The sequence below is a fragment of the Panicum virgatum genome, chromosome 8N, assembly GCF_016808335.1.
Source record: "Panicum virgatum strain AP13 chromosome 8N, P.virgatum_v5, whole genome shotgun sequence".
Lineage (NCBI taxonomy): Eukaryota > Viridiplantae > Streptophyta > Magnoliopsida > Poales > Poaceae > Panicum > Panicum virgatum.
Window position 1 is genome coordinate 47943512 of NC_053152.1, and position 52229 is coordinate 47995740.

At 45.6% G+C, this 52229-nt stretch overlaps 3 protein-coding genes and 1 pseudogene across 30 annotated transcripts in view; 3 read left to right on the plus strand and 1 right to left on the minus strand.

Annotated features, from left to right (window-relative positions):
- The window catches only part of LOC120685743 (putative receptor-like protein kinase At4g00960), an 11173-nt gene extending 6593 nt beyond the window's left edge, over positions 1–4580 (minus strand). For 5 of the 6 annotated variants that reach the window (XR_005679723.1, XR_005679722.1, XR_005679721.1 and 2 more), the window contains exons 1-2: positions 2756–4580; positions 2128–2587 (exon numbers count right to left, since the gene is read on the minus strand). Coding sequence is in view for 1 of the 6 variants with exons in the window: in XM_039967825.1 (XP_039823759.1) it covers positions 2128–2550 (423 nt within the window). In the remaining 5 variants the exon portion in view is untranslated. The remainder of the gene's footprint in view (positions 1–2127; positions 2588–2755) is intronic. The other variant, XR_005679720.1, reaches the window with a different exon arrangement.
- A 1469-nt stretch (positions 4581–6049) lies between these two features.
- Positions 6050–18098, plus strand: LOC120685458 (probable serine/threonine-protein kinase PBL24). 9 transcript variants are annotated; one of them, XM_039967386.1, is made up of 19 exons: positions 6057–6671; positions 6799–7237; positions 7330–7382; positions 7920–7990; positions 8183–8280; positions 9081–9342; positions 9445–9664; positions 9764–9905; positions 13655–13707; positions 14179–14273; positions 14473–14592; positions 14775–14846; positions 14957–15057; positions 15165–15206; positions 16419–16629; positions 16712–16946; positions 17036–17180; positions 17270–17377; positions 17528–17668. In XM_039967386.1, the coding sequence occupies exons 2-18, from the start codon at positions 6821–6823 to the stop codon at positions 17306–17308; spliced, it is 2376 nt and encodes a 791-aa protein (XP_039823320.1). In that variant the 5' UTR covers positions 6057–6671; positions 6799–6820; the 3' UTR covers positions 17309–17377; positions 17528–17668. The 9 variants fall into 9 exon arrangements, with proteins under 9 accessions (XP_039823321.1, XP_039823315.1, XP_039823320.1 ...); XM_039967381.1 differs by lacking the exon at positions 17270–17377 and having other exon boundaries at positions 6054–6671; positions 6792–7237; positions 17528–18098; XM_039967380.1 differs by lacking the exon at positions 17270–17377 and having other exon boundaries at positions 17528–18098.
- Positions 18099–18682: 584 nt separating this feature from the next.
- On the plus strand, positions 18683–33791 carry LOC120685459 (proline-rich receptor-like protein kinase PERK1). 15 transcript variants are annotated; one of them, XM_039967398.1, is made up of 18 exons: positions 18712–19528; positions 19636–20857; positions 21157–21218; positions 21625–21725; positions 22204–22298; positions 22901–23162; positions 23239–23452; positions 23628–23769; positions 23966–24228; positions 29704–30159; positions 30257–30721; positions 30793–30858; positions 30952–31418; positions 31600–31658; positions 32945–33027; positions 33177–33257; positions 33381–33474; positions 33648–33791. In XM_039967398.1, exons 1-10 carry the CDS (start codon positions 19284–19286, stop codon positions 29738–29740), a joined length of 2643 nt encoding a protein of 880 aa, XP_039823332.1. In that variant the 5' UTR covers positions 18712–19283; the 3' UTR covers positions 29741–30159; positions 30257–30721; positions 30793–30858; positions 30952–31418; positions 31600–31658; positions 32945–33027; positions 33177–33257; positions 33381–33474; positions 33648–33791. The 15 variants fall into 15 exon arrangements, with proteins under 15 accessions (XP_039823338.1, XP_039823336.1, XP_039823332.1 ...); XM_039967400.1 differs by having other exon boundaries at positions 30956–31418; XM_039967395.1 differs by having other exon boundaries at positions 30257–30345; positions 30433–30858.
- Positions 33792–35531: 1740 nt separating this feature from the next.
- LOC120685183 lies at positions 35532–37506 on the plus strand (annotated as a pseudogene).
- Positions 37507–52229: the final 14723 nt, after the last annotated feature.

The window sequence follows — 52229 nt, forward strand, 5'->3', positions numbered from 1 at the left end:
GTGTCGCCCTCCCTGGAGACTGGGGGGAGGGGAGCAACATCACGTCGGCCCCTCCCTAACCCGCGCTAGCTACCTCTGGTGGCCGGCGGTGGCCCGTGGCAGAGCCAAAGCCTCCTTCCTTCCTCCCCTCTCCCTCTTTCCCCAGCCTTCAAACCTTGGTCGTAGTCCTGCCCTGCCCCTTGCCTCCGGTGGCCTCTACGGCCGGATCTACACCCCCTAATGTGGGATCTACTCGCAGCCTCCCTCCCTTGGTTGGTATCGCAGGGGGCCTCCCTCCATCCCCTAACACCCATCCAGGGCGTATCCCTTCGTCCCCGACGGGGTCCCTGGCAGGGCACTTCGTACCCAGCACGGTCGCCCTGGTCGGAGCTCACCCGAGGTGGTGGCACCGTGCCCGCGACGGCCTTGTCCTTGATGGAGCCGTGCCTGCGTGGAGCTTGCTTTGGGTGGCCGCCCCGTCCTCGGCGGCTAGTGCCGAGGTGGCCTCATCTAGCGCTAGGTTCGCCGGCATGCCACGCGGGCTGCTGCTGCACTGGCTACACCCCCTGCTACCCCCCCTGGCTGGTGTGCAGCTCTGGCCACAACCGTCAGTGGGGATAGCTGGCTTTCGTGCTGTGTTGGCCTGCCGCTCGTCACGGCCCCTCGTTCGGTGGATTTGATCGTGGGAGGTCGATGTGGTCATCATCTATTCTTGTTGGTCCTTAATTTGTGCATCTTCATCATGCTATTGTCACTAGTAGATGCTTTGCTGTTGTCGCCTCCTTGGCGGAAGCTTTGCTACTGTCTCTCCTCTTGGGTGGATGCTTGGCCGCTGACTCCCAGGCTAATGGATTGATCCTTTGCCATCGTGTTGTGCCTGATATTCCATTTTCCCTCGGTGGATACTTTGCCACCATGGTTGTACCTCGGTCCTTTACTAATCTTCGTAGACAATCATATCCACAATGTCTTAGGTTGTTTTTTTAGTTCTAGGTTTGTTAGGCTGGGTGGTAGCTCTTTCCTTTTTGTTTGCTTCAGTACGTATCCGGTCGTTTGCCATTTGCTTGGTGCTTTTGTAACTTGGCGCTATGACGGTTCTCGTAGTTATGTCATTGTAATTCTCTTCCGATCCTCACAATGAAGAGAAACTTCTCTAGTAAAGTTGAATTACTTATTTGACATTCAAAATTTTCAGCTTCCTTATTTGACACTGAGTTCAACTTTCATTTTCTATTTGGTACCTCCATCAATTCTGTCAGTTAACTCACATGAGCGGTAACATGTGGACTCTTCCCTATCTTTTCTATGCTAAATGAATATTAAATCATTTCTGAAATTCTTGAAACTTTTTGTAGGGATATAACAAGTGGAGATGAATCCATTTTACATAAAAAAACACATATGTGACTTAAAATCTTGAAATTAAAATTCACCAAAAATAGGGTAGTTTTGAAGCTTATCTAAATTTGTATGACACACCGTTACCTTCTAAAAATTATAAAAATATAATTAATAATCTTATCATGATATGAACTAATTTCAAAATTATCTTAAATCATAAGTTACTTAGAGAATCTTGAAGTTATTTCAAAATTTAATTTTTTTCAAATAACTTAACAGTTTTTTCTTAAAGAAGTTCAAATTTTCTTTGTAATTTAACATTTAAAGTAGTTTATAAATTATTTCATACAAATTTAGGAATATTATGTATTTTTCTTAATTGTTGGAAAGTATTTATATGTACTAAAAATTCATATAATCTTGAAAAGTAGCCTATTTTGATGAATTTTAATTTTAAGATTTAAACGCCACATACATCTACATTCATTATATCCCTACAAAAAATTGTATGAATTTTAGGAGTGATTTGATAGTCATTTTAGCCTTGAATGGAGAGGGGAGAATCCACATGATATTGTTCACGACGGAATGGATGCAAGTGTCAAATAACGAATGAAAGTTCAACTCAGTGTCAAATGGGGAAGTTAAAAATCTTCAATGTCAAATAAATAATTCGTAACCTTGCTAGTGTCGAATTGGGAAGTTTCTCCTTAACGAAATACGTAGGCACATTCACAAAAGAAAGATTAAGAAAACAGATGCAGCTAAGTCGTAGGTTGTAATTAAGCAAAATTTAATGTTACGCACCTGTGGCTGTGCAGGACATTCAATTCTTTCCATGATAATGGTGATGTTAACAGTGGCTGTGGCTACGACAGCGAACACTCCCAGCGTCATCTTATCTGCATTGTCCTCCCGTACCCGGCGCAGCTGCTTGGACAGCTCCCCGGCCGTACAGAAGAGGCACACGATATGCTTCTCCTGGCAATCCGTGACGAGCGTGAGAGCATGCCGGAGGGCCTCCTCTAGATCCTGCAGCGGGTCCTCCAACATTGGGTCGTCCATCATCTTCTTCTCCTCCAGTTGCTTAAGGATGGCGGTGATTCTGACCACGCGCTTCTTGATCTCAAGGCACTCCTCCTTGTTCTGTTGAACCGTGTCAGCAGCCTCCTTGATGGCGAGCCCAATTTGAACAATCTTCTCCACGCTGCCAAGAGTAAGATCGGCCATCACGGCTCCCAGCCGCCTGTACAAAATGAAGCAGGATCTGCAAGATATAATAGTCGGCGAATTAGCCGACACTAAACTTATCATAGATGTGCAAACTTTTTTTTTCTCGAACGCGCAAGAAAACTGCACGATGAGCAAACTATATGCTTGGAGAAACCTTTCTGGTCATAGAAATTAAATTGAATCAAAAATAGCAACTGCAAACCTTACTGCCTCTTATCTTTTTGTTTCCGTTCTTCCCACACCTCCGGCTTCTTCCTCCAAGCAGCTTTGTGTGCGAAGCACGATCGAGCGATGGCCAGCGAAGAAGACTATAATCCGATAGGCCAATCAGCAAAGAAGCAGATCAACATATTGAAACAATGGCTCCTCTAAGGCTTAAGGAATCAACGACTTGCCCGAGATGGAGAATACTGAAATTACACGAAAGACAGATGTACTCTAGCATTTCTAAGTTAAAAAAAAAAGACTACTCAAGTCAAGTCAACTGAAAAAACAGAAAACTAATAAAGCATATTCGAAAATTGATTGAGGCAGGAACGAAATACACACACATATATACATATATATGTATGTATGTATATATATAAATAAAAGATTCTTGAAAGATTACAACCACGCAAAAAGGTCATAGAAAACAACAAGTAGGTAGTGGATGACATGGGAGGTTGGCCTGACGCCAAGAGCAACAAGCAGGCCACTTGGCATAAGAAGTTAAGAATTGGGCTGGGGTGGGTGGACTAGCATCACACGCCGCCACAGGCTTCCTCCCCACCTCCCCGTACTCACCGTCGCCCGAGCTAAGGGCCGGAAGCCCAGCAACGGCAAGGAGGGCGGCGGCGGGGCGTCTCGATTGGGAGCGTCCTGGCGCGCTGCGCAGGTGGCGGCGGCGACGTTGTTCGCTGGCGGCTCTGGGGACTACTCCGGCGTTCCTTTAACTGGATCTGTGGCCCCCAGGGGTGGATCCGCAGCCTCCTCTAGAGGATCTGCGGGCCTGAGACGTGAGCGTTTGTGAGGACGGGCGGATTGAGGCGCGAGTGCCGCGCTGCTGCCTGGCGGCCGCAGACAATGGCGCGAGGCGGCGATCGTGGCTCGAGGAGGACTGCGGACCGGTGGCTGAGGAGTGTGGTGGTGGTGTGGCTAGGTCGTCGGCCGGGGGTCTGCGCGGTGGCGAGCTGAAGGACCCGGCGGCGTCCCCGCCGGAGGGAGGCGTGGCGCCTTGGCGGTGGGGGTGCACCATCCGGCGGTAGTGCGTGCGGCACCCAGTCTCCGTGTGTTTGCCCTCTGACAGGGCTGCTACGGGATGATAGGGCGCCGACGACAGTGGTGGTGGCGAGCTAGGGTTCGCATCCTAGCTTGAGGTTTTGTGCTGGGGCTTCATGGGCGAAAGCCTCGACGATGGCGGCGCCCGTGGGCGTGGTCTTCCCTGTTGAGGGCGTCGCATCCCCCAGCACATCTTCCATGGTTGTGCGGCGTGAGGTGCTCTGCAGGAGTGGCAGCGGTGATCGCTCTTGGTCGTGCTCATAGTGCTGGTTGCTGCTTTTGGGTGATGTGCGGGGGTGAACGTGGCGGTGCTGGACGAAAGCCTCGGCCTAACATTGGTTGGAGCCGGCGGCGGCGAGACCCTTGGGTGCCGCAACCTTCGTTGGAAGCATCGTCGAAGGTGCCACCTCCTCACCTTGTGCACATCATCTTGGTGGGAATCGGCTCAAGTGGGATGTTTTAGCACTCATCTGCAAGCATAGATTGAAAAGGGTATGCAATAGATTATCCAAACATCAAGCTTCTAAGCAGACGAGTGATGTGATGGATTGATACTATGTGAAAATATTGCAAGATTGAAGCGAGAACGAAGAAGAAGATTGAAACTTAGTCTTCTAAATTTCTTTTTTTGTTTTATAGTTTTTTTCTTATATTTGTGGAGTACCTCATGTGAGGTCTAGAGTCTAAGAACTCCTGTAACTCTTTTAGCTGTAGTCATTCGCTTGTGAATGATTAAGGCCGGAACTTTTTCCATAATCTAAAAAAATTTGATTACCAGGTCAGCATTAGGCGCAGTGTGAATCACCACTCATCAGAGAGGAGGAAAGCCCAACCTAAGACTTCCTTTATGCTCTATCCACTTTTTTTTAGAAACACAGTACAAACACAGGTGTAAACACTCACAAATGTGCGTGCACACCCACTTCTATGAATCTGAACTGACGGATCTCAAGATTAGAAGTCACCATACGCACTTTACTGTTGACGGACACGTCACCTACCAATAAAGAACTTTTTTTTCCACGAATATGCAGCGCAGTCGTCGAGCATTAATGAACCTATCTAATTTCCAGGAGAGTGACGAGTGAGCACGCCCAATACGCACCTTTGATTAGGACACAATTAACGCGTGACAGGTCGCGCGGACCCCTTCCACAGCATGCCTTCCGCTCTGCTTCTATTTGTACGCCCCAATCCCTCCACTTCCTGGTTTTTTTAACATTCAACTTGTTCAAAAAAAAATTATCTCCTTTGTCTGATCTCCGTTTTGAATACCGATTACATTGTTGAATTCTACGTGATGAGGCGAACAAAACTAGATCCCACTTGCATATATATTAAAGACGTTTGGCACCAATAGCAACTTATATGTAAATTTGAGTTTGATATTATTGAAGGAGTTGCTATAATATACATATATATGTCGCCACACATTTAAGGTAAAGGTTCCCACAAAAAAAATTTATAAGTTGCCGTAAAAACAAAACTGCCACAAAAAGCATAACATGTTATATGCATAAGTTCTACTAAAAATATAATTTGTCATATACATAAGTTGTCACAGATATAAAGATGTGTACACATAAGTAGTAAAAAAAGAGAAAGTTGTTGTACACATAAGTTCATATACAAATTGCCATAAAAATAAAAGTTGTCACACATTTAAATAAAATATATTATACACATGAGTTGCTACACATATAAGATACAAAACTACAAACAAAGTCTATCATACACTCATACATATAAGTTGACACAAAATAAACGTTGTTATGCACATAAGTTGTTACTACAGTACGCTGATATACACATAAATTGCTACAGAAAGAGAAAAAATTGCTACATAAGTTACTACTAGTTCACAAACATCGTCAAAACATATGCAAGTGAGGTCTAGTTTTGTTCATCTCGTCGCGTAGAGCACAACGATATAATCGGTTCTCCAAACAGAAGTAATATGAAGAAGATAAAATATTTTATGGATTATGGATAAGTATAAAAACTGAGTGAGAAAGAGACAGAAAAACAACAGGGTGATGTATAAAAATTCCGTTTTTCTTTACCAGCACTCTTCTACTAACACTTATACCATTCGGTTTGAGGTTAACCAAATTGTTTCCAAGAGTCGAACACCAACGTTATCTTAGTTATTGTTAAACTGGGATGGTGACCGGTAGGCCCATTTAATTCATCCAAGGGATAAGGCCCATTCTCTTCTCTCCCCCGAAACGGACGTTGCCGGTTGCCGCAGCCGCGGCCGGCGCTACAGTCATCGACGCCGCCGCCTGTGCGGCGGGGGTTTACTAAGCACACTACCCTACCACGACAAATTGAGACGCACTGCAAGCTTCTCGTTCTGCACGATGGGCGCGTCGCCGCCGGAAGCGGGCCCGCCTCGTGCGTGTGCCCGACCCGATTTTGGAGCGCCGTGAAAGTGTTCGGAGAAATGCGGCGCAAGGGCGCGCCGCCACACGGTGGTAAAATCGACGTCCCCATCATACGCTGGATTTTCAACGACCTTATCCTCCACCGTCGAGCCTCAATCATAGCCAGGCGGGACTTCCTCCCTAGCGTGGAGTGTATCTGGCCACCTCTGAAAACGATGGCTTCCTTGGAGGCTTCTGCCAGTAAGTTCTAGGATGTTTCGTTCCACACGGTAGCCACAGTTCCACGCGGTAGCCACAAGATGGCCTTTCCATCTTGGAGACTGGACGAGCACTCCATTGCCAAAGAGATTGCGGTTTTCCAATCAGTTTGTTCACTGGTTGCTCTGACAACCACTAGAAGACCGGCAGTCATTTGGTACAGGATAGGAAGAAGAGGTGACCAGAAGAAATGCAAAAGAGCCAATATATAAGGTCTGTATGCTTTCTTGCTTTGTTACTTCGATTGTTACAAGCAGGCGAAGATCATAAAGGTTTCTTGATGAGCTTGATTATCAGTTCAGTTATAATTATGTGCGCAATTTGCTTGTTTGGCATGTAGGTTGCACTGAACGGTCAGCAAGATGGCCGATCCCCTGGCCAGTGTGGAGAAGATTGTCAAAGTCGCGCTCGCCATCAAGGAGGCAGTCAAGACCGTCCAGAAGAATAAGGAGCAGTGCCATGAGATCAGAAAGCGCGTCCTAAGGGTCAGCGCCCTATTGAAGCGGCTTCAGGAGACAGAGATGATACAGGACCCGGCAATGTGTGATGCACTAGAGGCGATTGAGGAGACGCTCACCCGTGGTCACGGCCTCATCGTTGCCTGCCAGAAGAAGAATATCATGTGCCGTTTCTGCATGGCTGGGGACCTAGCCAAGCAGCTGCGCGAAGTAAAGCAGGACATCTCAGATCAAATGGTGGACGGGATCTTCGCTGCCAATGTCAATGCCACAATTATCTTGACAAGTATTCAATATGTGGCTTGCTCTCTGCCCCCAACGGTACGACTAGTCACCTACATACCTCTTAATTTGATTTGATGGTATGGATAGCAGATCCTTCATCCCCTGCATCCAAATCTTTGTGTTAATAGAATGCAGAGGCGGTGGAGAACTCACATAGCAGTCATTCAACCTATGATGACAGGTTAGACATCTATTGTAACACATTTATCTCTGTTGTGCCACTGCAACCTGAAATGATGTAAATTATACTTGGTTTCAAAACTTGTAAGCAATTTTCTACCAGATCAACTTAAAAAAATTAACTTTTCAATGCCTAGACATGTAGATCGTGTCACTTATGCCATTTCAGCTTACATTCTGACAAATTAAAGGTTGTAAGCCAATCAAATCATTGTGTAATCAGGTCCAGTTTTGTTCCTCCATTGAGCTGTTACGTCAATGTGCTTTGAGTCATTATGGCCACAGTACTACCATATTACTGAGCAGATCATTTATTTTGATTATCCACATAAGCAATTTGATCGAGTAATGGAGCGATGCACTCTGTCTGCTTCGGAGCTTTTCCAAATGTGTCTCTTTTAGCATCTAATTTGATTAACTGTTGGAAATCAAATATAATAAATTAGCTTGGTAACTTGCAAGCTTTGAAATATGCACTTCATTTGTGTTTCACTCATATTGAAAATCGTATAATAATGTTGCTGAATGGCAATGGCAGATGTGGATTGATGAATCACAGTAAAAACAATGTATCTGTTAGAAGCGTGTTGCAGTCTGCTCCCTTCCCATGTAAGATGTCATATGTCGCTTCATCATAATTCCGGTCCATACATTTACTTGTTATAGGCAGACAGGCTATCTACTTTTACATCAATATCGAATGTCTACCAGTTACCAGTTTGGTCTCTCAAAGTTCAGTTTCACATTCAAGTGATAGTGCTCACATACAGTTTCACAATCGCATTATTTTTTGTCTGACAGGCTTAACAAAGTTCAGTTTGTCAGAGTTGGAGACTGCTACAAATGGATTTTCATGTGAAAACCTTATTGGGCGAGGTGGTTTTGTTAGTGTCTATAAGGTACTCCATCTGCTTGGCTTGCTATTTTTGGATCCATTTTGTGCCTTCCACATGACAGTAGTCATCAATGGCATGATTTTCAACAAAGCACATGTCATGTAACTAAGACATGGAAAAGCTTCCAAATTAAAATAAAAAATCCTTTCAAATTGAGTAAAAATTGTTAGCAGCCATGCTAAAAAAAAACTTGTACTAAACCAACAAGGTATATCTCAAAATATTGACCTTTTGAGCCAGTACGTGTTTCAGGATATACTACTGTAAATCTTAGGGTGAATCAGTATTTAAAAGTTCACATGATTTAGTGCTTAATCCTTGTTGAAGAATTAGACGTGTTTATGGATCAGTGTAACTCAAAAGATCACAAATAAAAGATTTGATAAAAATAACTGGAGATGACCTATCTAAAACAGATAATTCATGCCCTAGCCGTCATTTTGGTGCAGACACTTTCCTAAACTATCATACTAAGGCTTGTGCATTGATGGTTTGAATTGCAACATGTAGTTACATATTGTCCAGCCAAGTAGAAGTGAGTGATGTTCCCCTAATATATATAATGCTAGTGTTCTGTATACACACCAATGTCCTGCTGAGAAGAAAGTAGGGACTTTCAGGACTATCATATTTTTTTCAGCAGTTTTAGGGAAAACACGAGACCAGTTTCAATGTAAAAGCGAAATTTTAACAGTTTGGCCTGCTGCAGCTGTAAACAAACATGGCACATCACCACTGATACATCACAAGTTCTTAATTTTGAGGTTTTGTCTTTGTTAAACGTTCATTGTTGCATTTTTCAGGGTGTGCTAAAAGGTGGTTTAGTGGTCGCCATCAAGAGATGCCGAAGCTCAAATATATTTTCACGAAATCGCCTGTATGATGAACTAAATCTTGTTTCAAAGCTTCAGCACAAAAATTTAGTTAAACTTCTAGGATATGGGTATCCAGTCATACAAACGGGGGCATGGGCAGAGGACAGAAAAGATCAAGCTGAAGGGAGGCTATATTTTTTGTTCGAAGAGAGCACATGCCGAATGGAAGCTTGGGAGGAAAATTTGGAAGGCATGTTTTCCTTTTTCTAAAAAGATAACAACAATTGAACCAACTTTATTTTACCTTTCTTTTCTATATTAATTGCTGGTCTAATGATCTTTTTTTTCTCAGGGTTCAGACTTGATTGGTTTAACCGCTTCTGCATAATCCAAGGGATAGCGCATGGCCTAAATTATCTTCATGTGCAACACATTGTCCATTCGGACTTGAAACCAAGCAACATCCTCTTGGATTCTCATATAAATCCAAAGATTAGTGATTTCGGAATAGCTAGAATGTTGGATCATGGTGATATGACCACTCGTGATGTCAACTGCTTAGCTGGCACGATGTAAAGGCACTCTCCCCTGAATATATCCAATAGCCTCTCTTTACTTTTTTTCCACATTAATTTTCTTCTGATAGTTTCCATTTGTTTCTAACTATTCAGGGGATATATGCCTCCAGAATATATTATGGAAGGTACTTTGTCAACAAAGTATGATGTGTACAGTTACGGCGTCATCCTTCTAGAGATCATCAGCAGTATGTGCAGCTTTAAACCTGCTCGTCGGCAAGCTTCAGTTGAATGGGTAAACTCAACATTTAAATGACAACTTGCATATACCACAGCATTAGTCTGTTATCGTTCCTGAAATTTCAACCGAAGAAAATTTATTACAATCTGCGATTCTGCATCTTAGTGCCAGTCAGAGCCAGACTGCCAGTCTTAGCTGGCATTTTATCCTGCCTGCCATACCATATGGTTTATTTCGAGGGCCTGCTAAGCTGTTCGAGAAATTGCCTTTTGGGAAAGAATATCTGCAGAGGTCCTGTCCCTGCCAAGCTTCTTGGTAACAGGACTCAGGTTCTCAAGTGTTTGGTATTATCAGATCCCCATGCAATGTTCCCTTTTCTTCACAAATGATTCCATCAAACCACATCACAGGACACTGCAAGTCCATTGTGCTTCTGGTCGACACTGCAGCAGGCCTCCTTCGGATCTGTGGAGCTGGTGGATAGATGGCGGGCGTGCCCACCGAAAGAATGGACATTCAATAAATGTCGTAGTAATTGTTGAAAATCAAATTGGTCAAATGAAACAATCACCAGGTGACTTCAAGCAGGATGCAAAGCCAAGCAAATGTTACATACAATTAGAATTGATGACAAAAATAGAACCTATACTGAGAAGTAGTTCCCAATGGCCAGCAATGGCAAAACGGTCACCAGGTGAACATTGAGCGCAATTCAGTGCTGATCAGCTAATCATGGTTGAGACCGAAAACCGAAACTTCAAAGTACATAGTCAAGACGTGTGAAATGGACGCATTCAAAATTTGTTAGAGCACAATGGAAATCAGTCTTGTAGTGCGTTGATTACTATACAACTAATAAAGCTTATGTTCAATGATGCTTTTGTTTCTCAGGCTTGGGAGGTGCGGCGAGTTGGATCGATAAAGGACATAAATGTTCTGCCCTCGTCCGACACGTCTGAGCACCAGCAGATGAAAAGATGCATGGAGGTCGGACTCTTGTGCACCCAATTTAATCCGGCCGACCGCCCCACCATGGTGGATGTTCTTGAGATGCTAAATGGGAAGAAGGAGGTACCGACCCCAAGGAAGCCACGATACACCAAAAGAAGGGCCCTCGAAGGTGTGAGGAATTTTGCGCTAAGCGTACAGTATTGCGCTAAGGTACCAAAGATGTGAATCTGTAAAGTTGGAGGAGGGCATACGGAACATGTATAGATTACCTCTGCGAGTCATCTCTGGACCATTTCATTTTGTCTCCTGTCATGTGCTTCTGAACGTTCAGTTGGTGTTACGCACTGTGATTCTTGTAAAGTTGTAAGCATTTATCATTGTTCTCAGAGACACCAAGTTTTGAGAATGGATAGCTTGTTCTTCAGATTCAGGGTGAGTTGGTGTTAAGCTCGCGTCGAGGCCTCTGCTCGATCAGCGTAGGCTGTACTCACCATCCCCACACAATGGAGCCGCGGCCGGAGACGGCGCCCGCACGTTCAGGTTCTGTTCCTCCTCTTCTCAAGCTGCCCTGCCTGTTGTGTTCCTCTGCTAAAGGCCCATGCATTTCCCCCAATCCTACCAAGAAACAGAGGAGGTCAGGACTCTTCTCCTCTTCCTCGTCGCCGCCGGCGCGGTGGGTCATTACCGATTACGCCTACTCGGGGAGACAAGGAGGAAACTTCGCAAGACTCCGTCTCGCCGCCGGAAACGGACCCGGCGGGCGGAGCCTCGCGTCCTGCGGAAAGAGGCAAGAGCGCCGCGATGGTGTTCGGAGAAATGTCGCACCGGAGTCTGCGTCTGACCGGGGGGTTGATTGGCTGGTTCCAAGCGTCATCTCTCGTCACGCAGTCTTCTGCCGTATCTGCACCCGGTCTTTGGGCCAATGGAGTCTCGCCTTCTTGGAACATTGGTCAAGTCCAAGTCCAACGAACGCGGTTTCCTTGGAAGTCCACTCTCTTGCGGCCACTTTCTTGGACTTCAGCTCTTCAACACGATTTCTTGGAAGTTTCTCTATCGGCTGCCTTCCAGGAACCTTCGTTCCATGCGGCTGTGCTAGCGTCCAACAAGGTGTTGGGGACTTAGTGGAACTGAGCAGTTGCCTAAACTGTCAGAGTTTCGTTCCTTTCAATATCACCAAGACACTTAAATACCAAGCGCCATCAGCATCAACTGTCTCGTGCTGCCTGTCTCAACAGCCTGAGTTCTAAATACATCAGGTGGGTGTGGTACTGACTACTGAGAAAGGTAACCGTTTTACTGAGGCCCCGTTTAGTTCCCAAAAATTTTCACCCAAAAATTTTCACTTCCTCTTTGAACACATATATGAAGCACTAAATGTAATTAAATAATAAAACTAATTACATAGTTTGGATGTACACGACGAGACGAATCTTTTAAACCTAATTAGGGCATAATTAGCCATAAGTGCTACAGTAACCCACATGTGCTAATGATACGGTCAAAGGCCTCAAAAGATTCGTCTTGCGGTTTCCAAGTGAGTTCTGAAATTAGTTTTTTAATTAGTGTTCGAAAAGCCCTCCCGACATCTAGTCAAACACTGACGTGACACCCAAAAATTTTTGTTTTTGGGAACTAAACGCGCCCTGAAGTGAGGAGATCTAGAAATTTGTTTTTCACCTGGCGTAAGCTGGACATTGGTCATGCTGATTGTGTACGCAGAGACAGGCATCGGGAGACAGCATCCAAGATGGCGCTATGGAACGGTCTGGGGCAGGCTGCCACCCTTGCGCAGCTGGCTGGGGTGGATGCTGGTGATCTCATCTCGATGATCATCCAGGCCGTGCAAACAGTTCACCGTAACAGGGAGGAGTGCCAGCAGCTTGTGCACCATGTCATGATGATCAGCGACCTCCTGCAGGTGCTCCAGCAGTCAGAGATGATGCGGCGCCCGGAGATCAGGAGACCGCTTGATGGATTGGAGGACACCCTTCGGCACGCCTACGTGCTAGTCACGTCGTGCCAGCGGAGCAATGTCATGTACCGCTTCTTCATGTCATGGAATCAGGCTCAGAAGTTCCGTGATGTGCGGGACAGAATTGATTCATATCTCCGGATCTACCCTTTGATCAGCCACATCGACACCAGATACTTTTTGAGCGGAATTTACAGTCGTACCCATCCTTCAGGCACCAAGCCACAGGTATATATGTTTTGCATCTGTATTATTGCTCTTGTGATTTTAGGACTTACTGGAGGAAGCTGGTGAGTGAGTGCCTGACTGAAGGGGCAATTCCTGGTACATGCCCACCATAAGTTTTATATGAGGAAAGTAGTTCAATAGGATTTCAAGGTTTCACTAAAGTGAATGCTTTCTGAAGGGATTATGTTACTAAAACATAAGAAGACCCAATCTAGATTAATTTTGTCATTCTTTTTCTCCTATGAAAATCATGTTGCAATTTCAAGCAACAGATGACACTCTTGAGGTCATTTGCTTGTAATTGAACATAGGGGACCCATAATGAAGTTTGCATGAAATTTGGTGCGTACTGAAGGCAAAACAATGCTTACCTATTGGATTAGAATTTGTTACATCTTGCTTATGAAAATTAAATAATATCTACGGGAATATGACCATGTAAATTTTGCAGATTTTTGTTTTATTGGCATAAACAGATATACTGGAATGTTTAAAAATTCACTCTGAATAAATGCATGTGTTCTCGAAGTTAGAACAAACAATATTCAATTTACCCTAGCTCATACTTTCATCATTCATTGACATAATTACAGCCATCTCCTGGTTCATCAATTTTATTATTCTAAAATCCTAATGCACTTTATCATTTCAGGTTCCAGAAGAGGTACAGGAGCCATTTCCTAGTCACGCAAACTCTGATTATCGGTACAATGTTTATAATATCCATTTTCCCCTTTATATGTGATCATATGACATGTTTGTCCCTCTGAATGACATTTTACATCACTTGTGTTGAAATAGTAAGAGGAAGTTTCTTTAAACAAAGTAAGAGGCGCCACTAATTTATTTGTCTTATATCAGTTGTGGCTCATATATTCCATTATCTGGCTCAGTAATATGGAGTCTTCAGACTTGGAAGACTTTATTTATTAGAGAATTAGTTTCTTGTTAAATTTCAACTATTACATCAACTATCGATTTGTTATGGCATGCCAAAGATCAGAGGTCTGCAGTAGAAATATGTTAGATCACATGCTTCCTAATTCTCCATGGCTCTTTTCATACCTCGATAACTCTATTATATGTGACGTGGACAAACATGATTACTACTACTTTATTTTGTCTTCAAGTTTTAAGTTTTTAGCGTTTAATAGTGTGATAGTGCCAAATGTTCAGGACTCAAGAAAGCGCCTCTGATGACAATTGGATTGAATCACTAGAGGTTCAAACAGTAACCAAGCCATTTGCAGTAGAAGAACAGAAACATTATGGTATTTCCTTTCACGATGCTACTGATCATGATAGATCTAAAAATTAAACTCATATAACTAATATTCTTTTCTTAACTATCCAGCCTTCATTTGTATGTACTATTTCTTTTGACAACTAAAATTGAATATTTCACGCTTAGTTTTGGTTCTCTTACTATTGCTAGCATCCATGTATCATTATTAAATCAGTTATTTGTAGGATGGAATGCTCAAGTTTTGCCAAAAAGGAGGCATTGGTTTAGGAGGCTTGTTCAGTGGACTCAAAGGGATACATCAAAACCTGAATTCAATCTGGGACTCATTGGTCAAGAACAAACAGGTAGCATGCTAGAAAAAAAACATTTATCATTAAATTACATCTCTCATAATTGCTGTGCATCTTTTAAAGTAAAAGTCAATACAATCATTTACCTGTACGATACAGAAAAAGGCAAAAGCTTTCCTTTCTACCACCAGTTTTTAATCTTAATTCTTTGAAACATTGAATTTCCTTTTTGCCAGTGGGTTCTCTCAATGAAATATGGTTCCAAAACCCATCCAGTGCCAAAGGGGAAATGAGGCTTCAACTGACAGGTAAAATGGAAAATAAGCTGAAGTAAAATAAGCTTAGAATTACTGCAGCATTAGGTGTGAAGAAGGACATTTTCTGAGCAATTATTTTTTGTTTCCTGTCTCTTTTCCAGTAGGCTTTACAGTTTTCAAGTTCTCTCAGTTGGCTGCGTCAACAAATAATTTCTCATCTTACAATGTAATTGGAAGAGGTGGTTATGCTAATGTTTACAAGGTACTATATTTGCTTGATTTGTTTTCATATAATTATAAAAACATTTCTTCTATATTCAAGTTGTAGAGTGTTCTTGCCTTACCTTTTAATTTAATGAATTTTTTCAGTACATGCTTTGGTTCCAACTGGATTTTTCTTTTCATGTGAGAGTATGTTACTATGTTGTAATTTCTTACTATCCAGTTCTTCCATTATTCGTTAACACCTAGCTTTACTAATAATTGAGACAATTCCTTAATGATTGACAATAATGGCTTAGCTACTCAAAATTTAATGAACAGTCCTGCATAGTTCAAATTGGATTTTTCATAAGAGTATGTTGTAACTTTCCTAATGTTCTGTTCAGTCAGCCATTATTCATTAGTACCTGCCTTCATGAAAAATGGAAACTGCGCCTTTGAAAAGGTATAGCACTAATGATTGAGTACTCAAACTTTATAACAACAGTGGACACCACATCAATGCCTAAAATGGCATGAAAATAGGTGTCTTCTGTGAAAGTGCCAAATAGTAACAGAAGAGTATGTTAATTTAATTCTTTGTTTTTTAAAAAATTAACATTTATTTTTAGCATGAATGTTCTAATGATTAAACACCTTCATATCTAAACAAAATAAGAATTAAAGATATATACTTTAGCAATGCCATCGAGCTAAACCTTTATGGCAATAACAACATGCTTGTGCAGTTGCATTTCAATGAGATTTTACATATCATGTAAAAATGCTCGATTCAATACGTCGTCAGTATTAAAACTTAGATTAGGCAATTACAGAAAAGAATGCTTGTAACTGCTATGCTTTTGCTGAAATACTTAGCATCTATCAACTTTCTGCCTCTTTGTTAACTGGACTTCCGAATAAAGTTATTGTTCATTCTGTTCTTATGGCATTTGTTGTTTTCTATATTGATTTTCTATATTGATATTGGTCTTATTGATCTGTGGACATTTTGGTCTTGAAGATCTTCGAGCAGTTATCTATGATTTCAGTAGGGCTGTACCTACTATCATCCTACAAAAAAAAAGAGAAGAGATAAAAATCAGTTCATATACTAACATGTTTTGCAGTAGGATCTTTTTTCTTAAGAATATTTAAGAGACCACTCAAAGTTGTTTTCCTGTTTCCACTAGCCACCATGTTGTTTGCCTTTTAAATTATTTTACCATTTCCCTGTCTCTTCTTATTTTTTGAAAAATTATCTCTGTGAAGATAACCTGTATTTTAGTAAACTAAAATTACATACTTGTTTTCGCCATAAAAAATCGCATATGTAATTTCTCTATATGCAAACAACTTGACAAATACGAAGAGGATTGGTATGGATTGATCAAGTTTAGAGTTGTTTTTCCTCCATTCCAGGGCATACTGCCAAATGGGGTTGTTATTGCGATAAAAAACTGTTGTGGAGAACATATATCTAGTCAACCTGAATTTGAAAATGAAGTTCAGATTATCTCGAAACTTCAGCATGCAAACATACTTAAACTTCTGGGATGCTGCATTGAAGGAGACAACAGGATTTTGGTCTATGAATATATGCCAAGAGGAAGTTTACACTTCATAATTCATGGTATACTCAACTTAATACTTTGCTTTCCTTGCAGTATTTTCTTTTCTTAATTTTCCATTTAAATGTCTTTCTGTTTGTGCAGAGCTAAGAGCAGGCGTCTCACTCACCTGGCCTAAACGGTTTCAGATAATTGAAGGTGTTGCCCAGGCTGTTGTTTATCTACACCAGCACTCCCGACCACGCATAGTCCATGGGGATCTGAAACCTAGCAATATTCTCTTGGATTCGGATATGACTCCTAGAATTATTGATTTTGGCTTGGCGCAAGTCTTAAGTTATGAAGATGAGATAGACACTGGCAGGGTGGCAGGAACTTTGTAAGAATACACCTAATGATCTAATGCACTAGTCAATCATGACATTAAACTCCTGTTTCTTATATGTTCTTAATTGTTTGATTATGCAGATACTACCTTGAGCCAGAATTTTCTCGCACTGCCATTATCTCAACTAAGAGCGATGTGTATTCCTTTGGTGTCATTTGTCTCGAGATAATCACTGCTCGAAATGCTTCTACCTTGTCTCCTGAGGGGCAATCCTTGGTTGTTTATGTAAGTTAACATTTCTGGAACTCATCATATCTGCAATCTTGATTTGTATTTGTGCTCCTAAATCGTATCTGAACATCTTCTGCAAGCAGCCAAGCACATATGTTTGTTCGTCGTTTGCCTGGAGCTAATCCTGCAATGACTTCTTCAGGGAAACCATATCTTGGCTTCCCTAAATCCAGCAGCCACATGATACTAAGGCACTCCACATTCAACACATTTCCCGTGTTAAAAAGATGCTTCAGTTTCTGTGCAGAACTGCAGATCCATTCTGTATTCTGCCCAATTTCGTCATTACTGTTTTAGACTAAATTTTTTTATTTTTTTATCTGAGATGAGAACTTTTGTAGGCATGGGAATTATGGTCATTGGAAAGAGCAACGGAGCTGATAGATCCAGCACTGCATGTCGAACCAGGAACAAGCAAGATCCTTCGATGCTTCCAGATAGCACTATTGTGTGTTCAAGAAAATCGGGCAGACAGGCCAACAATGCTAGATGTTCTCATGATGCTAAAATGTGATTGTCTGACCTTGCCTGTCCCTAGGCGACCTGAGTATCCATGGGGAACAAGGGGTTCATCAGCAGATGACAGTGATTCGGTGGGCCAGACAAGCTATTCAAGCGCAGGGTGGACGAGTGAAGAATTAGAAGGCAGGTGATGTGAACAGCGGTGACCCAGGCATTATTGCTTGAAGTAGCATAATGTAGAGGGTAATACTAATAACATCGTTGTAGCTAATGAGTTCACTTACTGTCAATACGTGACTGTGATTGTGGCGACTTTGGCTTTTTCTAAAGGCCTGTTTGTACTGAATTTAGAACTTGTGTTCTGATCCCCCAGTTTCTTTATTTTCCATATACATATGTTGCAGTGTGGTAATGAAGTAAATGGTGAATCAGAGAGTGCAATAGTATCCACTGCCGAGTCTTTTACAGATTCAGATCAGACAACTATTTCTGGCTCAGTCGTGCTCGTGCAGTGTTGGTCAGGAAGGAATATGCAGTGAGCAAGAGTTGAATGCCCTTGCTCAATGCTCCAGACAGTTTGCATTATTTTAGTTGGTACCATGGCCTTTCCCTTCTGATGTACTTCCTCCGTCTCAAATTATTAGTCATTTTAGCTTTTTTTAGATACATTAATTTTACTATACACCTAGACATGATATATATCTATGATGCATAGCAAAAATTATGCATCTAGAAAAGTCAATACGACCAATAATTTGGGATGGAGGGAATACATGTGTTTATGCTATTGAGCAAGTTTATCAATTTTGCCATCAAAGGTACAAGATGTACAAGGTAGTAGTCGAGAAGAAACCACCTCAACATCCAATTGATTTATTTCACAAATCATTTACTTTGTACAGCATTAGAAGCAATTATTACTGGAGGAGCATAATCAAGGGTGGAGTGTGCGGAAATATCAAGATGAAGGCACGTCAGCTGAAGCACAGAAGCAGTCGTGATCAGCTTTCTCGTGTTCTATGCTAGTTGTTGTCAGTTAGGGTAGACTTCAACTTTAAAAAAAATGAAAAGAAAAGAAAGAAGTTAGAGTAGACTTTGAAAACTGGTGATCGATGCCATTTCTTCGTTCTCTTTCTGCACTAACCTGGATCCCGCACCATCCGGGGACATGGAGCACTCTGTTTCTGGTGGTAAGCACTGAGGTTTGACTTGAGCTCATGCCGTTGTGACCTTGTCCGTTACCATTTTTTCACCAGGTGAGCTTTGCTTACATCCTTACATCCATCTCTCTGTAGTGATAAATAGGCAAATAGCTACAACTGAGATGTTATCGCAAAAATAGCTGAACAAATACTTTAGCTTAGATAATGCAAAAGCTGAATAAAACACCTGACACACTTAAAACATCTTTCCTGTGTCCGATCAGCAAATATCCCAGAACAGAAGCTTCGGTAAGCCTTTGGCATAGATGCGTTGCCAATCAACAATATCTGTCCTAGCCGAAAGGCTCTCTTATCTCCTGTGCTTTAAGGTTTATACTAATAGTGGTATCCTGTATTCCATTGAATTGTGTCAGAGAGAAGAATCATTAGTTAGTGTAGTCTCCCACTCCACCTTAAGATTCCACACTAGTGTATGCATTGCTTAATCTTCACGCGATGTTTTTCGTACCTATACCATTTTGTTAGCACAAGGCTTGTCTTAAGCCCTTTTTGTTTTTTGGCATTGGGCCAGCCATGGATTCCTTCTCACATAGATGGCTTGCTGTTTCCGTATACATTGGAGAGCAGGCTTGGTGATGATGGAACTGAAGCGCCAACCGCGCTTGGTCTAAGGCTAGGAGGAAGAGGTGATCCCAAGAAACAAGAGGAGACATCAAGGTTAGTGTGTGGTTACTTGCTTAATCACTTGAATTATTACTGTCACTTAGTTCTCCTGAGCTTTGCATATTCATTTTATTCTGCACATCGCATGATCTTGTAGCCAGCAGATTGTATGGTACGGCTGCCCTTGCCCAGATGGCTGATCCTTTGTCCATAGTGGACAACATCATCCAACTGGTGCTCGCGATCAAGAAAGCCGTGGAAACAGTCCGTGAGAACAAGGATGAATGTGTTGACATTCAGCGCCGCGTGCTCAGAATCAAGATTCTACTATCGCTACTGAAGAAATCAGAGATGATGAAGCACCAAGCGATGAGCGATGCACTGGAGGACCTCGGTAATGCTCTGTACCGTGCCCTCGAGGTCGTCAAAGCCTGCCAGGCGAGGAACATCCTGTGTCGGTTTTGTGCATCCGGAAAACAGGCGAAGAAGTTGCGCCAGGTTAGGGGTTATATATCGGAGACGATGATGGTGGCCATCTTTGCAACCAATATTGTCGTCTATGTCGAGTCAGAAAGTCATGATAGTGATGGAGAACCTGATCCCTTCTCTGAACATCTACCAGCATCCCCTCCTCTTTCCATTGTTGTTGGTGAGGATCGACTTTCTCCTTCGCCTGCACATGCAGCTCCTTCTACTTCCATTAATGTTGTTGATGTCTCTGATTCTGATCTATCTCCACATTCACCTAAACAACAACTATCCCCTCCTCCAACAGTTCCACCCCCTGCTTTATCGGAACATCTACATTCTCATTTATCTACAAAACAACAACAACAACAAAAAAGAAAACACCCATCGCCACCTACTTCTCCTCCTTTTTCCAGACATAAACCTCCTTATCCACCTACAAAACCACCACCATCACCACCACATCCTCCTCCTGCAAAAATAGCTCCTCTTTCGAACCATATACCTCCTTACCCACCTACACAGCCACCATTACCGCCACTATGTTCTTCTCTTTCAGAACATCTGCCTCCTCATACACCTACACAGCCACCACCTCCTCCTCCTATAAAAATAACTTCCCCTTCTCCTCCCAAGCATCTACCTTCTCATCCAACAACACAACCACCGGCGACACCTACTCCCCATCCCCCTACCTTAAAAATTGGTCCTACTCCTTTTGAATATCTACATCCTCAACCCAAAATTACAAAGTCACTACCTCCTCTTCCACCACCACCACCACCACCACCACCTCCACTTTCTCCATCCCCTCCTCTTCACCCTTCTATTCCTTCAACAACAGCTCCTCATCTTCCTTCATGTCTACATCATCCTCATACATCCACACATCTACCCCGTCATTCACCCACACAGGTACAATTGAATACTAATTATATTTTTATACACATTGTAACACATTTGTTGATGATGCAAGAAGAGCTAGAAATAATACAAGATAAATCTTTTATCAACTTTATTGATCAATAAGTGTGCACGCGCATGTATTCAATTCCATTAAGGATATAAAATATCTAGAAGTTTTGCATATATATCACCCCTGACCTTTTTATTTATGTAGTTTTGCGATATCCAGCCTTTTTATTTTATCTTTGCCATTGTAAAAGATGCTTAGCTTCATCTATATAATATAATATATTGATTTTGTATTCCAGGGTACAAGCAAGATTTTTGTCCCTGCTTCTATCTCATCAGCTCTTTCAACTGACAATGTTAGGTTAGTTCAAATATAATCTCTCTCTCTCTTTCTCTCTCTACATGTGTGTACCTTAGTTTTTTTTAATCAATAAGGGGGTTCACTTTCCAAAGTTTTTTTTAATCAATAAGGGGGTTCACTTTCCAATTCCTTGGAGTCAAATATTATTTCACTTCTGACATTATCACTTTCACTTTGCTAAAACTGCAAATATCCAACGCATGTCACTCATTGCAGTCATCTACATAAGAAAATTTAACAAATAACATAATTGACTGAACAGACACATATACCTCAAACTTCATCTTGCCCTAGAGATTTTCCAGATGCGTGTTTGCTGTTTTTGTCTATTTTGCCCTAGAGATTTTTCAAACTTTTGTTTTTGTCTATTTTGATAAACTGATGGACATAAGAGTTATCATATCAGAAAGCATTCACATTTGCTGAGTGGTAGTGATAAATCGGAAGAGAAATATGAGAGAAAAGAAGCACCAGCAAGAAGCAGCACGGCATCTTCTCGCTTACCAGGTATTGCATTTCTGCTATTTTTCTATATATGTATCCATCGCATTTCATGTCCATGCATTAATGGTTTGGTAGACTAGCTAGCTAGTTTCACACTTCCTTCTTTACTATTTAATATATTACGATCTCTATGTCTCTTAAGTCTTGACACTATATATTGATATGTTTAACCAATAAGAACATAATTATATATCGAATTTATAATGCTAGATTTGTTTCTATACAAATGCTTTTGTAAAAGCTATAAATTTATTAGTGCATACTATTGAAATATTTTAAGAACTATTATTGGTCAATGTCATGTCTTGAAACAGGAAAAGGCAATAAACCTAAAAGGAAAGAGGGAGTATGGTCATCAATATTTTACCACTTAACTCTCCTTCAAATTTATACTACTAGATCGTATTAAGATTTGATGATACTATTACACATACTTTTGCATAATCTGTAAAACATTGGTTTTGTGTTGTTTTTACCACAGGCTTAACAAAGTTCAGTTTGTCTAACTTGAAGGCCGCTACACATGAATTTTCAAATGGGAAAATGATTGAATCAAATGACTGTACTGTCTATGAGGTATTATATTTTGGCAATGACATTCTACACCATACACCCATATTACTAGAAAAAATAATTGTCAAAATACTCAACTAAATTTACCAAGTTACTCCCTCCGTCCTCAAATGTAGGTCATTCTAAGGTTTGAAATTTGTTCTCAAATGTAAGTCATTCTATATTAAGAATAGATCAAAACATATTAATTGTGTATCGTTTTCGGGTCCTTCCCAATAGAAAGACATGCATGCACCCATGTAAGGGGAGGTGCATGAGAAAGGCCATATACAGAGTTCCAATGCTTAATAATTAGGGGTAGGAGAGTCTTTTCTACACATCCATAATTTGTCCTAAAAACTCTAGAATGACTTATATTTGGGGACGGAGGGAGTACTGAACAATATTCAGTATGTAATAGCTCACCGCTTACTGAACAACTAAAAATTTGTTCAGTAATTCTGCTTAGTTTAGCTACATCTAAGGTATATAATAGCACATAGGTATATATATGTTTGTATATATTCACTCACTAATGTACATAAATATATATGGATAGATTAACACATCCCTAAGTTTATTTTTGTTAACAAAAACTCATCATTCATCTTATTTGAATACCTGAGGGTGAATTGCATGATGGAGTCATGGTTACTATCAAGAAATTTCGAAACCCACCGCGAAGTCTTGTGGCACGATGGAATGCTAAGCTTCATCTTGCTTCGAAGCTTCAAAGCAAGGATGCGGAGGCTCTAGGGAATAACAAGTATATAATCAGAGTTCTGGGATATGGCCACGAGTTCTTATGGGGGCATGAGTCTCTTGAACCTCATTATTTCCTAGTCGAAGAATACTTGCCAAACGGAAACATGGGCGGCGTTATTTATGGTATCTCCCACCTTGAACCAACATTGTACATTATGAATTGAAGTAACTAATATTTGCAATAACTATTAATTCACAGGGTCTCAATCTGTTAATTGGTCCTCCCGCTTTCTGATAATTCAGGGATTAGCCCACGGCCTACATTACCTACATGAACAAAACATTGTCCATATGAATGTGAAACCAGCCAACATCCTCTTGGATTCTGATATGAATCCAAAGTTAGCTGATTTTGGAATAGCTAGAACGTTGAAGCAACCGGTGATTGAAGACGACAACATAGCAGGCACAGTGTAAGAATCCATTCTCTTAATATCATTAGAGTTAGTTTCTTATATGCACGAAGCTCTTCCTGTTCATTGTCTTTCCTATATATATATATATATATATATATATATATATATATATATATATATATATATATTTGATATCCTGAGATCTTTCATGCATTTTTATTTAACCATGCAGGGGTTATATGCCTCCTGAATATATCTTGGAAGGTACTTTGTCGATGAGGTACGATGTGTACAGCTTTGGTGTAACCCTCCTTGAGACTATTAGTGGCATGTGCAGAGATGCACCTGCTCGACACCATGCTTCAGTTCCATGGGTAAGTAAAAACTCTTGATCAATTTGCTGCTGTTTCTCATGAGTTTCCTCTTTTGGTGTCCCTCATATATACTCCTTTCAGATGGACTGAGTTTTATAACATATTTAGTTTTCATAGAATTACCCACTAAAATGATGAATGTACGTAAAACATGAAACCCAATCTAGCTAATTGGACAAAATAATATTCTTCCCAGGCCTGGAATATGCGAGGAAGTAAACAAATGGAGGATCTATTTGACCTGTCCTTGTACAAGGAATCTCAACTAACAGAGATAAAGAGGTGCTTGGAGATAGGACTACTATGCACTCAATTTGAGCCGGCCAAGCGTCCTACCATGGCGGAAGTTCTTGACATGCTTAATGGCAAGAAACAGTTAGCAACTCCCAAGCAACCGGAATACACCAAAGGAAGGGGCACAACCGCAGAAGGTGCCATCCATAAGACCAGAAGTGGGAGGTAGCAACAAGCCCAAATGGCATGTAGCATAATTGATCTACCATACTCATACAGTAATATATTTTCCAAAAATCTACTGCGAAGTTGTAAATACAATTGATTCGCTCGTAAGAAAAGAAGAATGTAAAAAAATTGCAAGCGTGTGTGTGGTGTACTCCCTCCGTCCTGAAATATAAGGCATTTCAACATCCTTGGAGAGTCGAATTTTTTTGAGTTTGACCAAATTTATACAATAAAGTAATAACAATTGATTCGGTCATAAGAATGTGAAAAAAAAATGTTATGATTATGGTGAATAATGTGTAATAAGTGCTTTGACTCTTAGGCAACATCTACCGATGAACTTGCAGCCAGCCATAACCTGACTTGTAAGGAAATGACCCTTTTGTCAGTGGTGTAGTAGGAAAGCTATAAGCACCAGCACTATAATCCTTTTTTTTAGATAAAACCGCACTATGATCATCTTTTTTTTAAAAAAAAAGACATGATCAGGGTGATGGAATTATAGGTATTATTGCCTGTAATTCATTGGCATAGAGGCTTAGTTGGGGGCTTGTTGGTAGTAGCCATTCCATTTCACCTGACACGCGTCGTTGGAACTTGGCTGGATCGGAGATTCGGAGGAAGCAGAAGCCTCCGCCCATTGCATTGGGCACCGCCGGCCATTCGTGTCGTGCGAACTGAATGAGAGTAGAGGGCAACGCACACTGTATTGATCTCATGAGCCGTGTACATATACAAGCCGGTGCCCACTCGAGATGCCAACGATCACCGTGAAAACCGGATCATGGCGATCGCCAAGGGCTGAGCCAGAAGACTCAGGAGCTAGCAACTAACAAAGACTAGCCGGTACAATACAATGGGTTTAGCCACTTTGACACCCCCCGCAATTCGTGCGTCGTCGTCGAGGCACAAACTGGACCTGAATTCTTCGAACAATGCCCTGGGCAAGCCCTTGGTCATGATGTCGGCGATCTGCTGGCGCGTCGGAACGTGATGAACGCGGATCTCCCCGATGGCAACCTTCTCCCGGACGAAGTGCACATCAAGCTCGATATGCTTTGTGCGACCATGATGAATGGGGTTGTCCGTCAGGTAGACGGCGGACACATTGTCGCAGTACAAGAGAGTCGCCTTGTCGACCTTGACGTGGAGTTCGTCGAGAAGATGTCGAAGCCAGCAGCACTCGGCTGCTGCGTTTGCCACGCCACGGTACTCGGCCTCCGTACTTGAACGCGAGATAGTGGCCTGCCGCTTAGAAGACCATGACACCAGAGAGTCGCCGAGGAAGACACAGAAGCCCGATGTCGAGCGACGCGTGTCTGGGCATCCTGCCTAGTCGGCGTCCGAGTAGGCGACTAGCGTCGGGGAAGATGAACGTCGAAGCTGGAGACCTTGTACAATGGTGCCGTGAACGTATCGAAGGATGCGTTTCACCAAAGTCCAGTGCACATCTCTTGGATCATGCATGTGGAGACATGCTTGCTGCACGGCGTAGGTGATGTCTGGCCGCGTGAGAGTGAGATACTGGAGCGCCCCGACGATGCTGCGGTAGAACGTCGGATCAGTCACTGGCTGGCCTGTGCTGGAGGAGAGCTTGCCCTTGACATCAATTGGCGTGGAAGCCGGCATGCAGGTCGCCATGCCGGCCCGATCGAGGACGTCCTCAGCATATTGGGCCTGGGACAAGAAGAAGCCAGTCGCCGTGCACCGTACTTGAATGCTGAGAAAGAAGTGGACGGGTCCAAGATCTTTCATGGCAAACTCAAGACGGAGTTGATCAATAATTTGGTGAAGTAGCTCCGTCGAAGAGGCAGCAAGGACAATGTCGTCGACGTACAGCAGTAGATGAGCTTCGGCGTCACCACGATGAAGAACGAAGAGGGAGCTATCGGACTTGGCGGGATGAAGCCGAGCTACTGCAGATGAGTGGCGAATCGCTGAAACCAAGCGCGAGGCACTTGTTTCAGGCTGTAGAGCGACTTCCATAGAAGGCAGACGGCGTCCGGTTGTGCGGCGTCGACGAAGCCCGCAGGTTGGTGGCAGAACACCCGTTCCGTCAGGTGCCCGTGGAGGAACGCGTTCTTGACGTCGAGTTGGTGGACCGGTGTAAGCATCTAGGCTCTCAAGGTATGTTTCGGTGATTAATGACAACCATTATTGTGACTAATGAGTTTGTGCAGCTTAATAAATCATTATCGCTCATTTGGTCATATGTCAAAAGAGGCCCCTCAATTTCGGTTATTCAAAAAGGCGATCTCGGCTTTTAACTTATATTTGTCAAGGCTAAGGATCTTTCTAGTCCTAAGTGTCACAAGGTTGAGAAGGACACTTAGGTTAGTATAGGTTTTATAGTTTTGTAGTGATCGCACTATTAAGAGGGGTTCATGAGTTAGTAGCTTGATCAAACTTAAGTTAGTAGCTGGATGACCCAAGCGAGCGTGCCAGAGGTCGACGGTGACCTAAAGACCGATGGCAGATGGCGAGGTGGTGGAGCGCAGGGGGTAGAGGTCGCCGGTGCTCTCACTGCGGAGGAGAACTGCCTTGCTGTGAAGATCCTTTATGGAGAAACCAAGGGGATCAAATTTAACAGAGACAGAATTATCAGTGGTTAGACGTCGGACAGAGACAAGATTATGGATGAGGGAGGGGGAGACCAGAACATCACGCAGAGAAAAGAGTGCAAGAAGGGGAGGTCGTGGGGATGGAGCCGTGTCCGGTGCACTGCACGGGCAAGGAGGCTCCATTGCCAATGATGATACGAGAAGAGGATGGTGAAAGGGAAGAAAGCATACCGGAATTGCCTGGCATGTGCGACGAAGCGCCGGTGTCGAACACTCAGTCGGTGGCGCTTGGCGGGGATGGCTGGAGCGAGAGGCCGGTGAGAGCCTGGTAGAGCGCAGGTGGCAGCGCGCTAGCCGGTGCATGTTGGGCAATCATGGACTGCTGTGGTGCAGCACCTGGGCGAGCACCGAGAACACCGGCACCAGGAGGTGTGGACGGGAGCTGCGCAAGAGGCCAGGCTTGCACGACTCCGGTCCACAGGTTGACCCAAGACGCCATGGGCGCGCCGCGGGGCGCACTGGAGGTAGCGCCCGACGCCCGGCCAGTAGAGGAGGAGCCAGTACGAGAGTACTGCTTCTTGCGCTTGCGTGGCCGATCGGTGCCGCCGCTTGTGGGGTTGGAGGTTGGAGCTGCTGGGGAAGAACCGGCGGTGGCGGCAGGAGAAGTGGAAGACGACCCAGCGGATCGGGACGCGGCGAGGAGTGCGGTGGACGTCATCCGCTGCGCGCGATTTGCGGCCCATATCTCTTCTTGAATGAGGAAGGAGTGCGCCTGAGAGAACGTCATGGGCGGCCTGGACGCCGAGATCGTCAGGATGCAGTTGGCGAACTTGTCGTTGATGCCGCTCAGGAGGTTGATGACGAGGTCCTGGTCGGTGAGGGGCGAGCCGACGACGCACAGCTTGTCGGCGATGTCCTTGAGGCGGCCACAGTACTCGGTCACCGTCAGGTCGCCCTGGCAGAGGGCGTGGAGTTGCTGGCGTAGCTGAACGGTGCACTGCACCATGTTGTCGAGGAACTGCGATCCGATGGTCGTCCAGGCGGTGCAGGCGTCATCGTTTGGCTGGACGACGGCCGAGAGGAGGTCGGAGGAGAGCGTGGTGTAGAGCCAAGAAACGATCACCGAGAAAGTGAAAATCGGATCGTGGCGATCGCCATGGGCTGAGCCAGAAGACTCGGGAGCTAGCAACTAACAAAGACTAGCCGGTACAATACAATGGGTTTAGCCACTTTGACACGAACGATGCCCTCCCTACTACTTCTCCGCCGGCGCACAGAACTGGTGCTCCAAGCCGCCGCTGGCCGGCACACAAATACGGATGCATTGGCATCAGAGTTGCAGCAGGTGCAAGCTCAGGAGAAATGGAGAATGGCGTGCGGGTGCGGGTGCAAGCTGGGGCGGCAGCGGCGCTGTGCTGTGCTGTCACTCTGTCAGAGTCAGTCAGACACCGGTGGCCGTGGCACCGTGCTCCGACAGCTCCGTCGAGCTGGGCGCGAGGACGGATGCTGGCCGCCGTCGAGAGCGCCACCGGCTGCGCGACCCTGGGTTGCTGCATCAGAGTTGCGGCGGACGAGCTACTGGGCTAGCTGAGAGGTGAGGGAGGGAAGGGAGAGACGGCCGGAGCTCGGCGGCGCTCCGGCGAGCCGCCGCGCCAGGCGGCGTCGGCGTTCCGCGCGGCCCCGGGCGTGGACGGTGTTTCGGATACCGTCCGGGGTGCACGGTGTTTGAAATACCGTCCACCCCTGGGTGCATTCTGACCGTCCGATGCGACGTGCGCGGCCTAGATTGACTGAATCACGGACGGGGGACGAAGGCGCGCTCTGCCTCGTCAGAGTCCCAGTCGGACGCCGGAGCCAGAGGCCGCGGCGCGATGCTCCGGCGGCTCCGGCGAAGCAGCGCGAGAGGAGGGATGATCACTAGCTTGTCCGCCATCGAGAGCGCCACCTGCGGCGCGGCCTCGGGGTTGCTCACAGCTTTGATTTCCGTCGAAAAATGATGCGCCACTGCTTGGCTTGGCGAGCCAGGAAGGAGTTCGTTCAGGTCTTCCCCCTGGCTGGTTTCTTCAGGCGAGCTAGTGTGCAATCTACGTGCCATTCTAAGTGACAGCAATCGACAAGGTTGCAGACATTGTTTTCGATTTCGATTTGCCCCGACTCTTGTTGACAGGCAGAGCTGAGCGGAGAGGGGAAGAGCTGGGCGTGGACGCCGCCGCAGCCGTCACAGACAGGAGAAGCAGAGCAGGGGCTGCTGCCTTTTGTCACTCTTTGCTTTTGCACTCTCTCTGTTCGTGTCCCAATGCCTCCATCTGATTGAGGTATTGCTCAATTTGGTGAACAACAGGACAAATAGCAATATTATCCTCTATAGATCAATTTATTTTTCTCATTTCATCCAATTGTTCATGTATTTGCAATATAACATCGTCTCTTTCTTGAAAATGGAAGAACTGCACCATCAGAAAGTAATGAAACCATTTCCAGGTATATTATTTTCTAATGTACCCTACAATACATGGCTAAATACCAAATTTCAGGGGGGAAAATGCTTGAAGTTACAATCAATATATGTAACATATTTAAAAAATTCAATCAGCCATAGTAACAGTCAGCCTTGCTTTCTATCGCGTTCTTCAGAATTTTACTAGATTTTCAAAAACGAAAAGAAAAAAAAACAGAGACGTGCGGTAGCTACATGATGAGTTTCAGCTCCTCCTGCTTGTGCGCTGCCGATGCCGCCCCCCGTCCGCCCGCCGGGAGCGCATATCCCCATCCCACCCACCATTCCATCGCTCAAGACCTAGCATCAACAATCTCTCCTTGATTTCTATTCTGTTTGAGAGAGGAACGGATGGATTCTTCCTCCGTCCGACCGCAACTGCATCTTATCTGATCTGAACAAATATGTTGCCAGTTGCCACTGTGCTCTGTGCAGGGACAAGGCTCGATGATTTGTGATCGAAGGGAGAGATGCTGCCGAGGGATCCGCCGTGTTTGCCATCAGTGATGGGGAGCCCGCTCTTGTGCCTGATGGTCTCGCACTTCTCAGGCGGCCGCAAGGTGTTCGTGGGAATGCTTATCTAGTCCTCCACTCCTTTTCCGGCGCCGTGCTCAAATTGGAGGATGTATGTAGTCGAGTAGGCCACTGCCTCTCATTGGAATTCTGAACTGACAAGGATCGTGCATTCCCAATTTGCCATGACGAGGTGCGGGCTTGCATTGCTTAGCTACTCCAGTCTCAAGTGCAGTCTGGAGGAAAGCATGTCCGTGATTACCATGATCAGAGGAGACGGTGATTCACGCACCAGATTCCCTGGGCTCTTTGGGGGCATTCTCTGATGCTGCACCAGGTTTCGTTGCTCTGTTTGAGGTGAATTCGTATGCACTATCTCTGCTTTTGTTTGTCTCCAGTCCAGTCTTTGCTTTTCAATTATACATATCTCCGTCTGATTGAGGAGCTTCTGCAGGTGTAAGTTTCTGCATCATTTCGTTGTCGTATCATTGACTTGGGTCCTAGATCATGACTGAGCTAAGGATAAACCCAGACACTGGCAAAGTATTGTTCCGCGCTCTCATATGAAAGCTGTGCTTTCGAATTCACATCATTCTTATATTCTAATCAGAACACAATGCGTGTTGACAGTCTTGCATTCATACATGATGGTTACTCGACTGAAAATGAAGGATGCAGTTTCTTGTACGCGGCCGCAAGCTACCTAATCTGCGGTTCCTTAACATGAGAACCAAAAAAATGGGCTCCATTGCTAATCCAATTTTTTATGGCATGTTGCCTTCAGTGTGGGTTTATGTAGTGCCAGTTGAGATATCAAAGTCCATCTCATCAGAAATGGAACACGCCAGGAAATGCAATACCTGATGTTTGCGATGGGCTGGCTCTGGAGACCACCACCAGCATAAAATTGTGAACTGGAGTAGGTCACCACGGTCAGGCTTTTTTATGAATCCTCAACTTCTCATAATACAACACGCATTAGTTCTACAGATTGCCTCAGCAGATTGAAGGATCATCAAAGTAAAGCTAAGGACAGCCCACAAGAGGGGGGGAAAGGTTTGTTGATCTTACTCGAGTGGATGTATGCCTGTTTTTTCTTGCTTAATGCTCATATCTAGTAGTTCTGATGATATAATCATGTTCTGTCAGTAAGAAGGTAAGAGATGGCGCTGTGGGGGCAGGCTGCCAACATAACACAACCGATTGGGGTGGACTTATTTGGGCTGATCAGCATGATCGAGAAGTCTGCACGGACAGTCTGCCGGAATGAGGAGGCGTGCAGACAGATATCTGACCGTGCTTCTATGATCAGGGATCGGCTGCAACAGTTACAGCAAGTCTCGAGATTCTTTGAGCACCCGGAGATGTGGAAGCCAACACAGGGACTTAAGGCCACCCTCGGCAGAGCATACAGGCTCATCGTGGAGTGTCAGCGTAGCAGCTACACGTACAAGTTCTGCTGGGGCTCTGATATTGCCGACGAGTTAGAATCGGTGCTGAAGGATATGGATGCCTGGAATCAGCATCTGACTAATGTCAAAGTGGACATCCTGTTCAATGCATTCACAGTCATTGTCACACGGGACTTGCATGGGAACAGAAATACCATCAAGCAGGTAAAATGTACAATCACTATAATAATCTCACTTCCAGTTGTCAAGTAGTTTCATGTAGCACTGTTTTATGGTTTAAATGAAAAAATGGGAAAAATTCAACTGTCCATGACTTATCATTCATTCTCACTAGTACTGTATTAACGACATGAGATTGTTCATCATCCCAGTTTTGTTGTTTTAGGATGGTGCTCATGTACCTACAGTGGGGTCATCTTCTAGTCATTTGAACAACAATGACAGGTGCAATGTTGCAACAATTATTTTTTTTCTTTTTTACTTCAGAATTCATAAAGAGTTTATTTCATATTTATTTTATAAGCATAAGGAAAATTGGATGAGGTCACAAGTGACATACAAGGTGATATCACTTGGTGTATGCTCTTTGCTGATGATGTGGTGCTAGTTGATGAGAGTCGGGTAGGGGTCAATAGGAAGTTAGAGTTGTGGAGATGGACTTTAGAGTTGAAAGGTTTCAGACTTAGTAGGACCAAGACCGAGTACATGATGTGTGATTTCAGTGCGACTATGCATGAGGGTGGTGAAGTTAGCCTCGATGGGCAAGTGGTGGCCCGGAAGGATACCTTTCGGTATTTAGGATCCATGCTACAAAAGGATGGCGACATTGATGAAGATGTTAGGCATAGAATCGCAGCTGGCTGGTTGAAATGGCGTCAAGCTTCTGGCATCCTCTGTGACAAGAGGGTGCCTCAAAAGCTAAAAGGTAAGTTCTATAGGACAGCGATTCGCCCGGCGATGTTATATGGTGCTGAATGTTGGCCTATAAAAAGGCGACATGTCCAGCAACTGAGTGTAGCAGAGATGCGGATGTTGCGGTGGTTTTGCGGGCACACAAGAAGGGATAGAATCCGGAACGAAGTTATTAGGGATAGGGTCGGGGTGGCACCAATTGAGGAGAAACTTACCCAACATCGGTTGAGATGGTTTGGACATATCCAACAGAGACCTCCTGAGGCGCCGGTGCGTAGTGGGGTTCTAAAGCAGATTGATAATGCAAAGAGGGGTAGAGGTAGACCTAAACTAACTTGGAAGGAGTCAGTTTAGAGAGACCTTAAGGAGTGGAATATCTCTAAAGAGGTAGCTCTAAATAGGTGCGCTTGGAGACTAGCCATCAATGTGCCTGAACCGTGACCTTTGTTTCTTTTTGGATTTCATCTCTAGCCTACCCCAACTTGCTTGGGACAAAAGGTTATGTTGTTGTTGTTGTTGTTGTTGTTGTTGAAGGAAAATTGGAATTTTTCTCAAAACCTAATTGTTAACAATTGAAAACCACAGTCTCATCCCCTCACTTAGTGTGGAATTTATGGAAAATTGGAATTTTTCTCAAAACCTAATTGTTAACAATTGAAAACCACAGTCTCATCCCCTCACTTAGTGTGGAATTTATGGGAGTTTGATTCACTGTGTTCAATGCAAAGAATATTTTTGAAGCCTCAAAACTAAAAGATACTCGTCTCAGTTAGAACTTTTTGTTTAGTTTTTTAATTGACCATGCCTGCTGATGATAGGGGAAAACTGATTGGTGATTTAGGACAGTTTCAACTGCTAGCAGAGCCTCACATATTTATGGTAGAAGGGTACTTGCCGGCAGGTACTTCTCTTTTACGCTTACATATAGCATATCAGAGTCTTAAATATACGATCTTATTCTTATTTTCATATTATATTTATTATTAGTTTTCCATCTTTTTGTACATTTACCACACTAGACTTAGATTGCATTTTCTGCATGCCTTCAAGATACCATTGAAGAATTTTCAATAAAGAATCAAATATCCAGGTGCTGCTGTTGGTGTCCCAACATTTGCTACAGAATAACAGGTATGAGCTGTACAGTAAAGTTTGGCATCCTGCACTCCATACTAACTTACATTTCTGTGCCAAAAAAAATTAATATACTAATTAAATCAATATATCGATGGTCCACGTCCCTGTAAACAACAGGTCTTACAAAGTTTAGTTTCTCTCGGTGCAAGTGACAAATCACTTCTCACTGGACAGTAACATCGGATTCGGTGGCTCTAGCTATGTTTACAAGGTACTGCTTTACACCTGCTTTACTTTTCATCACCTTTCCTGTTCCTCCAAAGGAGCCCAGGCTTTTCTCTAGAACACAGATAAAATTGCAACATTAGTTTCTGTTCAGCTTTTCCATCCTTTTTTTCTAATAAAGTTGCATCATTATTTGTACTTGGTGTTTACACTTTTCAGGGCCAACTAAAATCAGGAGTCGAGGTTGCAGTCAAAAGAGCATCATATGAAGGGAAAATTCCATTTGAACATTTTAAAAACGAAGTTGAGCTAATTCCGAAGCTTCAGCATACAAATATAGTTAAGCTTCTTGGATATTGTATCCAAAGGAAGGAGAGAATCTTGGTATTCGAGTATTTGCCAAACAGAAGCTTGGATTCCTTCATATATGGCATGTTTCTACTAGCTTTATATACTGAAGCTTGAGACCAAAACATACAATTCTCATGTATTTATGTGCGTGATTTATTACAGGTGAGAGATCAAGGGAGGCACTGGAGTGGCCTAAGCGCCATCAAATAATCAAAGGGATAGCTCAGGGGGCTAAATATCTGCACCAACAGTTCGAGCCACACATTATTCATGGGGATTTAAAGCCAGGCAACATACTCTTGGACTCCGACTTCAACCCTAAGATTTGCTGACTTTGGGGCATCTAAAGCACTAAAGCCAGGTGCAGATGAGGACTGCACTGGCATTATAACAGGCTCACGGTAAAATTACATGTTACATTATGTCACAACCATTGCTATTTCTGACCCAATTTGTGATGTTTTTTTTCAGTGGGTTCATTGCACCTGAATATATCGGACGAGGCTGTTTGTCCATAAAGTCTGATGTGTACAGCTTTGGAGTCACTCTCCTTCAGATCATTAGCAGGAAGAGGCTCCCTCCACCTCCAGTAGCACTATCTGCTGAATCACGCGACTATGGGCCTCTTAATAAGTGGGTAAGTGAACCTCAAACGTCACCTAGCATTCTTAGTCCATCATCATCTAATCAGGAGTTGCTTCTTTCAGGCGTGGGACTTGTTCGTAGCTGGAGTGCTCCTGGAGTTCATCGATCCAATGCTGCATGGAGAGCCACAAAATGCCGAGATAACTAGATGGGTTCAGATAGCATTGTTGTGTGTTCAGGTGGACCCAGAGGAGCGACCGAGCATGTCGGATGTTCTAATGCTGAGCTCTGAGAACAACATCCAGAAACAACCCAAACGACCTGCTTATTACTGAAAGAGATTTCATATGCTGCTTAAGCTGAAGCTGAAGACTCACAATCTAAGCTGAAACCGGGCCAAAGTGAACTATAATGTTGGGATGCATGTAGTGTCCTATGGCAGATGCTAAAGACCCATAATGACTATATTATCTCAAAAAAAGAACATTTTGATGTGAATTCTGGGTTCGTTTGGTATTGTTCTGTATTATGTGGCGTTGCTTCACATTAGAGAAAGAAAAGAACTCTCAAGATATGCTCTACGAAATGAACGTACTAGTCTGTTTTTCAATAAAAACAGGGCAATCATATTCGCAATGTGCTGCTTTTGTTAGTAAATTTTGACAGTTTCACAGAGGCAATGAGTCAGAATTGGCCGCTGCGAGAGGCCTTTGAACAGAAACATTCAGGCCCTGAGCAGCGGCTCCATCTACTGGAAGCAACAGCCAGTCAGCCATTTCTCTGTCATGCCCTGCTTCCTTGCTGCAGCCGTTCCTTCTCCTTCAGCGGTCGAAAAGAGCAAGATGGTGCTCGTGTTGTACGAGATCGTGTTGGACCGCCAAGCTTTGGTTCCAAGAGGTCACTGGGAAGCGACAGTGATCTTAGAACCAAGCTGCTGGCGGCTGGGCCGATTTGGCCGGTTGGGCCGGGCCGTGCGATTTCAAGTTAGCTACTATATTACACATATCGGTCTTTTTTTTTTTTTGAAACAACTAAACAGAAAACGAGTTCGATCCCGTTTACAACGGAAAAGCCCTTTCAGATCTGCAATTAGATTGATCGCCATCTAATCTGCAGCACCCTACTCGAAACCCTCGTCGAGGACGCGCAGCCGGCGGTGCGGGCGTCATGGCGTCAGGCGACGACAGCGACAGCGTTGGCGGCGAGAGCTCCCGCTACAAGAGGCACGACGACGGCGACTGCCTGGAAGACGACGGCGACTGCCTGGAAGACGACGGCGAGAGCGGCAGCCACAGTGGAAGCTCGGTTTCCGGCGACTGTTGCAGCGACGACGAGGATGACGTGTACTACTACGAATACGACGACGACGGCAGCGACTACGGTGACATCAGCGCATGGTTTTAAATCGCCGGCCAAGGCATTTAGCGGCAAGGCTACTATTACGGCATTTAGCGGGCTATAGCCGGCTTTAGCGGACTAAATGCCATAGCGATTGTCTTTCCTGGAAGTTATAGCCATCTAAAACGGAAGCTATAGCCGGCTATTTAGAACCTTGCATCAGCGACGCGGAGAACACCAAGGTCGAAGCCGCCGCGCCGAGCCCGTACCTTGTTCTGACGGAGGAAGAAGTGCTGAGGCGGCAGGCGGACGACACGGCCAAGGTCGCCGATGTCCTGTCGATCCCGCCGGCGTTCGCGGCCTTCCTCCTGCGGCGCTACAGGTGGATACCCTCGAGCCTCCAGGACGAGTGGTTCTCCGACGAGCGCCGCGTCCGGGACGCCGCCGGCCTGCCAGCCGACGGCGCGGTCGCCACGGCGCTCAGCGCCGCGCCGCTCGCCTGCGCCATATGCTTCGACACGTTCCCCGCCGGGCGGACGAGGTCGGCGGCGTGCTCCGCCCACTTCTACTGCGACGAGTGCTGGCGCGGGTACATCCGCGCCGCGGTGGAGGACGGCCCGCGGTGCCTGTCGCTGCGGTGCCCGGACCCGGCCTGCTCGGCGGCCGTCGTCCGCGAACTCGTCGACGCGGTCGCCGGCGGCGGCGACGACGGGGAGCGCTAAGCGCGGTTCGCGCTCCGGTCGTACGTGGAGGAGAGCGGCGGGCGGATCAAGTGGTGCCCGGGCCCCGGGTGCGCCCACGCCGTGGAGTTCCTCGGCTGCGCCGGCGACGACGACGACGCGGCGGCGACGGACGTGCTCTGCCGGTGCCGGCACGGTTTCTGCTGGCGCTGCGGCGAGGAGGCGCACCGGCCGGTGTCGTGCGCCACCGTGCGCACGTGGCTGGCCAAGAACAAATCCGACTCGGAGACGGCGAACTGGGTGCTCGCCAACACCAAGCACTGCCCCAAATGCCGGCGCGCCATCGTGAAGAACCAGGGCTGCAACCACATGTCGTTCCCGCCGCCCTGCGGCCACCACTTCTGCTGGCTCTGCTTCAAGCCGGCGGGGACGCGGGGGCACTACGCCTGCGACGTCTACCGCCAGCTGCCGCCGGACGGCGCCGGCGGCGAGGCCGAGACCGAGGAGGAGGCGACGGCGCGGCAGGCCAGGGCGTCGCTGGACCGGTACGCCAGGACATGGACGGGCAACCTCAGGTCTCTGGAGAAGGTGCGCCAGGACATGGACGAGCTGGAGCGGCCGTCGGTGCTCGAGGGGATGGCTGCCGCCGTCGGGCTCAGCGCCGTGACGGGGCTCGACTTCATGGTCGAGGCGTACGAGCAGATCGCCCGCGGCCGGCGGGTGCTCCGATGGTCGCATGCGTACGGGTACTACTTGGACCCGGCGCGCGACGGCAAGAAGCGGGAGCTCTTCGACTACCTCCAGGGCGAGGCCAGCGCGGCGCTGGAGAGGCTGCACAAACTGGCCGAGGTGGACAGGAAGGAGGTCTTCTCCTCCAAGGACGGCGAGGCCGCCGCCGCCGCCGATGTTGCGGTCGCCAGGAGGTTCAAGGACTACAGGGATACGATGGTGAATTTAACCGTGGTGACGCGAACCTTTATGGGGCACCTTGTGAAGGCCTTTGAGACTGACCCGTGCGAGGTGTATGCAGTGAACATCTAGCTAGCCTTCTAGCCTTCCGATCCATGGGGATCGTCAGATTGTTGTTGATCTTTAATATGCTAGCACACTAGCAGTGTTTTAAATAGCGGGCTATAAGATTTAGCGTTAGCTTATAAAAATACCGTTATTGTCCACTACAGCCCGTTAAATCCCGCTATAGCACGCTATAGCCCGCTAAATCCTTCAGGAGTTCAGTATCTTCGTTAATGTTAGAATAAATTTCAGAAATCTTTAACTATTTTGATAAATGGTGTGTGTGTGTGTCTGTGTGTGTGGTTGTGTGTGTGGTTGTGTGTGTGTGCGTGTGCGTGCGTGTGTGTGTGTGTGTTTGTGTGTGTGTGTGTGTCATCTCACAAGCAGTAACTGTTTTAGATGCTTTGACCTCACGTGGAGCGTTCCCCAACGGGCTGATATTTGAGAGGTGCGTGAGAGTCATTGCGGTGTCACATTGAGAATGGTGGCCGAGGTGTGAACGCCACCTCGTATCATGCTGGAAACGGTCGCTTTCGCCTGGAAACAGTGACTTTGGTGGGAGAAGGTCAGTGTCACGTTGGAAACTGATTTTGCCTAGCTGTAATCAACATTCGTACTACCGTTTTTTAGTACCCGTTCTGGCTATAAATGACCATGTTCACCTCTTTTTGTTTCACCTCCACCATTTCTCCATTGCTAGACATGGCTAACCCACCAACAATCGTACTCGCAATGCGTGCAGAAGCTACATCAGACAACACTATTCAGTCTATTGTCAAGAATGTCGTCGATGTGCCTCCTACCATGGGCAATCCGAATGATGTCTTGCCAAGGCGGAGCACACGACGCCGACGTGGGAGAGCTGGAGACCGCTTTCAGCCGATAGGGTCGAATGTCTCACTGAAGCTCACAGATGACGAGATCGATGAGGACATCTACGCCTTGACTGGTGCACTACCGCACCACCATCCTCGTCGGCGACCAGCCCCTCTGCAGGAGATGCTAAACATGAAGACTCCTCCCTTACCCCCCCCCCCCCCCCCCCCGCGCCAACCAACCCCTTCTTCTCAGCCTTCCCTCGTTTTACTATAATTTGTTTCGATTTCTCCCGGTCAATTAGTTACTTTATGTTTCCTTTTTATATTCAAATAAGTATAAGTATTTTAATTCATTTAATCTAGTACATCTACAATAGTATATAAACTTGAGATATCAATAGATGTGCCATCTAGAGGACTTTTTAACATGCCATTTGGATCATTTGCACAAATAGGGAAGATGGGATATTTTTTTTATGCAAATCCCCCTTTCCATAAAAAAGTTTGGAGCGAGAGAAAGGTGATTGTAGTAACAGAGGTGAAATGGAACTAGATGGGTTACTGTATACCTAATCGTATTCATGATTTTGTCAATACCACGGCCTATTTGAAATGGATAGAGAGGTGACGAGTAAAGAAGCAGACCTCCTGGTTGGTAATACAGTGTTTTAGGTTCCAGTATTAACCCATCTCATATTTTATTCTTGCCATTTGTTCATAGCTCTTGGATGTAATTTTTATCATCTCACATGGATTCTAGTGCTGGTTAAAACTAGAATATGGACTCAAGATGAAGTGCGAAGAGAAGGAATACGATTTGTTTGGAATAGAGAAGCCAAAATATTGAATGAAATATTCTACCTAATAATATTAACTATGTGTTACTTTATGGGATTTCTTTATTGAATTGCATCCATATTTTTGGTTTAGCAGTAACAGTGGTTCTGACCAAATAACTAGGGTTAGGTTTCCTTATTGAAGCCACTCTACTTTAGCTTGAATGATTTGGTTCTGACCTAATCCCGGTGCACAAACAGTGGAGACGATGACATTTGTTAATTACTTGGTGCTGCAGCATGTTGTGTACCCGAACTCTATTTACTTTATGGATCTAAGACTTTCCATTCATTTCTCTTTCTTATTTCTCTCGGATCTAATGGTGTTCATGTGAGATCTACGCTTAGGACAAACATATCTACACTAATCATGAACCGCCTTGTTTACTTTTTCGTATGGTACAACCTAATATTTCTCGGTTATACTATCTCGGGTACAACCTTGTTTACTTTTTAATGTTGTTTATTATGGGTTCATATTCCTTGTTACTGCTTAACAGTGTTCTGGGTGTTTGACTTCCTATTTTTAACTCACACCATGTGTGATGAGGGCACTACCCTTCAGGAGTTTAGTATCTTCGTTAATGTTAGAATAAATTTCAGAAATCTTTAACTATTTTGATAAATGTTGTGTGTGTGTGTGTGCGTGTGTGTGTGCGTGTGTGTGTGTGTGACACAAACTACAATTTTCGAACAAAATACGCGGCTAACACCATGGGCCCACCTGCTATGTGGCACAAATACTGACAAGTGGGTCCATAGAGCTTGTTTGGTCAGCTCCGGCTCTGCAGGCACCTCCTGCGGCAGCCGCCACGAACGCCTACGCTGGTGGAGCGCTTCTACCACCACGGTTGGGAAGAGCCGGAATCGGTCTGCACGGCGAATAGGGAAAGCCAAAAAAGGTAGCTCTGCCTATTTCGGCTGTGGATCTAGCCTCGCGTGGAGCGCTCCCCAACGGGCTGATAGTTGAGAGGTGCGTGAGAGTCATTGCCGTGTTACGTTGAGAACAGTGGCCGAGGTGTGAACGTCACCCGATATCACGCTGGAAACGGTTGCTTTTGCCTGGAAACAGTGGCTTTGGTGTGAGAAGATCAGTGTCACGTTGGAAAATGATTTTGCCTACCTGCAGGGCGAGGCCAACACGGAGCTGGAGCGGCTGCACAAACTGGCCGAGGTGGATAGGAATGAGGTATGCTCCAAGGACGACAAGGCTGCCGCCGCCGACGTCGCACGGTCGCCATTAGGTTAACGGACTATAGGGATACGACTGTGAACTTAACCATGGCGACGCGAACCTTCATGGGCATGGGCAGATCTAGAGGGTGGGATGGGTGGGCCAGGGCCCACCCTAAGAATTGGTCCAAAGAGAAATCTAATCTAAGAATATTGTAATACCTCATGAAGCTGCAGCCTCTGCAGTGCAGCACACAATGACTTGCATCTTCCCCGGGACCATGCAAGAGTTTGGGCTGAGGCGGCGGTTGGCGCGGAGCACGGAGCGCGGTTGCCTGCCGGTAGCGCATCGGCACCAACCGCGAAGCATAGCTGTTGTCTGCTGGCGGCGGCAGCAAGCTAAATCCGATGATGATGACTTGATGAGCTTGCTACGAAGAGAAGCCGGACCGCCGGAGCACTGCTACGAGAGCCTGCGACTAGCGACCTGTGACTGCGAGCTTCGACGGTGGCATGCACGAGCACTAGCAGGCAGCAGGCTAGTGCGACGCGTGCCGGCGTCCTCGAGCCTCGACAGCTCGGCAAGCGGCCGGCAGCCTGCGCACTCGGAAGTGTGTAGCCACTAGGAAGAAGGCAATTAAGCCAGGACACAATTCGTACTGCCCCTCCGATTTGCAAGCACCAAGCCACGAATCGACAAACTAGAAAGCTAGCGAGATATTTTGCTCGTACGACATAATTACAAATTTGCAATTCCCAGCAAGTTTCATTTGATGCCAATTTCATACTTAATGATAGATTTACAGATGTTTGTGAGACACTGCATTAAGCTACAGTAATATTAACCACTACTGCAGAAATGTACAATAGTCCCGGTTGGGAACTAGCTTTTATCCCGGTTTTCCAACCGGGACTGCTTAGCCGGGACAAATGTATCCGATCTTTTTATCCCGACAACTATGCAACCGGGATAAATTGATTTTTCACAAAAAAAAAATCAGCGCCGTGTGCGCACGCAGGCCAGCTCGTCTGCGCACACGTCCTCTTCTCCAGTTCCAAATATTTCTCCATAATTACAATAACAAAATCAATTACAATCACAAAACAATCATTCACAAAATCAATCACAAGCACAAAAGAATCCCGGTCCATATACATATTTGGAAAATAAAGTAAAAGATTCACAAGCACAAGCACAGAAGAATCACGGTCCATATACGTATTTGGAAAATCAATCACAAAATCAATGACAAACACAAAATCATTCACAAGTACAGAAGATTCCCGTGGCCTGGCCAAGGCCGTGCTACACCGGCCGCAGCCCGCTCGCCGGGACTAGGCCGCACTGCTCGCAGGGGCCACGCCGAGCTGCCGCTCGCCGGGGCCTGGCCGCGCGCCGCTGCTCGCGCGGGGCGTGGCCGCGCCGCTCGTCAGGACCTAGACGCACCTCTCGCCAAGGCCACGTCGAGCCGCCACTCGCGGGGTCTGGCCTCGCCGCACACGCCGGACACCGGGACCTGGCCGCGCCGCCCACGCCGGACGCCGCGACTTGGCCGCGCCGCCCACTCCGTGGCCTAGCTGCGCTTGGGGCCCTGGGGCGCAGGCCGCTTGGGGTCCGATGGAGGAGATGAGGGAGAGAGAAGAGAGGATAAGTGTGGGGAGAGGATGACTGAGTGGTGGAGATCTAGGAGTCGTGGGAGATGAGAAGATAAGGAGGGAGAGAGAATGGCAGACGACTGCACAAAATTCTTTTGTCCCGGGTGTCCGCTTGGTCCGGGACTAAAAATGCCGTTTTGATCCCGGTTGGTGGCTCCAACCGGGACAAAAGGGCTGCGGGACTTTTTGTCCCGGTTGGAGCCACCAACCGGGATAAAATGGGGGCTTTTTGTCCCGGTTGGTGTCTCCAACCGGGACAAAAGGCCCCCTTCCCCCCCGCTGGCCCGGCTAGCCGTTGGACCCGGGACAAAAGCCACCTATTGTCCCGGGCCCAAAGGCTGCCGGGACAAATGGCCAGGAACAAAGGCCTGTTTTGTAGTAGTGAACAAAAATTATCTTCTTGGACCACCCTAACTCCAAATCCTAGATTCGCCTTTGAGACTGACCTGTGCGATATCTATGCAGTGAACATCTAGCTAGCCTTCTAGGGCGTGATTGGTTTGCGGATGGCCACAGCCTGGCTCGCATGCCGTGTACAGGCCCGCTTTGGCCAGGCTGGCCAGGTGCCAGAGCTTCTTGATTGATTCACGTACGCATGCGTACAGGCCCATTTCAGATGCTGTTTGGTTGCCTGCACCTCAAGCGCAAAAGCAATTTTTTGTGTCTGCACTTCTCCCATGCACATTGCGCTTGCACCAGCGGAACAGCCTAGCTCCAGGGAAATGGCCGATTCTCTTGTATCTTTGGAGCCTGGCTGGGAGGATCGTTCTGCATGCGCACAGCCTGGCCGAGTAGGTAAACCGAGAAACCAATCACGCGGAGCCTGCATCCCACGGGCCTGGTTGTGCTGCATGCAGCCAACCAATCAGGCCCATAGCCTTCCAAGGGGATCAGATTGTTGAAGATCTTTGCTAGCACACTAGTGATGCAATTGCAATGTCGTTGGATGAAGATGAACACAATGTTACCTTGAAATGTCGTTGTATCTCTATATATCTATCATGGTTTCATTTCCATTGTGTATGGAAATTTCTCTATTTGGAAGTGTTCTTTTTTTGAAATATTTATTGACACAACTGTTTGGAAGGAGGTATCACATATATGGTATGTGAGGCACCTTTGCAATTTTTTTTGCCTTGTTTACTTTTTCTTACGGGTACAACATAATATTTCTCGGTTACTCTCATTGTCATGGTTGCTGATTTTTAATGTTGTTTATTATGGGTTCATATTCCTTGTTACTGCTTAACAGTGTTCTAGGTGTTTGAAGTCCTAATTTTAACTCACACCATGTGATGAGCGCACTACCCATCAGGAGTTCAGGTATCTTCGTTAATGTTAGAGTAAATTTCAGAAATCTTTAACTATTTTGATGCATGTAGAAACTATATACTATCTCACAAGTTTTCAAGCAAAATATGTGGCTAACACCATGGGCCCACCTACTATGTGGCACAAATATAGACAAATGTATCCATAGAGCCCGTTTGGTGCGGCTTTAGATCCGGCTCTGTTGGCACCTCCTGCGGAAGCCGCGCCAAACACCTGTGCTGCTGGAGCGCTTCTGCCGCCACGGTTGGGAGAGCCGGAGTTGTTTTGCACGGCGAACAGGCGGAGCCAAAAAAGATAGCTCCGCCTGTTTCGTCTCCGGCTCTGGCCTCGCGTGGAGCGCTCCCCAACAGGCTAATAGTTGAGAGGTGCGTGAGAGTCATTGCGGTGTCACATTGAGAACGGTGGCCGAGGTGTGAACGCCACCCCGGATCACGCTGGATATAGTCGTTTTCGCCTGGAAACAGTGGATTTGGTGAGAGAAGGTCAGTGTCACGCTGGAAACTGATTTTGCTTAGCTGTAATCAACATTCGTACTACCATTTTTAGTAGGAAAAAAATTCCGTGCAGAAGGGCTGCAAAACGCCCTCCGTGCAGCCCTGGCTGGATGTACGCCACGTGGATGTTCAGGCAATCCGTGGACTGCTGGTGGCTCAACTCCCACGCGGGGTGCTCGGCTCCCACTTAAGCTCATATTGCTCGGCTTACATATGCAGCAAAGGAATGGGATACGCATCGGCTCGGCTCCAAAGGCATCGAAGTGATGCCGGCGGCGGACTCGTGATCGATGGAGTGGTGGACGTGGCGGCCTGATTTATGCGCCTACTTGCCAAAGGACGTGACGGCCAGTCTGCAACAGTCATCGCCGCACCACAGGCTCGTTCTTCGATCGCCGGCGGATGGAGTGGTGGTGGTCCTTACCGGCGTGGCTTGAGCAAAGTTAGCACTGAACCGATTGACCCTTGCTGCCGTCCAAACATATGGGGACTATCGCTACATCAGCAGAGGTGACCTCCCATCTAACCCCCGTCATGAGCCATGGCCTTCGCAGCCGAGCACCACCCGTCGGACATGGCACCACAGTGCACGCACGTGGCCCAGCGGCCCCTAGCGTGTTGCAATGCTGCTAGCGGCCGTCAAGCTCCAACCGTACCGTGCGTGTACGCTGGCCAGCCAGTGGCCGGCTGATCTGAGTGGCATTTGCTGGGGCCGTGCGGCCTTGCTATCACATCAACGTTGGACGCACCCGCCTCACCGACCCGTTGCGCGCGTTTATTCCGCGCGCGACGCCGGTCGACCCTGGCGGCACCGGGCACCGGGCACAAAGCGCTGGCACAACCAGATCACGAGTCCGGCGACGGCGGTGGCGGCACTTTGATGCCCCTAGAGCCGGCCGACGTATGCATGCATCTTTCCATCACATGTAAGCCGAGTACAGCTCGAGCCTCGGTGGGAGGCTGGGAGGAGCTGAGCCACCAGCACGCGTTGGATTGATTTGGCATCCACGCGGCGCACATCCAGGCCAGGGCTGCACGGGCGGGCGTTTTGCAGCCCTGCTGCACAGAATTTTTTTTCCTTTTTAGTACCCGTTCTGGCTATATATATCTTCACCTATTTCTATTTCACCTCCACCATTTCGCCATTGCTAGACATGGCTAACCCACCGACAATCATTCTCGCACTGCGTGCAGAAGCTCCATCAGACAACGCCATTCAGCCTACTGTCAAGAATGTCATCGATGTGCCTCCTACCGTGGGCAGTTCGAATGATGTCTTGCCAAGGTGGAGCACACGACGCCGCCGTGGGAGAGCTGGAGACCGCTTTCAGCCGATAGGGTCGAATTTCTCACTGAAGCTCACAGATGATGAGATCGATGAGGACATCTACGCCTTGACTGGTGCACTGCCACACCACCATCCTCGTCGGCGACCAGCCCCTCTGCAAGAAATGCTCAACGTGAGGACTCCTCCCTTACCCCCCCCCCCTCATCCCTACCCCTTCTTCTCAGTCTTCCCTCATTTTACTATAATTCGATTCGATTTCTCCCTGTCAATGAATTACTTCATGTTTCCTTTTTATATTCAAATAAATATAAGTATTTACAGCCTTTTCGGCTGCACTAAAATCCAGCCGCGGTTGGCTGGTTCTGGCTAGACGGACGGATAGTAGCTAGGAGAAGCGTGGGGCCCACGGTGGCCCAGACGGAAGGGAAGGTTTCGCCTGCGGCGGCTGGTAGACTGGTCGTACCTGTAGCCTGGGACCGCGGGCAGAGGGGGCAGTGACCAGCCAGTGAGAGTGCCCGCGTTCCGTTTCTTTGACGGCGCTCCGAGGGGCATTAACACTTCCGCACTGGCATCCATCCATCCAGCCAGAACCAGCCAGCCGCGGCTGAATTTCAGTGCAGCCGAACAGCACATTTAATTCATTTAATCTCGTACATCTACAAAGGTATATAAACTTGAGATATCAATAGATATGCCATTTAGAGGACTTTTTAACATGCCATTTGGATCATTTGCACAAATAGGGAAGATGGGATATTTTTTTATGCAAATCCCCCTTGCCATAAAAAAGATAGGAGTGAGAGGAAAGGTGATTGTAGTAACAGAGGTGAAATGGAACTAGATGGGTTACTGTATACCTAATTTGTATACCTAATCGTATTCATGATTTTGTCAATAACACGGTCCATTTGAAATGGATGGAGAGGTGACGAGTAAAGAAGTAGACCTCATGCATGGTTGGTAATACAGTGTTTTAGGTTCCAGTATTAACCATCTCATATTTTATTCTAGCCATTTGTTGATAGCTCTTGGATGTAACTTTTATCATCCCACATGGATTCTAGTGCTGGTTAAAACTCGAATATGGACTCAAGATGAAGTGCGAAGAGAAGGAATATGATTTGTGTGGAATAGAGAAGCCTAAATATTGAATGAAACATTCTACCTAATAATATATTAACTATGTGTTAATTTACGGGATTTCTTTATTGAAGTGCCTCTCCACCCAAACACATATTTTTAGTTTAGCAATAACAGTGGTTTTGACCAAATAACTAGGGTTTGGCTCCCTTATTGAAGCCACTCTACTTTAGGTTGAATGATTTGGTTCTGACCTAATACCAGTTTTGTTATGTGAGTTCTCTTTGTTGAGGTGCCTCTCCTTTCAGCCTCATATTTTTGGTTGGAGGTTCCAACTTAAACATTGGGAGTAGGGCATGGCAGAATGGGGGTGGGAGAACTACATGCTTCCTATTGATGAAAACATACACACTATCTTTCTGGATCATCTGTATGTTGGGATTATTTGTGAAAATGGATTAACTCGTTTTAATTGCAGAGGCTGGTTCCTGGAGGTCCACTCGATGGTCTGACGCCAGAGACTTACCCACTGCGTCCACATGATCCATAGCTTTGGCGCCCGGTGCACAAACGGTGGAGACAACGACATCTGTTAATGCTCTGCTCGGTGCTGCAGCATGTTGTGTACCCAAACTATGTTTACTTTATCGCTACTTTTTTCGTTGTAGTTGTTTTGTTCCTATGTCTTATGTTTTTCACTTATTTTCATACATCTAAAGTGTTTTGGCTTACAATTGAAAAAAAACAGTGATTGTCCCAACAGTTACCAAATGGCATGCTTGTGGAATTAGAATTTCGTATGAAAAAATGCTATCAATTTTGGTTTCTTCAAAAGTAAATTATCTATGTGGCATTTCTTTGTGACACTGTGTTGTTTTGAAACCTAAATTCTTTATGAGTTACATCCACATTCACAGTCAAAGTATAGAAGTCTTCAATTAGTGTAAATTTAACATTGTAGCTCCACGTATTCAAGATGTTGCCAAGTATGTAAGGTAGCCTATCGCCTAATTGGGATGCAAGTTAGTGGATTTTGATTGATATAGTAGGATCGCTTCAGAAATTTTTAGAATTTCATCAAAGTAAAATTCTAACAAACAATCCTTGAAACATAGATGGGAAGGTGTTTTAATTTGTAAAGTTCAGTGTGATCCTAAAACCAAGCAGCTAGGCTCAACGTATGAGTTGATCATTTAATAACAGTATTGTGGTTTTAGTTACCTAGTGTTGAATTTTTTTAATTCACAATTTGTAAACTAGTTAGAAGCATAAAAGAGGTGATGATTATGAATTTTCGAGTGACAACCATTAATGATATGCTTGGTGCTGGTGCAATTATCTATCTTTCCGCTCAAGACCCTTAGATCGTGAGGACCAATGCTTTACTTGAATAACGAGTGATTGACAACGTCGTGTTGGATTGATGCATCTCTTGGCTCGTGATGTGCATCTATCTTGTAAAATTCTCGAGCCGAAAGATGAATACATATGTTGTGTTTCATTGGTGTAGAATGCGATGTGACGGCCGATGACATGTAAAGGTCAAGCGAAAGGTTTGTATCGATAGACCGAGAGCGGTAAAGGTTAAATGTGAATAGGCTTGGATCGAGAAACCTGAGGAGTCCAAACGGAGTCATGGGCGATCCACGTGGTGCACTAAAGAGCAAGAGTACATGTATATAATAAAGTATATGTATATGATGAAAATGGTGTCTGTCAAGTCAGAAGAAAGGTGATGGCAAGTTTAAGTAGGCGCCCATGCGGCGAGAGTGCTATAGGTGTCGTGGCACTTGGCAGAGGCTGGACACGCATCGATATTGTGGTTGGGTAGTGACCAAGTGGAGATGGATGGTTTGAGCGGTATGGAACTACTATACAGGCAGGTTTGTCTGTTTGGGCCTTAAAACCAGGGGCGGAGGAGGGGATGTGTCCGATGCAGCCAGATAGTGGTAATGGAAGGTTTTAAAACTGGGGGCGAAGGAGGGGATGCGTCCGGTGTGGCCGGATAGAGGTAATGGAAGGCACGTGACGTCACGTGAAGTTTGCGTTGAGGCGAAACAAAGTCATGAAGATAGCGTGTCCAACTGGTCATCTGATAAAGTTTGACGGTTTTACCTTTCAGTCGTATTTGGATTGTATGTTCTATATAAGGATATTTCGGACATTTACCAGTTATCTATATGTACATGAGTCTATATGTATATGTGGAGGAGTATTTGGTTGTGAGAGAGTGCTTGTTAGGGTTTGGTAGAGTTAGAGAGGAGTGGCTTTTTGTTTGATTTTTTTTCCATCCAACCTTTAAATGTTGCTAGATGTGAGTTGCAACCGGATCTAAGTAATGCAAAGGATTCAATCTCGTGTTCATTTCCTGCATCCGTATGTTTTTCCTTTTCACGATTCTCGGGTGATTTTTGGATGAATTTTCGCTCCTCATGATTTCGGCCTGGATTCATGAAACTGTTCGAGGGATTTCGTTGCTAGGATCCTTGTGAGCAACTTTGTATCAATCGCCCCTTCAAATCTCTCACGAATCGCTTCGGATTCTGAGTTTTCCCCAAACACACATTCTTGGGAGCGGTTTCGATTTTTCGCTCGATTCGTGATGGATCCTTGATCGTTTCGCGAGTTTCTTCTCGGATCTGTTGGGTCTAGTAGCCAAGGATCTATGTCTGGAATCTTGCTCGGAACCATTGAGATTTGAGTCAGTAATTTGAAGTTGAAAGGTTCGGTGTTCGTTCTCGCTCTTCCCCTCTATCGCTTCTGTTCTTGTGCTCGAGCGGGGGAACGAGCATCTGCACGGGAGAATCCGGCTGGCCGGCGCGCGGAGCGGTCCCGACTCCCGAGCGGGCTGGCAGCCGCACGCGGCGGTGCGGCGCGAGGCTCACGGGGACGCGGCGGGCGTCTTTTTTAATTTTATATTTTTCGAAAACATTTTTTACATAAATATATTTTCAATTTCACAATTTACAGTTTTGTACCCCTACCGCCCGCCAGGGGGGCGGCAGGGGCCTACCGCCCTCCTGCCGGGCGGCAGGGACTTATATGTAAATAAAAAAAATTTATTTGCGTGGAGGCCCTTGGCGGGAGCCTGCCGCCCCCCTGCCACCACTCCACTGGGCGGCAGGGCCTGCCGCCCGGCAGGGGGGCGGCAGGCTCCCCTGCATTGTATAAAGACTTCTCTCCCCTCTCCCCTCTCCCCCCTCATTTGCTTCCCACGACATCCAGAGAGCGGGAGGGAGAGAGGAGGGGTGAGGGAGGGAGTTGTAACGGCGAAGCCCTGCCGGATTTTGGATCGTAATCGCAGTTAATAAATATTTCTCAACTTTCTCGATCTAAATTTTTTGTATGTTTAATTCTATAATTAGTGTATGCAGCATTAATGATATTTTAGCGATTTAGGTAATGTTTTTAATATAATTTAGGTATAATTAAGATTAGTTTTAAGAAAAACCAATTAGGTTTACCAACCAATTTTGTGGTATTGATTAGTTGTTTAATACGAGAAATAGTCAGAAATTGTAGAAAATGTAAGAAAATGTTAGAAAAGTTTATGAAAATGTAAGATAAATTGTAGAAAATGCAGAATTTTTTTGAAAATGTTAGAAAAAATATATTTATTAAAATATATTGTACAAAAACCGTAGGAAATGCAAGAAAATGTTAGAAAAGTTTATGAAAATTTAAGATAAATTGTAGAAAAATGCAGAAAAATTGTAGAAAATGCAGAAAACTTATATTTTTTTGTGTTAGGTATGGCCGAAGATACGCCAGCTCTACTTGACGGAGTCATAGACTCGTCGCACCGGTCCTTCCTTGCAGTGGTTCAGCGCGTGAAACTTAACGTGCTGCGTTCACGTCCACCAGCGGAGTTTGTTCCTGTTGACCCACGATGGGTGCCCAGGTGATATGTCGTCGGATTATGTTTCTAAGAATACGTTTGTTTCATATACGTTTCGTACATAATGTACTTATCTTTGATCGTTCTATTTTTCAGGTTGAGTGAGGCTGGTCTTCTTACTATAGGTCGTCTTGCTGAGAGTGGTTCAGTAAAGCTGGACAGGTCCCTACTGACGGCTCTGGTTGATAGATGGAGGCCTGAGACAAACACCTTCCACCTCCCTTGCGGGGAGATGACACCGACCCTTCAGAACGTTGCGATGCTGTTGGGTCTTCCTATCAGTGGGGATGCCGTAGGGCCTCGCGTCGTCCCGCCTACGTGGTTGGACGATCTAGAAGAGCGTTTTGCAAATATTGACATCGCGATTTATGTAGAAGAGCACCCAAAAGCAACAGGGCCTGCCAAGGCATGGATCCTGCAGTTCCAGGTACATACCTTGTTTTGTTACGATTAATGTTACAGTTATGCTTTTGACTAGTGCAGCTATGGTTTTATTTTATAATTGATCTCGTACTCATAAATGTTCATCTTTTCTATGCAGCCCGACAATTTGGCACATGATGCTGATGATGATAGCGTCACTCGATCCCTTGAGGCATACCTGTTGTGGTTGTTTGGATACATAATGTTCAACAACTCACACGGGGCCTATGTGGATAGGGTGCTTGTGCCTTACGCACAGGAAATCGCAGAGGCAGCTGTTGAGGAAATGCCTCAATACAGTTGGGGTTCAGCGGTACTTGCAGTCACGTACCGTGGCCTCTGCAAGGCATCGGTGCAAAATAAGCACAATGCAATTCTTACAGGATGTCCGATTCTGCTACAGCTTTGGTCGTACGAGAGGATAGCAATTGGTCGCCCGCTTGTCGATCACTCACCGTATGATCTGGATATGTACGGTGACACCGAGGACGATAGGCCCACCATGGGGACTCTCTGGTACGCTCGTGAGGTACGGAAATGACTGCTACTCGTACTATTCTGTTGGCAATTCTGTTGCTTTGTTTCACCCTCTTTGTATTTCTTATTTGTACATATTATTATTAATTTTGTGCAGAAGAGATGGGCCCACGTATAGTCTCGTCGGGCCTATCCTGAATTTGTGGCTGAGTTTGATCAGTTGACACCTGAAGACGTCGTGTGGGAGCCCTACTCCGAGTTGGCTATAAACACTCGTGCACCGATCGGGATATCTTCGGTTTGCTTTCAGGACTAGGCCTTTTGGATGACAACTACAGCATTGGTGTACGACGTTTACATTGAGGCTCACTGCCCGGACAGAGTCAGGAGACAGTTCGGTCAAAGGCAATTGTATCATGTGCCGTCAGCATTGGATCGGGTCGAACGTCATGACCACAGGTAACAATTCATATACTACTTCAGTGACTATGCATTGTATAGTTAACTAATCATATTTGACTAAATTGTTTTCAATATTTAGTTTGTCGAGGACTGGGCAACCCTTCTCCAACATGTGGGTGACAAGGGTGCAGCCTTGGGTCGATGGCTGGGACCAAGCAGAGGACAACGTGGCGCTTGCGACCCCTGCACACACGGAGGCTTCGTACAGGGCGTACCTGAGCTGGTACCAGCCTCAGACTCGTTGCCGCTTGATATATGCTGACATGCAACCACAGCCGCATGTTGCGACAACACAGGATGGCTACGCACGACATTGGGATGAGGCATTAGCTGGGGCGGTGAGTCAAAGTTATCATCGCTTTTCAAATACTTTGGATTACAGTGTTAATGTCTTTCTTTTTCTTGCTTGCAGTTTGAAATGTGCAGGTTGATAGACGTAGATGCCAGGGCGAATTTGATGAGGATTCGAGCGAGATCTATGATGGATAGGAATGAGCAAGAGTCGGCCTGGACTCGAGTTTCACAAAGAGCCCATTCCATACTTGAAGCCTTTGGTAGCCGGACATCGTACGATGACTCGTACGGTTCGTCTCAAGCCTCGACCTCGTTTCCTTGTGATCCCACACAGCAGCAGCCTTCCCAAGCACCTTATTGGTCTCAGCAGCATTATCCAGGTACGTGAGGATACTTACTGACTTCCTACTTTGAAGCCAATAATTAATTCTCAGTCCATACAGGTGATGCACACCCACCTTATCAACCTCACGGAGGGACTCAGTTTAGTACCATGGCACCAGCTGCAGAGATGTCATTTCAACTAACACAGGCACCACCACGACCTTTCGGTAAACATATAGTACATATCTTAATTTCAATTAATTGTGGTATGAAGTCTA

Excerpts from the sequence above, each read along its gene's own strand:
- LOC120685459 (XM_039967392.1), top strand. The coding sequence starts at position 19,284 with ATGCATTGCTTAATCTTCACGCGATGTTTTTCGTACCTATACCATTTT. Across the intron at positions 19,529-19,635 it reads AAACAAGAGGAGACATCAAG|CAGATTGTATGGTACGGCTG; the intron begins GTTAGTGTGTGG and ends TCTTGTAGCCAG. Across the intron at positions 23,770-23,965 it reads ACCATGCTTCAGTTCCATGG|GCCTGGAATATGCGAGGAAG; the intron begins GTAAGTAAAAAC and ends TATTCTTCCCAG.
- LOC120685458 (XM_039967381.1), top strand. The coding sequence starts at position 6,821 with ATGGCCGATCCCCTGGCCAGTGTGGAGAAGATTGTCAAAGTCGCGCTC. Across the intron at positions 9,665-9,763 it reads AACTGCTTAGCTGGCACGAT|GGGATATATGCCTCCAGAAT; the intron begins GTAAAGGCACTC and ends CTAACTATTCAG. Across the intron at positions 14,847-14,956 it reads AATGAGGCTTCAACTGACAG|TAGGCTTTACAGTTTTCAAG; the intron begins GTAAAATGGAAA and ends TCTCTTTTCCAG.